This window comes from Grampus griseus, assembly GCF_964374135.1.
Source record: "Grampus griseus genome assembly, chromosome: 4".
NCBI lineage: Eukaryota > Metazoa > Chordata > Mammalia > Artiodactyla > Delphinidae > Grampus > Grampus griseus.
In genome coordinates this window covers 68,288,428-68,357,145 of record NC_138997.1, presented here as the reverse complement: position 1 = coordinate 68,357,145, position 68,718 = coordinate 68,288,428, and the positions used below count along the sequence as shown (strand labels likewise).

The 68,718-nt window shown below is 40.2% G+C and overlaps 1 long non-coding RNA gene and 2 pseudogenes across 4 annotated transcripts; 1 reads left to right on the top strand and 2 right to left on the bottom strand.

Moving 5' to 3' along the window:
- Window positions 1-16,853: 16,853 nt before the first annotated feature.
- On the bottom strand, window positions 16,854-22,379 carry LOC309822283 (nitric oxide-associated protein 1-like; annotated as a pseudogene). The gene is made up of 4 exons (XR_014298558.1): window positions 21,305-22,379; window positions 20,465-20,569; window positions 17,556-17,676; window positions 16,854-17,106 (listed from the first exon to the last, which is right to left on the bottom strand). The product of XR_014298558.1 is annotated as a nitric oxide-associated protein 1-like (transcript).
- A 66-nt stretch (window positions 22,380-22,445) lies between these two features.
- Window positions 22,446-58,067, top strand: LOC309821509. 2 transcript variants are annotated; one of them, XR_014296623.1, is made up of 5 exons: window positions 22,446-22,581; window positions 33,401-33,472; window positions 43,635-43,738; window positions 43,874-44,061; window positions 57,294-58,067. It is a non-coding gene; the product is annotated as an uncharacterized lncRNA (long non-coding RNA). The 2 variants fall into 2 exon arrangements; XR_014296624.1 differs by lacking the exon at window positions 22,446-22,581 and adding an exon at window positions 23,025-23,139.
- Window positions 38,508-39,627, bottom strand: LOC309821781 (polyadenylate-binding protein 4-like; annotated as a pseudogene). Its single transcript has one exon. The product of its transcript is annotated as a polyadenylate-binding protein 4-like (transcript).
- Window positions 58,068-68,718: the final 10,651 nt, after the last annotated feature.

The following is a 68,718-nucleotide window of genomic DNA, read 5'->3' as shown; positions in this document are numbered from 1 at the left end:
CCTTAGTTGTGGCATGCCAACTCTTAGTTGCAGCATGCATGTGGGATCTAGTTCCCTGACCAGGGATCGAACCCGGGCCTCTTGCATTGGGAGCTTGGAGTCTTAACCACTGCATCACCAAGGAAGTCCCTTGTGTACCCCTTATTGTGATCCACTACTCACATTTGCTTTCTATTATGTACGTATTATGTGGTGGACCCCCAGAAATTAAGTTGCAAGCATACCTGTTCATCTCCGAATACTTCAGTTTATCTCTTAAGGATTAGGGCATTCTCTTACAATGGTGAAATTCAGGACTTTAAAGATGGGTGTAGTCTTTAATACACAGTCTATATTCAGAGTGTGCCAAATGTCTTAATATTAACCTTCAACAATCTCCCTGTTCCTAATCCCTCATCGCATTTAGTTGTCACATCTCTTCAGTTTCCTTTAATTTGGAACAACTCTATGCTTTTGTCCTTTACAACATTAAGAGTTTGAAGAACGTATGCCAGCTGTTTAAAGAATGTTCCTTAATTTGGGTTATTCTAATTGTTTTCCTCATGCTTCATTTCAGGTTACGCATCTTCACAGGAATAGTAAGTACTGGTGCATTACATCAGAAGGCATATGATGCCATTATTGGTTGTGTTAACTTTTATTATTTGGTTAAGGTGTTGTCCACCACATTTCTCAACCGGAAAGTTTTTTTTTCCATTTATAATTAATATTCTGTAGGATGATATAGTGAAACGATCTTATTCTTCAACACAGCCATTGATTTTAGCATCTACTGATTTTTGTTTAAGTCAATTATATATCTTCTATGGTAACTGGTATTCTCTATCAAAAACAGCTTTCTCTTTTCCCCATAGACCTAGGTTCTTGTTTCATGTGCTGAGTTATTCACTTTACCCCAGTTCGGGGGGGGGGGGTGCCCTTTTAAGCTAAACGAGACTATTACAGTTTGAGTATTACACTGAACGACTGAAACTCAGAAATACTACGTTACTCTGTGCTGAAGTCGTAACAGTCAATTAAAGTTATGAAAGCTTGATGGAATGCCTTAAGGGATAAACTGCAAGTAGAAATTTGCCAGTGGTAGAGATTCTACCACCAGAAGGCAATTTTAGAGAATGATGTTTTAATTCTTTTATTGATTTTAAAATACCACACCTTTCATTTCTTTTTTGGTGTGCTCTAATTTTTAAAAGACATAATGCAAGTACAACTACATACTCAAAATTCAAGCAAGTTAAAATTCATCCCGACTAGCTCTCTTCCTACTAATCCTCTTACTTTCATTTGTTTCTCCTCTAGAATTAACTACTGTTAATGATCTGCTGTTAACTCTTAACCTCCATATGTGTATGCATATTGAAATGCTTGATTTCTATGCTTTTTACATAATTCAGGTTATTGATATTCTGCAGTGAGTAGAATTTGAGGATCTTTGTCCTAGTTAAGGACCTTCCTTATTCTTTACAACTGTTGCATAATATTTCATAGTATCATGGTTTAATCACTGATTATAGTGAAAATTGACCATCTGGAAGTATTTTGAGAGTGGACACCAAGTGGAGTGAGTGGTTCAGGGGATCCAAAGGATCTTATAACCTTGCAAGTTATGTTTTTTGTTTGTTTGTTTGTTTGTTTTTTGTGGTACGCGGGCCTCTCACTGTTGTGGCCTCTCCTGTTGCGGAGCCTGTGCTCCGGACGCGCAGGCTCAGCAGCCATGGCTCACGGGCCTAGCCGTTCCGCGGCATGTGGGATCTTCCCAGACCGGGGCATGAACCTGTGTCCCCTGCATAAGCAGGCGGACTCTCAACCACTGCGCCACCAGGGAAGCCCATAAGTTATGTTTATGCTTATGTTCTTAAAGTAGAACAACTTTTAGATTTGCTAATAGTAATCAAGTCTTGTACCCTATTTCAAGGTGGTTTTTTGGTTTTTTTTTTAAACACAGAAGATGGATGTTTAATTTAGTGTTGCTTAAAGTAACAGAATGATGAGTAACATTTTCATTTAACATTCACCATTGATGTGATAGGGGACTAGCACCTTGGTACTCAGCTAATTTTACTGGGGGGAAATGAATTCTCCATATGATGGTATATTAAGGAATTGCAAGTTAATAAGACAGAGGTCCCTGCTTGAGCACGCGCTACAATGGTAGCTGGAATTTTGCCATGTCTAGTGGACCAGTGTGGGGATCCCGGCAGGAGTTTTATCTGCATGGCAGGACAAAGATTTTTTTTTCTTTTTTTCCCTTTCAATTCGTTTAAGACCAAAGATTTTTCTGATGATATACAGCACATCTTACAGATACTGAGAATAAGGTAGGCAAGTTTGCCTAGTAGCAAGCATGAGGCCTTGCAGTTAACAGTAGCAGAGGTAGCTGTAGTGATTGCAGTACCCAGGGACCAGAGAGAGGCAAGGGCAGGAATCTGCACTAGTGTGTCAGAAGTGCTGAGATAGCCTCTTTGGTAGGGACACTAATGAACATGATTTTTCTGTAGGTTAGTAGCAGCAGCAGTGGAGTGGTGAGACTTGCATGTTTCTGCTCTGTGTCCTGTGTGCACAAGTATGAATTTCCACTGAAGGGAGCTGTTGTTGGGGAGGAAGGAAATGGCTGACTTCACGTAAGAGCAGGCTGGCCTTATTCACGACCCACGGGAGCCAACCCTGGGGACACCGGAAATAATTGGGAAACATTTTGCACGGAACTGGAGATCCCACATTAGCATCTAGGAGTAGTCCTTTTCTAAGTACCAGGCACTCTTCTAAGCACATCCCATTAACTCTGAATCCTCTCAACATCCCTAAAAAGTAGATTGTTATTCCCACTTTGCTTCCTACAGACAAGCCAATTGCCTGAAGTCACACAAGTAGGAAGTGGCAGGTCTGTGTTACACTGCTTTTCTGATTAAGTGAAGAATTTTATGTGGGGAAATTAGGAGTGGTGGTGAAAAGGATTTCAGCCTGATCTGAATGTTCTCAATTTATGATAATGTATTAATTATATTAACATGATATAGAGGTCACTCTTTAAGCAGCCTTTCTCTATCATAACATCTAACCAATTTATATTTACTGACGATCATGAGTAGTTTACTAGCAGTAGTGAGATGAACTTCACCTTTTTGAGATGAAAGTGAAGTAGGGTAATACACTTGTTCCCTGATTCTACTTATGCCCGGTTCTGAGATAGCATAAGCTGGCATTTTTAGGTAAGCGACTATATTATGTGGGTAGTTATTTTTTAAAAAATAATTAGTATTTTTAAAATTTTTTATTGGAGTGTAGTTGATTTCCAATGTTGTGCTAGTTTCTGCTGTAGAGTAAAGTGAATCAATTATACATATTTCCACTCTTTTAGATTCTTTTCCCATATATGTCATTACAGAGTATTGAGTAGAGTTCCCTGTGCTATACAGTAGGTCCTTATTAGTTACCTATTTTATATAGTGTGTATATGTCAATCCCAATCTCACAATTTATCCCTTCCCCTCTTCCCTTTCCCCTTGGTAACCATAAGTTTTTCTACTGTGTGACTCTTTCTGTTTTGTAAATAAGTTCATTTGTATCATTTTTCAAGATTCCAAATATAAGCAATATCATATGATATTTATCTTTCTCTGTCTGACTTACTTTACTTACTATGATAATCTCTAGGTCCATCCTTGTTGCTGCCAATGGCATTGTTTCATTCTTTTTTATGGCTGAGTAATAATTCCATTGTATATATATATACCACATTTTCTTTATCCATTCCTCTGTCGATGAACATTTAGGTTGCTTCCATGTCTTGGCTGTTGTAAATAGTGCTGCTGTGAACATTGGGGTGCATGTACCTTTTCGAATTAGAGTTTTCTCTGGGTATATGCCCAGCAGTGGTATTGCTGGATGATACAGTAGTTCTATATTTAGTTGTTTTTTTTTTTTTTAAAGGAACCTCCACACTGTCCTCCATAGCGGCTGTACCAATTTACATTCCCACCAACAGTGTAGGAGGGTTCCCTTTTCTCCACACCCTCTCCAGCATTTAATGTTTGTAGTTTTTTTTTAAATTAATTATTAATTATTTTTGGCTGTGTTGGGTCTTTGTTGCTGCGTGTGGGTTTTTCTCTAGCTGCGGTGAGTGGGGGCTACTCTTTGTGGTGCACGGGCTTCTCATTGCGGTGGCTTCTCTTGTTGCGGAGCACGGGCTCTAGGCGCGTGGGTGCTTCAGTAGTTGTGGCTCGCAGGCTCTAGAACGCAGGCTCCTGTAGTTGTGGTGCGCAGGCTTAGTTGCTCCATGGCATGTGGGATCTTCCTGGACAGGGCTTAAACCCATGTGCCCTGCATTGGCAGGCGGATTCTTAACCAGTGTGCCACCAGGGAAGTCCCGTTTGTGGAGTTTTCAACGATGGCCATTCTGACCGGTGTGAGGTGATATTTCATTGTAGTTTTGATTTGTGGGTAACTATTTGAAAACAGAAGAACATATAATTTAAAGAGAAGAGCGGCATTTATTTTTAAATGTCCTTGGTTCTTGGGCCCTGTGAGCCTGCTATATTGTAGGCCCAGATATTTGTCCCATTTGATCCATTTATTAGAATATCACTTGAGTTGCAGGCACTTGGCATCAGGTGCCTGTCTCCTGGTCTCTCAGAATCCATAGGGAGTGGTGGAGACATACAGCAACAAATGTCTCCACGTGGGTTTCTGTCTCCTTGTTTGGCGTCAGAGATGGAGAAATGCTGGTAGGTGGCCAATGCTAAGAGCAGGATTCTGAAATCACTTTCAACCCCATGTCACTCTACTCCTCTCCCTGGTTGTAGAGCCAGGAAAAGAAAGGAAGAGTTTCTAGGGCCTCAGGATCCTAAGCTTGGATTCTGCCTAAAACCTCCTTTCTCCTTCTTGGAGAGTAATAGGGTACTACTTTGAGATACTAAGTTCCTTCATTTCTGTGTCCTCATTACCTCCCCTAACAGAGACTATGCAGATAGCTGACTTCCTGATTTAGCTTTCTGATAGTGTAAGTGCTCCATGAGGGTGGGTCAGGATGGGAGTAGAGATTGCCTAGGTTTGCACCTGAACGGATTTGTTTTTTCACTTTAAATTTATGAAAGTAATACATGCACAGTTAAAACACTATTCCTAAAAGATTCATGATGAAATCAAAATCCCACAGCCTTGTGTTCCTTCCTTTCCTCAGTCATGAGCTGTTCTATGTATCTGACTCCTGAGGTAAATTTAAGTCAGCATCAAATTTCTTATTTGATAAATTTACAGTGGATTTTCTTCACATAGGTCAGAATATATAGCATGTTATACTGCCTTTTCCTCAAGGGGATGAACATGCTGAAACCTTGTGGTGGATGAAAGTGGCTACAGATTCTTTGCAGCCCTTCCAGTCAGCTTGAGTCTGTGCTGCCATTGCAACTTGCTTTGACCAGTAGAATGCAGCAGAGTGACATTGCGTGATCTCTGAGCTTCAGAGGCATTGCAGCTTCTACTCTCATGCTTTTTCTGAACACGATGACCTTGTGAACAAACCTGAACTGGCCTACTTTGGGACGATATTCTAGGTAGAGAGAGGGACCCATGGAAGAATGCCCAGGTTTCCAAGTTATTACAGCCATCCCAGCTGAAGCTCCCGACATGGAGTGAGATCTGCAAATACATATCGCCACAGAGTGGGAGAACCATTGAGCTGAGCCCAGATTAAACTGCCAAACTAAAGAGCAAATAGAAGCTTGTTTGAAGTCACTAAGTTTTGGGGTGGTTAGTTATTCAGCAACAGATGTGGGTAGAAACCTAATTATGCCTTCAGTCTAGTTAAAAAAGAAGCATTTCCTATTGACAAATGAGCAAGTGTACCTAGAACTGATAGAAGCCAGGCTGAATGGGGGAGTTAGTGGGTAAGTGGGACTGTTAAGCATTGTTTTCTTTTGTTGAATAGTTTCATCCAAGTTCCCATGCTGTACATTTTCAGTACATTTCTTGGAATTAACCTTTACATAATAGCTTTTTCATCCAGTGAAAAAGACATTTTCCTTAGCAAGTGTTTCAGTAAAATATATATCTAGTATTTAAGGGAAAGAGGTCACCATATCTAATTTTTCTTCCAGTTGAATATTTAACCATAAAGTTTAAAGTGAACAGTGGAAAATGAGAAATCTCTTTAGGCTACATGTTAAATGTTGAGAAAACTGGAGATAATAGAAAGCTTTTAGTTGGGCAACTAAGATCCCCTTTTAGTGAAAATCAGTTAAGATGTGAAAAGGAACAGGAAACAGGATGAATGCTCAAGCAGAAAGGCAAGGCCATTTAAACAAGTTCAGAACCAAATTAATTTGGTTTTTGAAGGTATTTGATTTGCGAATAAATAGGGACTACTAGTTCTATGGCACTTATAGGATCAGGACTTTATATATATTTTTAACATTACATTAGTTTACTTAAAATACAACTACAGAAATTTTTAAAATTAATCATCTCCGTTTCATTGATAAGAAACTTAATGAACTTCCTTTTTTCTCCTTTACCATCAATGGTTTTTCTTTTTTTTTTTTTTGGTAGGTTCTTATTAGTCATCAATTTTATACACATCAGTGTATACATGTCAATCTCAATCGCCCAATTCAGCACACCACCATCCCTACACCCCCGCGGCTTTCCCCCTTTGTTGTCTATACGTTTGTTCTCTACATCTGGGTCTCAACTTCTGCCCTGCAAACCGGTTCATCTGTACCATTTTTCCAGCTTCCACATACATGCATTAATATACGATATTTGTTTTTCTCTTTCTGACTTACTTCACTCTGTATGACAGTCTCTAGATCCATCCACGTCTCAAGAAATGACTCAATTTCATTCCTTTTTATGGCTGGGTAATATTCCATTGTATATATGTACCACATGTTCTTTATCCATTCGTCTGTCGATGGGCATTTAGGTTGCTTCCATGACCTGGCTATTGTAAATAGTGCTGCAATGAACATTGGGGTTCATGCATCTTTTTGAATTACAGTTTTCTCTGGGTATATGCCCAGTAGTGGGATTGCTGGGTCATATGGTAATTCTATTTTTAGTTTTTTAAGGAACCTCCATATTGTTCTTCATAGTGGCTGTATAAATTTACATACCCACCAACAGTGCAAGAAGGTTCCCTTTTCTCCACACCCTCTCCGGGATTTGTTGTTTGTAGATTTTCTGATGATGCCCATTCTAACTGGTGTGAGGTGATACCTCATTGTAGTTTTGATTTGCATTTCTCTAATAATTAGTGATGTTGAGCAGCTTTTCATGTGCTTCTTGGCCATCTGTATGTCTTCTTTGGAGGAATGTCTATTTAGGTCTTCTGCCCATTTTTGGATTGGGTTGTTTGTTTCTTTAATATTGAGCTGCATGGGCTGTTTATATATTTTGGAGATTACTCCTTTTCCGTTGATTCATTTGCAAATATTTTCTCCCATTCTGAGGGTTCTCTTTTGGTCTTGTTTATGGTTTCCTTTGCTGTGCAAAAGCTTTAAAGTTTCATTAGGTCCCATTTGTTTATTTTTGTTTTTATTTCCATTACTTCAGGAGGTGGATCAAAAAAGATCTTTTTGTGATTTATGTCAAAGAGTGTTCTTCCTATGTTTTCCTCTAAGAGTTTTATAGTGTCCGGTCTTACATTTAGGTCTCGAATCCATTTTGAGTTTATTTTTGTGTATGGTGTTAACGAGGGTTCTAATTTCATTCTTTTGCATGTTGCTGTCCAGTTTTCCCAGCACCACTTATTGAAGAGACTGCCTTTTCTCCATTGTATATCCTTGCCTCCTTTGTCATAGATTAGTTGACCATAAGTGCGTGGGTTTACCTCTGGGCTTTCTATCTTGTTCCATTGATCTATGTTTCTGTTTTTGTTCCAGTACCATATTGTCTTGATTACTGTAGCTTTGTAGTGTAGTCTGAAGTCAGGGAGTTTGATTCTTCCAGCTCCATTTTTTTCCCTCAAGATTGCTTTGGCTATTCGGGGTCTTTTGTGTCTCCATACAAATTTTACAATTTTTTGTTCTAGTTTCGTAAAAAATGCCATTGGTAATTTGATAGGGATTGCATTGAATCTGTAGATTGCTTTGGGTAGTATAGTCATTTTCACAGTATTGATTCTTCCAATCCAAGAACATGGTATATCTCTCCATCTGTTAGTATCATCTTTAATTTCTTTCATCAGTGCCTTATAGTTTTCTGCATACAGGTCTTTAGTATCCCTAGGTAGGTTTATTCCTAGGTATTTTATTCTTTTCGTTGCAGTGGTAAATGGGAGGGTTTCCTTAATTTCTCTTTCTGATCTTTCATTGTTATTGTATAGTAATGCAAGAGATTTCTGTGCATTAATTTTATATCCTGCAACTTTACCAAATTCATTGATTAGCTCTGGTAGTTTTCTGGTGGCATCTTTAGGATTCTCTATGTATAGTATCATGTCATCTGCAAACAGTGACAGTTTTACTTCTTCTTTTCCAATTTGTATTCCCTTTATTTCTTTTTCTTCTCTGATTGTTGTGGCTAGGACTTCCAAAACTATGTTGAATAATAGAGGTGAGAGTGGACATCCTTGTCTTGTCCCTGATCTTAGAGGAAATGCTTTCAGTTTTTCACCATTGAGAATGATGTTTGCTGTGGGTTTGTCGTATATGGCCTTTATTATGTTGAGGTAGGTTCCCTCTATGCCCACATTCTGGAGAGTTTTTATCATAAATCGGTGTTGAATTTTGTCAGAAGCTTTTTCTGCATCTATTGAGATGATCATATGGTTTTTATTCTTCAGTTTGTTAATATGGTGTATCACATTGATTTGCATATATTGAAGAACCCTTGCATGCCTGGGATAAATCCCACCTGATGATGGTGTATGATCCTTTTAATGTGTCGTTGGATTCTGTTTGCTAGTATTTTGTTGAGGATTTTTGCATCTATATTCATCAGTGATATTGGTCTGTAATTTTCTTTTTTGGTAGTATCTTTGTCTGGTTTTGGTATCAGGGTGATGGTGGCCTCATAGAATGAGTTTGGGAGCGTTCCTTCCTCTGCAATTTTTTGGAAGAGTTTGAGAAGGATGGCTGTTAGCTCTTCTCTAAATGTTTGATAGAATTCACCTGTGAAGCCATCTGGTCCTGGACTTTTGTTTGTTGGAAGATTTTTAATCACAGTTTCCATTTCATTACTTGTGATTGGTCTGTTCATATTTTCTATTTCTTCCTGGTTCAGTCTTGGAAGGCTATACCTTTCTAAGAATTTGTCCATTTCTTCCAGGTTGTCCATTTTATTGGCACAGAGTTGCTTGTAGTAGTCTCTTAGGATGCTTTGTATTTCTGCGGTGTCTGTTGTAACTTCTCCTTTTTCATTTCTAATTTTATTGATTCGAGTCCTCTCGCTCTTTTTCTTGATGAGCCTGGCTAATGGTTTGTCAATTTTGTTTATCTTCTCAAAGAACCAGCTTTTTAGTTTTATTGATCTTTGCTATTGTTTTCTTTGTTTCATTTATTTCTGCTCTGATCTTTATGATTTCTTTCCTTCTGCTAACTTTGGATTTGTTTGTTCTTCTTTCTCTAGTTCCTTTAGGTGTAAGGTTAGATTTTTTATTTGAGATTTTTCTTGTTTCTTGAGGTAGGCTTGTATAGCTATAAACTTCTCTCTTAGAACTGCTTTTGCTGCATCCCATAGTTTTGGATTGTTGTGTTTTCACTGTCATTTGTCTCCAGGTATTTTTTGATTTCCTGTTTGATTTCTTCAGTGACCTCTTGGTTATTTAGTACCATATTGTTTAGCCTCCGTATGTTTGTGTTTTTTATGTTTTTTTCCCTGTAATTGATTTCTAATGTCATAGCGTTGTGGTCAGAAAAGATGCTTGATATGATTTCAATTTTCTTAAATTTACCGAGGCTTGATTTGTGACCCAAGATGTGATCTATCCTAGAGAATGTTCCATGCGCACTTGATAAGAAAGTGTAGTCAGCTGTTTTTGGATGGAATGTCCTATAAATATCAATTAAATCTATCTGGTCTATTGTGTCTATTTAAAGCTTGTGTTTCCATATTAATTTTCTGTTTGAATGATCTGTCCATTGGTGTAAGTGAGGTGTTAAAGTCCCCCACTATTACTGTGTTAGTGTCGATTTCCTCTTTTACAGCTGTTAGCTATAAATACAAAAAGCAGTTGCCTTTTGTATTGAGGTGCTCCTATGTTGGGTGCATATATATTTATATTTGTTATATCTTCTTCTTGGATTGATCCCTTGATCACTATGTCGTGTCTTTCTTTGTCTTTTGTAACATTCTTTATTTTAAAGTCTATTTTATCTGAGTATTGCTACTCCAGCTTTCTTTTGATTTCCATTTGCATGGAATATGTTTTTCCATCTCCTCACTTTCAGTCTGTATGTGTCCCTAGGTCTGAAGTGGGTCTCTTGTAGACAGCATATAGATGGGTCTTGCTTTTGTATCCATTCAGCAAGCCTGTGTCTTTTGGTTGGAGCATTTAGTCCATTTACTTTTAAGGTAATTATCAATATGTATGTTCCTGTTATCATTTTCTTAATTGTTTTGGGTTTGTTTTTGTAGGTCCTTTTCTTCTCCTGTGTTTCCCACTTAGAGAAGTTCCTTTAGCCTTTGTCGTAGAGCTGGTTTGGTGGTGCTGAATTCTCTTAGCTTTTGCTTGTGTGTAAAGCTTTTGATTTCTCCATCGAATCTGAATGAGATCCTTGCCAGGTAGAGTAATCTTGGTTTTAGGTTCTTCCCTTTTATCACTTTAAGTATATCATGCCACTCCCTTCTGGCTTGTAGAGTTTCTGCTGAGAAATCAGCTGTTCACCGTATTGGAGTTCCCTTGTATGTTATTTGTCATTTTTCCCTTGCTGCTTTCAGTAATTTTTCTTTGTTTTTAATTTTTGCCAATTTGAGTACTATGTGTCTCGGCATGTTTCTCCTTGGGATTATCCTGTATGGGACTCGCTGCGCTTCCTGGACTGGGTGGCTATTTCCTTTCCCATGTTTGGGAAGTTTTCAGCTATTATCTCTTCAAATATTTTCTCTGGTCCTTTCTCTCTCTCTTCTCCTTCTGGGACCAGTGTAATGTGAATGTTGTTGCATTTAATGTTGTTCCAGAGGTCTCTTAGGCTGTCTTCATTTCTTTTCATTGTTTTTTTATTTATTCTGTTCCGCAGCAGTGAATTCCACCATTCTGTGTTCCAGGTCACTTATCCGTTCTTCTGCCTCAGTTATTCTGCTATTGATTCCTTCTAGTGTAGTTTTCATTTCAGTTATTGTATTGTTCATCTCTGTTTGTTCTTTAATTCTTCTAGGTGTTTGTTAAACATTTCTTGCATCTTCTCAATTTTTGCCACCATTCTTTTTCCGAGGTCCTGGATCATCTTCACTATCATTATTTTGAATTCTTTTTCGGGCAGGTTGCCTATCTCCACTTCATTTAGTTTTTGTGGGGTTTTATCTTGTTCCTTCATCTGGTACATAGCCCTCTGCCTTTTCATCTTGTCTATCTTTCTGTGAATGTGGTTTTTGTTCCACAGGCTGCAGGATTGTAGTTCTTCTTGTTTCTGCTGTCTGCCCTTTGGTGGATGAGGCTATCTAAGAGGCTTGTGTAGGTTTCCTGATGGGAGGGACTGGTGGTGGGTAGAGCTGCATCGATGGTTTTGTTCTCAGATCAAGTACAGACCTTCATGAGAAGTGGTAAGTTCTGAGTAGAACATATTTTCCAGCACAGTTATAGGCACAAATGTAGAAGTCAAGCTGCTGCCTGCTGACCTCTCTTCTGGCTCTGTAACTGCAGATGACTCCACTTTTTAAAGCATCAGGATCAGGACTTTATATCAGTTTTTGTTTTTTAGGATACTTTACTGGTGTGTTTCTTTGGATGTTTGCATTCCAAATTTCCTGTATATGTAATTTCCTATTTTCTTCATCAGAATTGTGGGTCAGGATCTCCACTCATGCTGTGATCTGTCCGTGGTACTTGACAAAGCTCACTAGCAATGTGAAAAGATTGCCAGCCAGCCATGAAAGCACTTTCAATTTAAAACTACCTGAGATGGTAAGACAGCATGGAAATCACAGTGAGACACTTTAGGATTGGGCAGCAGTGCTGAAGTCAGACAGCAAGGGTGCAGCACATCACACCCCCTAGCTCTGAGGAATGTTCTCAGGCTGGGGTTGTATATGGGAGGGTTCAAAGGAAGATAGAAAGAGAACTAAGTGGCAGTAACACAGGGTTTCCAAGGAAATTGTGTCATAACCTTTGAGGTCTTCAACGTGGGTTGCTTTTCTTTTCTAAGATAACACGTTTACCTCTTAAGGTTGAAAAGTTCTTGCCTTCTCGCCTTTAGCCTTGTAATGGGTTCTAGTATATAGAGGAAGTATTATGTGGTGGTTAAAACCTGGGTGCTGGTGGAACTGTTTTGTATCCTGATTATGGTGGTTGTTAATTAACTTGTACATATATTAAAACTCCATAGAACTGTACATCGAAAGGGGAAAAAGAAAGTCAGTTTTACTGTATAATTAAACAAACCCACAGGGTGCTGTGGCTAGGCTGCTGGGGTTTGTTTGAATCAGAGATCCATCACTCCTTCATTGTGTGACCCTGGGCTGGTTACATGTTCCCTAGCTTCCTCATCTCCAAATGCAGGTAATAACAGTACCACCTGCATGGGATTGTTTTAAGGATTCAGTTAATCACGTAAAGTGCTTAAAAGCGCCAGGCTCATTGTGCTTGCTTAAATAAGAGTTAGCTATTATTACTATTATAAGAATGTAAAGGAATAAAAAGAAGCTATATGGGCTATCATGATCATAGCAGCTGCGAAGTCTCACATACAACTGTCCTGAGGTACTGTCTTTAGGCAGTACAGGAAGAAACCCTAGAAAAATGTCAAGTTACTAAGCAAATTTAAGTCTGCTCTATTGCTATTTTTCAGGGAAGGCAAAAACCAGCTCCCAAAACAAAAAAGTCCCCTCTTCCTCCTAATTCATTCATTCATGCATTGAATGCTGGCTATTTTTGAGGGACTTACTGAAAAATTAGAAAGGATCTTGCCAGTTTCTCATGTCCAAAATCATCTGATGATGTGTTCTCTAGCATGTGTGTCTTTGTGTGTGTGTGTGTGTGTGTGGCCTCAGTTTTCTCAGATTTACCACAGTTACTGGCCAGAGGTACTGACTGACTGTGATTAAGCATCATACCTATTGCACCTACCAGTGAGAATATTATGACCAAATTCTTCCACTAGGTTGATTAGCCAGAAGGTAAATTCTGACAATTGTTTGAGAAGCAAAAGGAAGCTTTTGCAAAACTGTTTTAAGGATGGTCTAGACTTAATAATCAGATCATGAAACTCCTGTATTAAATGAGAGAATATCGATGGTCTTTGACATGAAGGGGAAAAGTGAGGCATCATTCCTACATGATGTTAAAATGTTAATCTTTAGCCATTCCCACCCACTACAGGGCATCAGTGGGGCAGACAACATGACAGAGACATTAAGAGCAGGCAGAGGTGCTATCTATTGGATTCACGTGAGTCTGAAGTTTTGTTTTTATTGTTTAAGCACTACTCTTTGACAGTTGAGAGAAAACAATCCCCCGGGGAGGAGGAGAGCAGCCAAGAGAAAATGGAACATTCTGAGAAAGAATGGAAATGATTCTATTGCTCCACAAGACAGAGCCAAGCGGGAGGGATGCCAGGGTAAATGGTCAGAGGCCATCGACAAAACAGCTCGCCTCAGCTTCAGTGCTGGGTTCCTACTCAGTGATTAACAGCTCTGCCATGTCTGGCACAGGTGGAGCTCCAAGTTAGTCATCTGCAGGAAACTAGCATTGATTTCCATTTTGCAAAAAGCGTCTGAGTGATCAAGAAACACAAGCACACAGGATTGCATCTGTGCTCCACTTTTCCTTGGTTGTCATGGGAATTGTTGCAAGTAACATAAACAAATTTAGACTCTGCGGAACTACACAGTAAAGACCTAATGATTAGTAGGGCTTGCTGTTTATGGTGAGTAAAAATGCAAAATGTTTAAACTTCACTTTGTCTCAGTAAGTTTGAAGGAAATGCTCCTGTTTTAAAGAGGGGAAGAAAGATATGGAACTTTAAAAAATAAAAATGCATATTTAATATCACATTGAAGTCAAAAAACTCTTCGATGGCACATATTTTCTTCCTTTTAAGGTGTCATGAATACAAAAGGGGTGACATGCTGAACACAACAAGGCTGCAGAACCAACTGGTATAAAGTTACTAAATCATTTTCTAGCCCCTCAAAACAACTTCTGTTCTGTGGACATGAGGGGGCTGTACTGACACCTTGCCATTAATTTCTACTCTTTACTAATTCCTGCATGCTGTCATAGTGTAAATGATTAATGATGGGAGGGCACTCTTCACACTAAGATCGATGGATTAAGGAGTATCAGTAAGCTGACGTATGCTCAGAAAACAACACAGTAAGAGAACTTTCTTAAAGCAAAATCCATTGTGGGTCAATTGGATAGAACAGCAGTGATCCTGGGCTGCATTAGGTTGGCAGAATGTGGTGTAAATTAATAGCAGATCCTAGCACCAGTTCTCAACTGTCTAGGCACAGTTGTCTGAGGTCTGAGGGCCTTTTCTGTCTGAGGTATTGTAAACACCGTTTCCTGGCTTTCCTGCCTGTTTTTGCTGAGAATCATAAAATGTTAGGACTGAAATATCTGCTGTCATTCCCCCCATTTTACAAATGAGAAAATGATGACCCAAAGAGACTAAATACAACCAGGGAGACTGAAACTTACTTAGTAAATTGCACTGTTTGAAATTGCTAGCAAAGTACCTTGGAACATTTTTAGATATGCCTCAGTCAAAACATAACCATTGAATTTTACAGGTAAGAAAAACCTGAGAATATAAGTTATGAACATTTAAAAATGGAATCTTTGCTGGTTGAGAGGTCTAAAAGCCTAGAGAGAAGATAAGGAGGGAGAAATATTCTGCTCTCTAAAATACATTATAAGTTTTCAGGGTAAATACAGTATCAGTTTTTGGATTCTGTATTTTTCCACAGATGCTAAGTTTACCATATTTTCTTCATTTTATCTAAAGATTCAGGCCTAGCTCCAAACTATAAACAGTAGATAGAAATATAATGGTCACAATTTTAACTTGTAAAATTAACTATTTCACTCTCTCCAAAATAAACTAGAAATCGACTACCAATCATTTTCTCAACTTGGGAAGCTACCGCCCTCTAGAGGGTGGGTCTGGAAACGTCAGGGGTACTTCTCAACTATCACGATGAGGGATGGGGCTGGGAAGTTGCTCCTGGCCTTTCATATCTGGGAATGAAGGATGCACATAAAGAACTACCTTTCCCAAGATGTCAATAGTATTCACTTTGAAACCCAATGAAAGTGAAATCTACAAAGTTTTGACAAGTTGCATTTTAAAACACTGACCGTTTATCCTTACTTAGTGAGAAGGGAGCTAGAGTGTACTCGTTGACAGAGAACATGGGACTATTAAGAAGTTCATGCTAGGGCTTCCCTGGTGTCTCAGTGGTTAAAAATACGCCTGCCAGTGCAGGGAACCCGGGTTCGAGCCCTGGTCCAGGAAGATCCCACATGCCACGGAGCAACTAAGCCCATGCACCACAACTACTGAGCCTGCGCTCTAAGCCTGCGAGCTACAACTACTGAGCCCACGTGCCACAACTACTGAAGCCCGTGCGCCTAGAGCCCGTGCTCCGCAACAAGAGAAGCCACCGCAATGAGAAGCCTGTGCACCGCGATGAAGCGTAGCCCCCGCTTGCCCCAACTAGAGAAAGCCCACACGCAGCAACGAAGACCCAGTGCAGCCAAAGATAAATAAAATAAATTTATTTTTTAAAAAAGTTCATGCTAAACCTGAGTCTATAGGAAGCTCATGGATCTGCGTTTCAGGCCAGCTTACTCCACGAGCTTTTATCTCAACATTGGGATCTGGGACTTGACTGGCCAGTGCATTGTCCACAGCTCTAGTGCCACTTACTCATTTAGGAATACATAAAGGTAAAGACTTCTGACTGATGTAATGTTATACAGTGTTTACAGGCAAATGTTGATAAAATGGTTAAAGTGCTCTGATCCTTGCAGAAGAAACTGAATGCCAGAAAAACATAACATGAATTCTTTTCTAAGATTTTCAGGCCCTTTTAGATTATGTAAGGGAAACTTCTACTTGTTTTCCAGTTTCTATTCTCCCCTTCTTCCCTTAAGTAATACAAGTCCGAAATCCCCATTTCCCTCTACATCCTCCAGCTTCCCCATGGGGGGTGTGGCCATGTAAGTGTTGACCAATGGGCGCTGTGATGTGGGCAACTTCCAGCACTTCCCCCTTCTTTTCAGTAGGGGAGCTGCACGCTCTTCACTCTCTTCTCTTTTTGCCATTGCGAAAGGATGACAACTTGAGCAACCACCTTAGACCCAGAGATGGAAGCTGCGGCATGTTCCCCCGGTGGGGTCCCTGGATGACTCTGTGGAGCAAAGCCACTTACTCGCTTCTATCTCATTTCAGCCCATGTATTTTGGAGACATTGATTTTCTGCCATTTTTTCATATGCCAACTGCTAAGCTGCTCTCTCAACTAGACTCCAAATTAGAAATGCCATCTGGTTTCATTAAAAATATAGTGGGAGAAACCTGAATTCAACAGAACTCCTTTTTAGGTATATCTGAATCACAGATATACACATATATGTACCCAGCAAAAAATAACTTCTGTTTACAAGCTCAATTCATTAAAAACTGGCACGGTCCTTGGTAGCTTAAAAAGGGTGGCGGAAGGTTTTATTATAGCAATATTTAATGCTATACAGTATGTTGTATATCGTTAATCTTCAATGTGAACAGGTCAGCTTCATATATTTATCTTTTTTTCTTTTTCTGCAGATTGTACACAAGGGCAGGAGGCTTTTTGGTTTTATAGGCCACGCTTCTCCAGATGCGCTCTCCTTTGATGTTAACTACATGTGGCAAGAATGGGTGCCGGACCGTCAGAACTGTTCCTTGAGGTGTGTAGCCTCGGAGGTGCAGTTTGTCCTTAAACTGCGGCGTTACTGCTACCCAGCCTATGCAAGAACATGGCAGAACACAGGTGGTGTTAGCAACTATCTTATTAAAAACACCAAACACAGCTCAAAATGGAAACCCAAGGGAGGCTACTGTTGTCTTTCACTCTATTTTTTAAAAGCATACAATGCATTTGTGAAAAGGTACAGATTTATTTTCAGAGTAGGTTACATCTTATGAATAATCTAGTATGTATTTCTTAAAATATTCAGCTTATGTCAGTTAAGGCACATCTGTATAAAAATATACTAAAAGTCAGTAAGGCTACTTTATTCACTTTTTAAAAAGTGCTTGGTGTAGGGACCTCCCTGGTGGTCCAGTCGATAAGACTCCGTGCTTCTATTACAGGGGGTGTGGGTTCGATCCCTGGTCAGGGAGCTAAGATCCCACATGCCGCGTGGTGCGGCCAAATTAAAAAAGAAAAAAAAAGTGCTTGGTGTAAAATTACCTGCAGAGGAGAACTTGATGTCAGCCACTGCTTCAGGTTCCCCAAGTCCTTCATCTAATGTGATGTCTTCAGCAACAAGAGGAGGAAATCCTGCCATTCTTTCTTCTCCACCCATTGGAACCTTCCATTGGAAGGAGATGAAGATATTTGGAGGTTCAAATTAAACCCCTGATAACTCTAATATTAAGTAAGGCACTGATAAGATAATACTGTACAGGTATCAAGAATAAAATCCTTTTAAACATTCAACTGTTGAAAAAACCTCAAATCACTTCTAGATCAAATGAAAAACCTGGGAGCTCTGTGATGGGATGAAGCCTATAGATCCCAGTGACAAGGGCCCCATGTGGGCATCCAACTGGTGGTAACCTCCAGACAGCAGAATCTTGCTTTATTAACTTACAGTTTTTACAGTCCTCCATAAAGCTTTAGACACAATAATTTTGGGCAATTAAAGCAACATCCTTCCAAATACCTTAGTTCTTACAGGCCTGGCTGGACACAGAGATTAATCCCTGCCTCATCACCTCTCAAGGGTACATGGATAACGGGTAAGATTCAGCTTCTATGTTTACATGAATTGGAAGTAAATGGATAATAATTTACCTGTTTATTAAGAGATCTCTCCGTGTTTAGCACTAAGGACACAAAGATAGCTATTACAATATGTTCTATATGGTCCCTACCCCCAAGGAGATCAGAAGGTGGAAACAGCAAGTAAATAAATTACAAGGTAAGAAACGTGATGAGAGGCATCTACTAAGTACTGTGATTGTGAAGGAAGTAATGAACGTGGTTTGGTCAAGGAAAACATTAATGAAGAGCAGAATTTGAAAAATAGATTAAAGTTATTCAGTGGGAAGGTATCCTGGGTTAGTATCATGTACACAGAAATTGGAAAAAGGATAATGAGTTCAGAGAACTGTAGTTTAACTGTGCAGAGTATGTTATGTGTGTGTGTGCATTAGTGATGAGGCTATCAGTTTAGACTTCTCTCAGTAATGTGGAACTACCAAGGAATTATAAGCAGGAAAGAGAAAAGAATCAAAAAAGAATACTGTGGCCTGCTTTGTATTGGAAAAATCTGCGTAGTGCAGGGTTTCCCAACCTCAGCACTATTGACCTTTTGGGCCAAATAATTCTTTGTCTCGGGAGGCTGTCCTGTGCATTGCACAATTTTTAGCAGCCTCTACTCAGCATCCACCAAGTTGTGAAAACCAAAAATGCCTCCAGTCTTTGTCAAATGTTCCCTTGGGGTAAGAGTCAACCCTGGTTGAGAACTACAGCTGTGATGGGGTGAGGGTAGGCAGAAGGCAGTAAAACTGGGAGCTGGGAAAATACCTCAAAACAGGATCTCAAAACAGCCTAAAGAAAGTAGATTGCAGTTTGGACTGAGGCTGGACTCAGTGATAATTAGGAGGCAGGATTGCCTTTGACTTGGGAGGTGAGTAAGAAAACCAGAAGGCAAGGATGAGCCACAGAGCAGCCCAAGAAACCATTTGTATTACACAGGGAGAGAAGCCTCAGTGTTGTTTTGTGAATTATCAGTGAGTCCACTCTGAAGACTACACAGATGCATGGGGGTGGAGCCCTACCCTGAAAATCCCACATGTCTCTGGAGTATTAACTTTAGGGCAGTTATTTCGATGGAGTTTTAATTTCACTCTGGCTTTCTTAGGAAATCCAGAGAGAAAGAAGCATTTACTTCCCAAGTCAGGTTGGTTTTATCCTTGTTGAAGGGCGGGTGTGTATTTTGTGTTTTGACTTATTTTCAGTTGTATGAGCATTAATTAATGGTAAATCACCTCTGCATTGGACGTACCTGCTATTTTTGCAGTAGGTATGTCCCATAATCTTCATCACCACAAATACTTACGTAGCAGTGACAACAGTCCCCTTGCACTTGATCTTCTCCACAACCTCGTGGTGTAGGTACAACAGAGAGAGGTAAAGGAAACTTACCTAAAGTCACACAGCTTTGTTAAGTGGTGGAGCAGAGCAGGATTTGGACCCAGCTTGGCTCCAGAGATCTTAACTATCATACACTACACACCAGCCAACAGTGTATACCCATGTCTGGTTAAAGATCTGTAAACAGGCCCCATTCAGTCTCTGGTGAACTTGGAACAATTTCAGTGGCATAGAAAGGGCACAACAGGGACTGCAGAGCATGGGACGTGAGGAGTAAGCTTGATTGTAAAGAGGTGGAACGAGTGGGACACTGAGTTTTGTTTTGTTTTTTAAAGGTCAGAGAAATTTTAACACACCCCTTAACAGGTGAAAGGAAGGAGCAAGTAAAGCAGGAGAGAAGAGGTACGATAACCTCTAAGTGCCTGGGATTAAGAACCTCGGAGGAGAGCTTTTCCACTCATACAAGGGCTTCGCAACTCAGCACTACTCATATTTTGGACCAGATAATTCTGTGTTGTGAGGTACTGTCTTGTGCATTGCATTATGTTTAGCATCATCTCTGGCTTCCACCCACTGGATGCCAGTAGCATCACCCAGTTGTGAGAAAATCTGTAACTTAGAGCTCTTCACTCACATTATCCAGTACAACTTTCTGCAATGATGTGACCGTTGGGCAGTTGAAAAGTGGCTAGTGCAAGGGAAGGACTAAATTTTAAAGTTTATTTCATTTTAATTAACTTATTTAAATAGGTGCATGGCGCTACAATATTGGACAGTGTCACCTAGAGAAAACCCAGCTCTGTCACTATTCTAGGATCAGTCCAATCCAACATCACTTTTCTATAAGAGCCCACCTCAATTTATAGCCAAAATCCTCAAGGTGAACAAGGTCGGGGAGAGCTAGCTGATGGTGTAACAAAGTTGGTTCTGTCCAACAAAGTCTTTTTTAGCAGGGTGTGTTAACCTAACTATACAACCATCAAAGCATGTTGCCTCACCTTGAGTAACGTATGACCCCCGTGCTTCTGATATACAGTGTCCACCTTGTCCAATGAAGTAATGTGAACGGAAAGGAAGTTGGAAGCCACAACTGTAAGCACCGTTCACTGATTTTCCTTAAGAAAGGAAGAAGGAACTTATTTTATACAATGAAAAACTACCAACCAGTATAAAACTGCTGTGTGTATAAGTCAACTAAAGTTCTCTACAGAGAAAAACAGCTTTTCAAAGTTAAATACTGGTTTCAAAGGAATAAATGAAGTATTTAGTTTTGCCTTCTATGGCAAACAGGGCCATAGAAGCACCCATTCTGCAGTTACAACAGACGTTTCTTAAAGCCACATATTTGACATTTGACATTCTTCTCAGCGAAGCCACACATCATATTGCATTAGTGAATTATTCAAATGTTAAATCTGTATAGTAATCTCATGAGTAAACTCAAGATATGAAGAGAAAGTGAGGGGTGAAGCTAGGTGTAGAAAGTGAAAGAAGGATTTTCCGGAGAAATATACAAAGAACTAAAGCTACGAGGGAAACCTCCAAGATAACAGAAACTACTTTGTCATCTGGTTCACATACAGTGCCTAGAAGAGGGACTGGTACATAGAAGTACTCTAATTATTTATGTTGGAAAGTTACTACAACATATACTGAATTTCCAAGCACTAAACTGACACAGAAGAGAAATGTGACCAAAGTAGGTAGATAATTTTTAAAGTGAAGGCTCCAGCCAGTCCCTGGTGGACATTAATGAAAGATATAGGATTAGGTGCCTGAACCACGATCAGACTCCCAGCGTCTCAGAAAACGATGGGGACTGGCGCCCTAAGGCTCACCATCTGGTCTATAGCTTCGGCGCCCTTGGCGATGCAGTAATCGGACTCCAGAAGCGTGTAGAAGAGAGTGCACTTGCCAGCGTTGGTGGCGCCAACCACGTAGACGTCGCCGCGGTAGCGTCAGGAACGCTGGAGCGCGGAGATCAAACTCTGACTCCATAGCCAGTCTTGAAGCTGATGAGCTGCACGTCTCTGAGCATCGTGCTGGACTTGGGCGAAGGATTCGCTTTCTCCTGCTCGTCCCGTGGCCGGTCCCCGCTGGGGTGTTGTGGCCTTCGGTAGCCAGGGGGCGGCAGGAGCCCGGCGCGGGCACAGTCGTTCCACTGTCGCTCCTGGAGCCGCTGTCGGTAGCCGGGAGTATCCAGGGGCAGCAGGTTCACCTTGTTTCCCAGCAAGATCAGCTGCTTGGGGCCCACCGGCGCGGGCAGGTGCGGCAGCAGGGCGTCGGGCAGATCAAGCAGGTCCATCATGTACAGCACCAGGGCGAGCTTGGGCCTCCGCAGCGCGGCGGTCACCAGCTCCAGGTACTACTGCTCGCGGCTCACCTGCAGGTGCAGGGCGCGCCGGTGAAACACCAGCAGTCAGCAGCGCTGGCACACGGTCTGGGTGCATCTGCCGGGAGTTCCGTAGTTCCTGCTGCCACCGCTCCTCCCGCCGCTGCAGCACCGTCGCTCCTCCTCTTCCTGCCGCTGCTGCAGCTCCCGCAGCTGGTCCTGGAGGGTCACTGCGGGCTCCGAATCCGGGACGTACTCGGGGAACACAAAACTCTCCTCCATGTCAGCCCTTCCTTGGTTATCCCCAGTCGCTGTCGCGCCACGGGGAAGCCCACATCCCAGGCCGGATGGGTACAGGGAGGAGGAGTTGGCCGCACATCTCCTCTCGAGGAGCGTCTCCCGGAGGCCATGGCGCGCTATCGTGGGAGTGGATCCCCGCAGGAAGCTGCATAGCAGCCTATGAGTGAGGCCCGTGGGCAGCATGAGAAACGCGGGCGTGGGCAAAAGGGGCTGAGCCACCTTTTCTCACGTGCTCTGTGGCCCCAGATGTGCGCAAAACAGTAGAGACTACCTGAGAGCTGTCATTTGTCAGCGTCGCACTTCGGCTCCTCCTCTCGCGTCTAATCTCGTAAGTTCTCGCGAGGAAGGCTCTGTGGCCTGAGAGCCCAGTTGAAACCGAGATAAAGGCACCGGGGGCTTAAGACTACGGTTGAATAGGCTAGCGAGTGAGGGTTTGTTCACTTTCAGGCTTCTTCAACGCGCCGCCGCTGGCACCATCTGCTGGTAAGAAATCACATTTTTAAAATCTTCGTGTTTTTTTTGTCTTTGGAACTGGAAAAAAATAGAAAATCGAATGCCGCAGACATATGGCCACAATAAAAACTTTTTAAAACATCTTTATATTAGAGTATAATTGCTTTACAATGGTAAAAACCTTTTATTAATACATCTTCTTGGCTTTTTTTCCATGTGTCATTTGTGCAACAGCATTAAAAAGCAAAAACTTTCATTGGCTAGATCCAAAGCTTGAGAGTGTAGAAGCAGCCCCTGCTTCAACCGCTTGAGGCTTCAGCCCACAACTTGCGCATGTGCAGTTCAAGCCGTCAGCAAAGCTTAACCTACACTTTGCGCAGGCGCAGAATTAATATTGGGCTTTTTTTTTTTTTTTCCGCTCCCCCTGCCCCTCACGCGCCGTGAGACGCAGAGTATTCTGGGAACGCCCGACACGGAAATGTTTTCTTTCGACGCTGCGTAGGTCTGTGGGCGCTTGGCTTTTCTCTCTGTGGTTTTGAGAGTTAGCTTCTCGTGAACCGTTTGTCAATATGTGTGACGCACACGAGGGTAGGTGACCACTCAGAACACTCCGCGGCGACCCATCTAAGGGGGGAAACGTGGGTAGCTGGACTAATTGAGGATTTGCGGCCTCCTCCCCGGCCCGCCGCACCATGGCCCCAGTCGTTTCCCACACTCCCGAGGCCGGGAACGAATCCGGGATTTTGAGAGGTGGAGGGTGCAGGGAACGTAGCCTTTATCATCTCGGTCAGGGTGACTCTTGTTCTCTCCTCTGCCTGCCCCTGGGTGAGTCTGACACTCCCTTCCCGTGTTGAAAGTAGTGCGCAGAACCATGCGACAGGTTCCGTTGTTCCGACTTTGAAGCAAAGGACTCCTTTCTTGATTTCCCTTAAGGCCAGAGTTAATGAATTTATGAATAGTCGGATTTTTGAGCGTCAGCCTGTGCCAGGCATTGTGCTAGGCTCTGGAAATACTCCGGGGACAAAGAGTATTGAGAGGAGGGGAGCAGGGATTAGTCTGTTTTGGCGTTCCTTCATGCTGTCACGTGCCTAAGTAAATTATCTTAAAAGATGACTTTTCCATTTCCTCTTTCCACAAGATGACACAGTTCTAGGTGGCGTGTGTTTCACTGAACAGGACCAATATATCTTTTTTTTTTCTTTCTATATGTAGAATTCTTAGTCATGTCTAGTGTATTTTCATTATGTATTTTTAAAGCTCCCAATTCCATTCTCTACAGCTTCTATTTGTACGTCGTTTTCTTCTAGCTCCTTATACCGTGTTCACCCCTCACATTTATCCTTATTTTCTCAGCTGCTTCGTGGAGAAAATAGAAGCAGAAGCTTAAACTCTACTGTTTAAACGTCTGTCACTTTTAATCTTGAGTCTATTAGCATCATTATTATATTCTCTCTTTTTTTTTTTTTTACATTCTCTTAACTTCTGTGTTGGAAAAAAGTGAAAGTTTTTTTAGCTTTATTTTTGAGTAGGTAATATATTCTCATGGCTCACAAGCCATGAAAATGTAAAGTGTAAGGTCTTATTCTTGTCCGCCATCTCTCCTGTGTGAGCCCTCTCCATCATAAGTAACCACTGTTCTTTAGAGTCATAAGTAACCACTGTTCTTAGATTCTTAGCTCTCCAGATGCTTTATTTATATTCAAGGAAATACAAGTATAGTATTCTTTTTTTTTTTTTTTACAAGTTTATTTATTTATTTTTGGGTGCATTGCACATGCTTTGTCTAGTTGTGGCGAGCAGGGGCTACTCTTCGTTGAGGTGTGTGGGCTTCTCATTGCGTTGGCTTCTGTTGTTGAGGAGCACGAGCTCTAGGCGCACGGGCTTTGTTGCTCCACGGCATGTGGGATCTTCCCAGACCATGGATCGAACCCGTGTCTCCTGCATTGGCAGGTGGATTCTTAACCACTGTGCCACCATGGAAGTCCCTACGAATATAGTATTCTGTTTTCCCCCTTTTTACAGACAAAAAGTAACTTCACATTTTTCTGCACTTTTATTTTTTGCTTTATCTACTATATCCAGGAGATTTTCATATCAGTACATAGAGAACATTCTAATTTTTTTTCACAGCTACTTAGTTTGTCTGGATATACCATAACTAAAGTTGTGTCTTGATGGATAGTTGGGTTATTTCCAGTCTTTTTCTGCTTCAAACAATGCTGTAATGAGTAATCTTGTACGTATCATTTTGTCCAATACAAATATATCTGTAGGATAAATTTTTAGGTGTAGAATTGTCAGGTCAGATAATGTATACATGTTACACAAAATATTAACATTTTGCTAAATGGTGCCAAGTGACCACTGTAGTGATTATGCTAATTAGTATTCTCTTAACAATGTATAATAATCCTGTGGGGAAACAGTTAACGTTATCTCAGTTATCAAGTTTGCTCCAGCGTTGAGTCTCAATTCCAGTCCTGCTTGTGTCCTTTGATCATTATTTGATATGCCCTCATCAGTTTTTAGACACTCTTTCTTCAGCTGGCTTCTTTCTGTGTGAAATACTAGATCTCTCTTGTCCTCAAGAAAGCAAGTTGAATGGTTTATTTCCTTTTTCTTCCAATATTTTGAGAAAATGAGTGACTTCTCAATTGATAGATGGACATTTTTTAAACCTTATCTAAACCCTGTGGCAGTCAACACTGTTGATGACTTTCTCATGGAAAGTCATTCCTTCTATCTGCAACATCACTCTCACTTAATTCTTCTTACCTTTGTGGCTTTTTTTCTCTTTCTCTTCTGCTATTCACATTATCCCTGGATGATTTCATCCCTTCTCCATGGCTTCAGTTTCCATACGTGGATGACTTCTGAGTACAGTCAGCCCTCCATATCAATAGGTTCTGCATCTGGGAATTTAACCTCAGATGGAAAATATTTGGGAATACAGTGCCAGGAAGGAAAACTTGAATTTGCCTTGAGCTGACAACTATTTATAGGTGTGCCTTGTTTTATTTTGCACCTCTTTTTGTGCTTCACATTACTGTTCTTTACAAATTTAGGTTTATGGCAACCCTGGATTGAGCAAGTCTGTTGATGCCATTTTTAAACAGCATTTGTTCACTTCATGTCTCTGTATCAGATTTTGCTAATTCTTGCAATATTTCAGACTTTTTCATTATTATATTTGTTATGGTGACCTGTGATCAGTGATCTTTGATTTTACTACAGTGAGTCTCTGAAAGATCAGATGATGGTTAGCAATTTTTCACAAAAAGTATTTTTTAATTAAGGTATGTACATAATTTTTTAGACATAGTGCTATTGCATAATTAATAGACTATGGTGTAGTATAAACATAACTTTTATATGCCCAACAGGCTTTCTGTCTTGTTCAATTGATCTGTATTTGTTTTTGTGCCAGTACCATACTGTTTTGATTACTGTAGCTTTCTAGCATAGTCTGAAGTCAGGGAGCCTGACTCCTCCAGTGGCATTTTTCTTTCTGAGAATTCCTTTGACTATTCGGGATCTTCGTTGTTACCATACAAATTTAAAAAAATTTTGTTCTAATTTTGTGAAAAATGTGTAAAAATGTGTAATTTGATAGGGATTGCACTGAATCTGTAAATTTCCTTGGATAGTATACTCATTTTGACAATATTGATTCTTCCAATCCAAGAACAGGATATATCTTTACATCTGTTTGTGTCATCTTCCATTTCTTTCATTAGTGTCTTAAAGTTTTTGGAGTACAGATCTTTTGCTTCCTTAGGTAGGTTTATTCCTAGTTGTTTTATTCTTTGGATGTGATGGTAAATGGGATTGTTTCCTTAACTTTTCTTTCTGGTCTTTCATTGTTAGTGTATAGAAATGCAAGAGATTTCTATGTATAAATTTTGTATTCTGCAACTTTAGCAGAATTCTTTTTTTTAATTTTTCAATTTTATTTTTATACAGCAGGTTCTTATTAGTTATTTGTTTTATACATATTAGTGTATATATGTCAGTCCAGTCTCCCAATTCATCAGACCACCACCACCTCCCCCCCACCACTTTTTCCCCTTGGTGTACATACGTTTGTTCTCTACATCTCTGTCTCAATTTCTGCCCTGCAAACCAGTTCATCTGTAGCATTTTTCTAGGTTCTACATATATGCATTAATATACAATATTTGTTTTTCTCTTTCTGACTTACTTCACTCTGTATGACAGTCTCTAGATCCATCCACGTCTCTACAAATAACCCAATTTCATTCCTTTTTATGGTTGAGTAATATTCCATTGTATATATGCACCACATCTTCTTTATCCATTCATCTGTTGATGGGCATTTAGGTTGCTTACATGTCCTGGCTATTGTAAATAGTGCTACAGTGAACATTGGGGTGCATGTGTCTTTTTGAATTATGATTTTCTCTGGGTATAGGCCCAGTAGTGGGGTTGCTGGGTCATAGGGTAATTCTATTTTTAGTTTTTTAAGGAACCTCCATACTGTTCTCCATAGTGGCTGTATCAATTTACATTCCCACCAACAGTGCAAGAAGGTTCCTTTTCCTCCACACCCTCTCCAGCATTTCTTGTTTGTAGATTTTCTGATGATGCCCCATTCTAACTGATGTGAGGTGATATCTCATTGTAGTTTTGATTTGCATTTCTCTAATAATTAGTGATGTTGAGCAGCTTTTCATGTGCTTATTGGCCATCTGTATGTCTTCTTTGGAGAAATGTCTATTTAGGTCTTCTGCCCATTTTTGGATTGGGTTGTTTGGGGTTTTTTTTTTTTTTTGGGTTGTTTGTTTTTTTAATACTGAGCTGCATGAGCTGTTTATATATTTTGGAGATTACTCCTTTGTTGATTCGTTTGCAAATATTTTCTCCCATTCTGAGGGTTGTCTTTTCATCTTGTTTGTAGTTTCCTTTGCTGTGCAAAAGCTTTTAACTTTCATTAGATCCCATTTGTTTATTTTTGTTTTTATTTTCATTACTCTAGGAAGTGGATCAAAAAAGATCTTGGTGTGATTTATGTCAAAGAGTGTTCTTCCTGTGTTTTGCTCTAAGAGTTTTATAGTGTCCGGTCTTACATTTAGGTCTCTAATCCATTTTGAGTTTATTTTTGTGTATGGTGTTAGGGAGGGTTCTAATTTCACTCTTTTACATGTAGCTGTCCAGTTTTCCCAGCACCACTTATTGAAGAGACTGTCTTTTCTCCATTGTATAACCTTGCCTCCTTTGTCATAGATTAGTTGACCACAGGTGCGTGGGTTTATGTCTGGACTTTCTATCCTGTTCCATTGATCTATATTTCTGTTTTTCTGCCAGTGCCATATTGTCTTGGTTACTATAGCTTTGTAGTATAGTTTGAAGTCAGGGAGTCCGATCCCTCCAGCTCCGTTTTCTTCCCTCAAGGCCTCATTGGCTATTCGGGGTCTTTTGTGTCTCCATACAAATTTTAAGATTTTTTGTTTTAGTTCTGTAAAAAATGTCATTGGTAATTTGATAGGGATTGCATTGACTCTGTAGATTGCTTTGGGTAGTATAGTCATTTTCACAGTATTGATTCTTCCAATCCGAGAACATGGTATATCTCTCCATCTGTTTGTATCATCTTTAATTTCTTTTATCAGTGTCTTATAGATTTCTGCCTACAGATCTTTTGTCTCCCTAGGTAGGTTTATTCCTAGGTATTTTATCCTTTTTGTTGCAATGGTAAATGGGAGTGTTTCCTTAATTTCTCTTTTAGATTTGTCATCATTAGTGTATAGGAATGCAAGAGATTTCTGTGCATTAATTTTATATCCTGTAACTTTACCAGATTCATTGATTAGCTCTAGTAGTTTTCTGGTGGCATCTTTAGGATTCTCTATGTATAGTATCATGTCATCTGCAAACAGTGACAGTTTTAGTTCTTCTTTTCCAATATGGATTCATTTTATTTCTTTTTCTACCCTGATTATGGTGGCTAGGACTTCCAAAACTATGTTGAAAAAAAGTGGTGAGAGTGGACATCCTTGTCTTGTTCCTGATCTTAGAGGAAATGCTTTCAGGTTTTCACCATTGAGTGTGATGTTAGCTGTGGGTTTGTTATATATGGCTTTATTATTTTGAGGTAGGTTCCCTCTATGCCCACTTTCTGAAGGTTTTTATCAAAAATGTGTGTTGAATTTTGTTAGAAGCTTTTTCTTCATCTATTGAGATGATTGTATGGTTTTTATTCTACAATTTGTAATGTGGCGTATCACACTGATTGATTTGTGGACATTGAAAAATCCTTACATCCCTGGGATAAATCCCACTTGATCATGGTGTATGATCCTTTTAATGTATTGTTGGATTCGGTTTGCTGAGATTTTTGCATCCATGTTCATCAGTGATATTGGCCTGTAAGTTTCTTTTTTTGTGATATCTTTGTCCAGTTTTGGTATCAGGTGATGGTGGTCTTATAGAAGGAGTGTGGGAGTGTTCCTTCCTCTGCAGTTTTTTGGAATAGTCGCAGAAGGATGGGTGTGATTGCGGTGCTCGTATGTTGGGTGCATATATATTTACAATTGCAATATCTCCTTCTTGTATTGATCCCTTGATCATTATGTAGTGTTCTTCTTTGTTTCTTCTAACAGTCTTTATTTTAAAGTCTGTTTTGTCTGATATGAGTATTGCTACTCCAGCTTTTTTTTACTTTCCATTTGCATGGAATACCTTTTTCCATCCCCTCACTTTCAGTCTGTATGTGTCCTTAGATCTGAAGTGAGCCTCTTGTAGACAGCATATATGTAGGTCTCGTATTTGTATCCATTCAGCCAGTCGGTGTCTTTTGGTTGGAGCATTTAATCCAATTACATTTAAGGTAATTATTGATATGTATGTTCTTATTACCATTTTGTTAATTGTTTTGGATTTGTTTTTGTAGGTCTTTTTTCTTCCCATTTTCTTTTGTTCTTTTCTCTTGTGATTTGATGACTACGTGTTTTTTTTTTAATATATAAATTTATTTATTTACGTATTTATTTTTGGCTGCATTGGGTCTTTGTTGGTGCACGCGGGCTTTGTCTAGTTGTGGCACACTGGGGCTGCTCTTCGTTGTGGTGCACAGGCTTCTCATTGCGGTGGCTTCTCTTGTGGTGGAGCACGGGCTGTAGGTGTGCAGACTTCAGTAGTTGTGGCTTGCAGGCTCTGTAGTTGTGTCTTGTGGGCTCTAGAGCACAGGCTTAGTAGTTGTGGCGCATGGGCTTAGTTGCTCCACAGCATGTGGGATCTTCCCGGACCAGGGCTCAAACTCGTTTCCCCTGCACTGGCAGGCGGATTCTTAACCACTGCGCCACCAGGGAAGTCCCATGACTATGTTTAGAGTTGTGTTTTATAGCTTTTTCTTTTTTGTATGTGTATCTATTGTAGATTTTTGGTTTGTGGTTATCGTGAGGTTTTTATATAGCAGTCTCTCTCTATATTTTTATATGTGTGATTGCTTTAAGTTGCTGGTCTCTTAATTGCAAATGCATTTCCGATATCTTGCATTTGTACTCTTCTCATGATTGCTGGTTTTGACTTCATATTTGTGTGTAGATGATTTCCTACCTTTACTGTATGTTTATCTTTACTGGTGAGCTTTGTCATTGGTAATTTTCTTTTTTCTAGTTGTGGCCTTTTCTTTCCCATCTAGAGAAGTTCCTTTAGCATTTGTTGTAAAGTTGGTTTGGTGGTGCTGAATTCTCTTAGCTTTTGCTTGTCTGTAAAGCTTTTGATTTCTCTGTCAAAGCTGAACAAGAGCCTTGCTAGGTAGAGCATTCTTGGTTGTAGGTTTTCCCCTTTGATCACTTTAAATATATCATGGCACTCCGTTCTGGCCTGCAGAGTTTCTGGGGGAAAAAACAGCTGATAGCCTTATGGGGATTCCCTTGTATGTTATTTGTTGCTTTTCCCTTGTTGCTTTTAACATTTTCTCTTTGTTTTTAATTTTTATCAGTTTGATTAATATGTGTCTCAGAATGTTCCTCCTTGGGTTTATCCTGTATGGAACTCTCTGTACTTCCTGGACTTGAGTGATTGTTTCCTTTCCTGTGTTAGGGAAATTTTCAGCTATTATCTCTTCAAATATTTTCTCAGGCCCTTTTTCTCTCTCTTCTCCTTCTGGGACCCCTATAATGCGAATGTTGGTGCATTTAATGTGTCCCAGAGTTTCTTAGATTGTCCTCATTTCTTTCCATTCTTCTTTCTTTATTCTGTTCCTCAACAGTGATTTCCACCATCCGTCTTCCAGTCTCGTTTATTCTGCAATTGATTCCTTCTGGTGTATTTTTAATTTCAGCTATTGTATTGTTCATCTCTATGTCTTTGTTTCTTAAATTTTCTAGCTCTTTTTTTTTTTTTTTTTGCGGTACGCGGGCCTCTCACTGTTGTGGCCTCTCCCATTGTGGAGCACAGGCTCCGGACGCGCAGGCTCAGCGGCCATGGCTCACGGGCCCAGCTGCTCCGCGGCATGTGGGATCTTCCCGGACCAGGGCACGAACCCGTGTCCCCTGCATCAGCAGGCGGACTCTCAACCACTGCGCCACCAGGGAAGCCCTAAATCTTCCAGCTCTTTATTAAACATTTCTTGTATCCTCTCGGTCTGTGCCTCCATTCTTGTTCTGAGATTTTGGATCATCTTTACTATCATCACTCTGAAATCTTTTTCCGGTAGATTGACTATCTCCACTTCACTTAGTTCTTTTTGGGTTTTGTCTGGTTTCTTTGTCTGGAACATATTTCTCTGCCATCTCATTTTGTCTAACTTTCTGTGTTTGTGGTCTCTGTTCCTCAGGCTGCAGGATTGTAGTTCCTTTTGCTTCTGGCGTGTGCCCCCGGTGGGTGAGGTTGGTTCAGGGGCTTGTGCAGGCTTCCTGGTGGGAGGGACTGGTGCCTGCCCACTGGTGTGTGGAGCTGGGTCTTATCCTTCTGGTGGGCAGTGGTGTGTTTATAAGCAGCTGTTGGTTCAGGACAACTTTAGGCAGCCTGTCTGCTGATGGGTAGGGCTGTGTTCCCACCCTGTTGGTTGTTTGGCCTGAGACGTCCCAACACTGGAGCCTGCAGGCTTTCGGGTGGGGCAGGTCTTGGTGCCAAAGTGGCAACCTCAGGAGAGCTCACTCTGGGACCTCTACCACCAGTGGCCTTGCCCCTGGTGTGAGCCCCAGCCAACCCCCTCCTCCCCGGGAGACACCCCAAGACCTGCAGGTACATCTGGCCCAGACTCCTATGGAGTCACTGCTTTGCCCTGGGTCCCAGTGCATGTGAAAACTTGTGTGCTCCCTCCAAGAGTGGAGTCTGTATTTCCCCCAGTCCTCTGGAGCTCCTGCACTCAATCCCTGCTGACCTTCAAAGTCAAATGCTCTGGGGGCTCCTCCTCCTGTTGCCAGTCCCCCGCTGGGGAGCCTGACGTGGGGCTCAGAACTCTCACTCCTATGGGAGAACCTCTGTGATATAATTATTTTCCAGTTTGTGGGTTGCCCGCCTGGCAGGTATGGGATTGATTATATCGTGAAAGCGCCCCTCCTACCATCTCATTGTGGCTTCTTTTTCTTTGGATGTAGAATATCTTTTTTGGTAGGTTTCCATCTTTTTTGTTAGTGGTTGCTCAGTTAGTTGTGATTTTGGTGTTTTCATGAGAGGAGTTGAGCTCAAGTCCTTCTACTCCCCCATCTCGTCCTTATCTCCACAACACACTTATTCTTTTACATAAGAAGATGAGACTAATATTAGGACCAGTGCACACTAATTTTTACAATGCCCTGTTGTTTAAGTACCTATTATTGCGTAACTACCCCAAAATGTGGCTGTGTAAAAATTAATTTAATATGTTCATGGATTCAGTGGGTCAGGAATTTGGACAGCATAGTAGGAATGGCTCGTCTGCTGCCTGATGTCAGTGGTTGAACTGAGAAGTCTCAAAGACTAAGTGTTGACAGCTGGGGGTTGGGTGATCCTAGAGTATTTACTCACATGTCTGGCATCCAGCCTAGGAAAACTCAAAGACTAGGATTGCTGACTAGAGCATCTGTAAGTGGCCTCTCCATATGGTTTGGGCTTCCTCACCCAAGTATACCAGCCTTAGAGTAGTAGAACTTCTTAATGGCAGCTCAGGGCTCCAGAATAAAGTGTCTCAGCAAACAAGGTGGAACCACATTGTCTTTCCTGACCTAGCTTCTAAAGTTATGTAGCATTGTTTTAGCTGTATTCTCTTGGTTATACGAGAGTCAAAAATCCACTCACATTCAAGGGAAGAAAAGATAGACTCTCATATCTTCGTAGTAGGAGTGTCAGTACGACTTTTATTATTATAAAGGAGCATGTGAAATGGACGATATGGATGTGATCATCTTTGGAAAATACAGCCTGTTATCCCTGTCCATGTATGAAATGTTGCTGTAATAGACAGCCCACCTTAAGGTATTGCCTAGCTATTGGAGTCCTTTGCTGGCTGTACCCTCTTACCCAAATGTCTCCAAGGAGCCTGTTGGTCAGAGGACTATGACCTTGTTCCTAGTTATCAATAGTTAGCTATTAATGAGAATTACATGAACTTTCTGGAGAAGATGGAATACTTAAAATTCACACAGTTTACACTGAACCTTTGTCATGAAGCCTCTTAGTGTTTTGGGAGAATACCTGTGTGACACAGACATATGTATACATAGACCTATGAATATTATTTCATTACAATTTAGTTAATGTAGTTGAAATTTTAGAAAAGTGGGGTAAAAGGATTGTTTTTTACTTAGGAGATAGTTATGTGTTTCTGCTACATCATATCATAGGAGCAAGATGTTAACTGGTTGCATTTTACTGAAAGTTAGAATATTTTTGTTTTTTGTAGGTATGCAGTATGAGGAGGAGGAGGATGAAATCCCCCAGATTTGTGGCAAGAGGCATGCTAGATTGTAATCAGGTAACTTTTTAGACCAAACTGAATCAACTTGAAAAGCATTATAACCTATACAGGGATTTCCTGCTAATTCTGTTTTTGAAAATTAAATGTTCTATATGAATATGCTACATGAGAGCTGGTTTCTCATTTTATTTATTTATTTAAATATTTAACTTTAACTTTTGAAGTATTTCCGACCTACACAAAAGTTACACAAAGAAATCATGTATGTACTTCACCCAGATTCCATAAATGTTAACCTTATATTACATTTTCTTTGTCTTTTCCTTTTTCTCTCTCTCTACGTATATTTTTTTTCTGAAACATTTGAGAGTAATTTGGTTACATAAGAACATTCTTTTACATACTCATAATAGAACTCATCAAAATCAGGAAATTAAATATGAATACAGTTATCTTATTTAATTTAGAAACCATATCCAAATTCTGCCAGTTGTCCTACTAACGTTGTTTATAACAAAATAAAAAAAATTTTTTTGATCCTGGATCCAACATAAGAGCACATAGTGCAGTTAGTTTCCATGCCTTATTTTTTTGTCTCCCATAATCTACAACAGTTTCTCACTCTTTTTCTGTTTTTCCTTACCTTGACATTTTTGAAGAATACAGACCAGTTACTTTTTAGAATGCCCCTCAGTTTGGGTTTCCTCATAATTGGATTCAGATGATTACTTTTGGAAACAGTGAATTTTCTGCTCTTAGTACATTATATCAGGAGGCACATGATGCCTATTAGGTGCTGTTAATTTGATTCCTTTGTTTTCTCATTATTTTAAATGGATGAAGTTACAGTAGGTGGTAGTATTTCAACACAAATTCCCATTCAATTCTGAGTATAATTAACTGTAGTAAAAGTCAGTAAGAAGCCTTACATATAGGTAAGAAGAGTAACTTTTAACTAAATAAAGTAACATCCTGCTACAGGATGTAAAATGTAAAAACTCTCCTCTCTTACCAAACTGACAGTTGCTTTGTATATAGTAACATTATGATGCCTCTTTGAGCCTTGCCATCTCCAAGATGCACATCCTCTCAGTTGACCCTTTCTCCTTTTTCAAAGAACACATGCTTCTGACATTCTACTAGTTGTATTTGGAGGATAAGTGAACCTGTCTTGAACATTGTTTTGTTAAAAATCTATTGAGTTTTTGGTGTGTAAATACATATCTATTTTCCCTATTAAACATGACTATAAAAACTTCTTACTGAGATATTTTGTATTTTCTATGATGTTTGAGTATTAAACACCAAGAGACATTTTATTAGTAAATGCCTATATTCTGTAGGCTATGCCTAAATTCTGTAATCTCTAGGGAGAAAGAATATTTTGATCTTAGCCAAAAGAGAATTGTTTTCAATGTATGTGACAGGTTGCTCAAGGATAAAATACTCTATTTGACCAGTCATTGCATTTAACATTTGTTACAAAATAAATTATTAGATGCTTATACTTGAATTGATTATAGGTGCTTTGGCTATTGTGAGATGACATTTTGTTTTTTCACTATTTAACATCAAGTGATCTGTCCCAAGCATTGTGAATGTGATATTACTTAATATAACCAATGCTTTCAATAAGATGATTTCTTGTACAATTATGATGGTAGATGGCATAAATATGAACTATTCATAGAGTTTAGGTGTTTAAAGAATAGCATTTGAATGAAGTACTACTGTTCTAATGATTTGGGGGAAACTAACTATGGTTCAGCTCCGTGGGGGACTGAAACTTGTTCATAGTTTTGTAAAGATTTTTCATTGTAAATTGTCCATAAAAACCATTGCTATTTATCTTACGGACAGTGCCTTCTAGGTGCTTCTTACATATCAATGGCTAACCCAGATCATTGTGAGAAATTTTTCTTTCCTGTCAGCTCACAGTCTCTACTGAAGGAAATTGGCCCCACCATTCTCGAGGCCATACCTTGTACAGGGATGATTGTGTACTGTGTTCTCTACCATAGCATCTGACTTCTAATATTGGTGGCCATGGTGGATTGAATCAGGGCGGGACTTTGACCCAAAGCCAGCCAATCTGTAGGCTGGCCAGTAACCTGTGTGGTAATCTGATGATGTCAAAATGGGAGGCTGATGATTAGTTGGGCTACACATGTTGTTTCAGAAAATTAATCTGAGGATGGGGGAGTTGGTTACTAAGGAGAGGAGGCTAGAAGCTGAGTCCAGCTATGCAGCTCTTCCTGTGTGGTGGTGAGGGGAGAGATTCCTCTTGCACTTATATCTACTTGTATCTTCATTGTATAGCTCCTTCCCCATCCCTGACATGAACAAGTGTCTATTCCTTATAAACAGTACATCTACTCTTTTAGATTCTTTGTTCTTCTTTAAGGCATCATTCTGTGATTTCTCTCTATCTACACTACTAATTCTGATCTCTCACTCTTGCTCCATTTGTTATCATCAGTCATTTGCTGAATATTTTCACTTCAGTGACTTATTCTCATCTTACCTTTAACATATTCAAAATAGAATAATTTTAACCTAAAGTTGAAATTCTTACCCATTCCATATTTTAGTCATTGATATCATCATCTTCACAGTCATTCAAATAGAGGGTTTTTTTGTTTTTTGTGTTTTTTTTTACAAGAAACGCTGTTTAACTTTTGAGGTGATAAAAAAGTAAAATAACAACGAAATATTTTGTTTTTACATGTCATGTTGAATCAGACAACAACTTAAACAAAATCGTTTGTTCTTAGAGTATATGGAAATGAGCAATCCTCCATACTCATAGCAGAAATATTAAGTGGCACAAATCTCTGAACAGCATTTGGGCAATTTAAATATTAAACGTTAATTCCAATGAATCATACATTTTCTGAAGAAAATAATTATATACATCAGCTTTTAAGAATTTGCAAAGGGTGTTTATCTCCAAGTTGTTTATGATAGAGGGAAAAAAAGGGAGGAAACAATCTAGCAACCTATATGTTTATCAAGAGGAAATTGTTATATTATGGTACAAACATTAAAGGAAAGATAAAAGTCATTAAAATTATAGTGCAGATAATTATTTGTGGTCATGGAAGTTGACTATGGCGTATTGTCAAATTAAGAAAGCAGTTTCAAGCAAGGTTTATAGCATGATTCCATTTTTGTTAAATCATGTGTATAAATATAGAGAAATTTGGGAGGAGATGCAAGAAATGTTAACAGAAGATCTGTCTGCATAATAGGATTATGTGTTGCCGTAATTTTTTCATTGTCCATAATTTTTTCATTGTCTAAAGAGATTTTAAATTTAGAAAATGTACAGTGAATATACATATAGTTCATACAAAAAAAACAAACAGATTTTCTCATTCTTTCATAGCTAAAGTATTGCCACGGAAATATTTTAATATTTCTTTTGTACTGGTAATATATGAAACAGAAGACTTGAATATATGGTTACAGGAAACAACAAAGCAGAGTAAAAAAAAATAAAACAACAACAACAAAACTATTTTTAGACACCTTTGGTATGAGAGAATCAGAATTTTAAAAGTAATTACTTAAATGTAAATAAATAACTCTTGCATCTATTTCCGAAGTGGATTTCAAACAGCACACAGTAAAAGTCAGTATAATAAAACCCTTTTTAAAAAGTATAGAGGAGCTGAGTAATATAGAGGAAAGGCAGAAGAGAATAAAAGATCTGGGAATGGGACTGAAATAAAAATCATGCTGGAAAGCAGCCTAAGTGATACAACTTCCATTTATCAGAAAATCAATTAGCGAACTTCTGATCAATCAAGGCTAAAAGTGAGCCTTCATAGGTTACATAGCTCTTAAGGTCTAATAAAGGAGACGTGGAGTTCATAAACTTTTACTGTTTTGAACCCTGAGACAATATCACTACATGTTACAACGTATAACAGAGATTAGAAAACACAGTTGTTAAAGAGAATGTCTGTGTTTTCTATATATGACTTTTGTAATGTTGGTACCTGGTTCAAAACTTAAAGCATAATTTTATGCTGTATATGTATGAAGAGAATTAAGAGTAGGCCAACTTTTTTTTTTTTTTTTTTTTTTAGCAGTACGCGGGCCTCTCACTGTTGTGGCCCCTCCCATCGCGGAGCACAGGCTCCGGGACGTGCAGGCCCAGCGGCCATGGCTCACGGGCCCAGCTGCTCTGCGGCATGTGGGATCCTCCCGGACCGGGGCACGAACCCGTGTCCCCTGCATCGGCAGGCAGACTCTCAACCACTGCGCCACCAGGGAAGCCCCTAGGCCAACTTTTTGACCTGAAATGATACAGGCTTATAACTTAAGAAATGTGGAAGTTAAGGTTTTACTATTCAAGTCACAATTTTGATAACCAGCAAGCACCTGGATTATGTCAACCAATGGAAAGAACAGTAAAATATCCTATAAAGCAGGTTTGTAGGCAACATTAAAAAACTCCATCATTAATTTCAGCCATCAGAAAAACACCATTTCAGGATATAAATTGAAAGGAAATTCAACTATTTCCTAGTATTTTAAACATTAATTCAAAATGAAATTAGATATTGAGTTTGTAGTAGCAATTTTTAAACTTTGGTTTCTTTAAAAAAAATAGGTTAGAAATTAGAAGATTTCTGTTTGTAACAATAAATTACTTTGCAATCCTTGGGTATAAGAACTACTTTGGGCATATTTTCATGGAAGAAATTGAAGCTAGCAATATTATTAAAATAAGAAGAAGTATGCAATAAATGCAAATAATTACCACACTTCAGTTGGTTCAAAATGCAGTAAAAATATATCTAATTATACTTATTGCTATTAGCACTACATCAAAATCAGAAAAATATACCATATTATAATTAGATGGTGTGCCTCTATAAAAAGAACTGAGGTTCTAAGATTCACTTATTTTTCCTCCAAAGAAAAATAAATAGCTTTGTATACAAAACCTTCGATCCTAATGTTTACTAAACTAAGCACCCATCAGTTGGGATTTGAAATTTACTGAGGAGGATTCAGGCAGAGATCACTAACATCCCCCAAGCTGCTACAAACACTGGCTGGTGCATTAAGTTTTCCTCTCCTACAGCCTCTGGGCCAGGGCGATGTTGAGCGGCTTGGAGCCCAAGATGCGGCCATTCATCTCAGTCATTGCTTTAGTGGCCTCCTCAGGAGAGGAGAAGCAGATCAAGCCAAACCCTTTGTTTCGCCCTTCTTCCTGCATTACTTTAACTAATCTCTGCTAATTGATCCAAATGAAGAAAATTCCCTCCGTAGCTTTTCATCATCAGTGGTCTCATCCAGGTTCTTAATATAGAGTTTTGCCCCCCAGCACTGCCGAAATCTTTCCTGTTTCAGCTGTTCAGACATTTGCTTTAACTCAGCCTGTCACTCTGCTTTCTTTTGTGCCCGGCCTACAAAAAGCAGTTGTCCATTTATGTCCTTTCCATTCATTTCTTCAGCAGCCTTTTTGGCAGCCTCATGGCTATCAAAACTCACAAAGCCAAAAAGCCTTTGGATTTCCCACTGGAATCTGTCATCACCTTAACATTCAGGGTTTTCCCATATTTGCTGAAAACTTCCCTCAGTCTCTCATCATCCATGTCGTCTCCGAAGTTTTTGATGTAAACATTGGTGAACTCACTGGCTTTGTTTTGGAGCTCGGCTTCCCGATCTTTGCGGCTTTTGAATCTGCCAACAAACAGCCTGCAGTCCTTAAGCAGTGCCCCATTCATCTCCTGGATGGCCCTGTTGGTGGCAATCTGGTTCTGAAAGTATACGAACGCATAGCACCTGGAGCTGTGATCATCACTCATCATCTTGGAGGACAGGATCTTCCCAAAAGATGAAAAGTGTTCATAAAGGGTTTTGTTATCAATGGATTTGTCCAGATTCTTGATGAACACGTTCCCAATTCCAGATTTCCTCAAGTAGGCGTCACGCTGAGACCACATGAGACGGATGGATTTGCCCTTTATAGGGTCAAAGTTCGTGGTGTCCGGGGCCTTCTGGGCATCTGCCAGCTGCAGAAAGTTCACGTAGGCATAGCCCAGAGAGCGGCAGGTGACCAGGTCCCTGCAGATGCGGATAGACAGCACGGGCCTCACAGCGCTGAACTTCTTAAACAGCAGGTCCTCGGTGACATCCGCGTGGAGGTCACCCATGTACAGGGAGGCCTGGCGGTACTTGGCACCTACATGCATCTCCTGGCTCCTCACCACCACAAGCCGGTCCCTAAGGAGCTCCTGTTGTGACTTCTGCAGGAGGGTGGCCCGGGCTCATGCGTGGTGGCCTCAGAGTCAGCGCTCTGAGGCCAGGCGATGCGGTTCATTCATGTACAGCTCCCCAGGCTCGGGCAGCACCCTCAGTCAAAAGCCCCTCAGCAACCAGTCCGGCCAACCCTGGAAGGGGGCGACAGAACCTTGAAATCTCAAAGAAGGATTCCTAGGTCAAGCCGGTCCTTCCCGGCCACTTGGTGAGGAATCTTCAAGTGGCGGGCTGGCCCTCCATCTCAGCGTTCTCCACAGCCATTCTCCGGTGGCTGGCTTCTGACTAAAAATAGGCCTCGCTCAGGCCGGTTTAAAGTTACAGCCGCCGGGGGAAAGAATTCCACAAGTGGCGTCTGAGGCGGCGGCCCGGGACGCGGCGCGCGGCCAGCGGGCGCGGGGCGCCGGAGCCCCGAACCGACCGGGACCGGGTCGTGCAGGCGCCACCGGCCGCATGCGCCCTGACCAACCCCGGCCGCTCTCCTCCCTGCAGACCCCGCCTAGAGTTCTTATTTTATCTTTTTTTAATCCTTTTTAAAAATTATATAAGTTTCAGGAATACAGCATTATAGTTCAACATCTGTATATACAACAGAGTGATCACCACCGTAGTCTAGTTACCATCCATCATCGTACAGTTGATCCCATTCACCCATTTCAACTACCCCTCAACTCCCTTCCTCTCTGGTAACCATTAATCTGTCCTATATCTGTAAGTTTGTTTTTCTGTTCTTTTGTTTGTTGGTTGGTTTGGTTTGGGGTTTTTTTTTTAGATTCCACATATGAGTGAAATCATATGGTATTTGTCCTCCATCTGACTTAGCATAATTATCTAAAGGTCCATTCATGTTGTCATACTTGTTTTTACCTTTGTGCATTTTCTTTAGTTTTTATCTTCAGACGCATTTTTCAAGAAATGTTTCAAACATATTGGATGAAATTGATATATAAAGGACATTTGTAAATTAGGGCTTTCTTATAGTTCTTAAGTTCTGTTTGAATTATTTTACCAATATGTCTCTTTCCCCCAAATTTAACTAAGTTCTACAGAGAAAGCGTTCTTAGACTTACTCCTTTTTTGGATACCACATAGTATTTTTTGTAATGATTTATATAGAGTGGTTGGTATTTAATGATTAGTATTTACTGAATTTAATAATAATGGAAATGGGGAAATATGCTGGAAAACATCACTGAGTTGTAACTGATTATGAACTCAACTGTTTTTCCAGTTCCCATTTTGACAAGAAAGGCTTGGTCAGACAACAGCTGGATGCTTTTGATGAGTTTATTCAGATGTCTATTCAAAGAATTGTGGAAGATGCTCCACCTATAGACCTATAAGCGGAAACAGCATGCTAGTAGAGAAGTTGAAGAACCAGTAAAATGGTTATTCTAATAAAGTAACATAAATAAGAGTATTGATTTGAAATTTCAGTCCTTAACTCACCTGGCCTAACAGTTAAAAAAAAAAAAAGAAGAGGGTCTGTAGGTGTTTTTAGTAGTGTTCTTCTAGTATCATCAATCAGCTCCTGATTTATTCTTACTAATGAAGAGATGCATTTTTGCAAGTAATGTAAAACCCTAATCCTTATTCAGATAGTAAGTATTTAATAGCCAGTAAGACAGAACTCAGAGATATGATAGACTACTAAGAGAAGCAAGCCAGAAATAGTTATATTGCTTCGGAAAAACCTCACTTTTTTTCTTTTACAGTGTAAGGAATCATAAAAGAAAAAGTATGTGAAGGACTTTTTCCCTTGATTATTTGTTGCATGAAATACATTATCATAACAATAGAAGATATAATAAAGGAAAACCATCAATCATATTAGCTGTTTTAATTTTTCTAAGTTCATTGTAGTCTCTGTTTTCATATGCATGTTTTTTTAGCATTGTTAAAATCATAGCAAGGCTATAACTATTTAACTTATTTTTTATATAACTTTATTTATTTTTGGCTGCATTGGGTCTTTGTTGCTGCGCGGGGGCTTTCTCTAGTTGCAGTCAGCAGGGGCTACTCTTCGTTATGGTGCACGGGCTTCTCATTCAGGTGGCTTCTCTTGTTGCAGAGCACAGGCTCTAGGCATGCGGGCTTCTGTAGTTGTGGCACGTGGGCTCAGTAGTTGTGGCTCACAGGCTCTAGAGCACAGGCTCAGTAGTTGTGGCACATGGGCTTCGTTGCTCCACAGCATGTGGGATCTTCCCGGACCAGGGATCAAACCCATGTCCCCTGCATTGGCAGGCAGATTCTTAACCACTGCACCAACAGGGAAGTCCCAAGGCTATAATTTTAGAATCTAGTTTTACATGAATAATAATGACTGACCCTAGTTTTTGAGTAGAGAGGCAGCGTGATGGGCCTTGAGGGACAGGGAAAACTGAAAAACAAGGAGAAGTAGGGAGAGCCCCAGAAATAGAATTAGACAGAAAGAGAGAATATTACTTCCGGCCAGTTCAGTCCCTCTTTTCTGTAGCTTATCTTGTAAGGGCTGATGTATTATTCTCATTCTGACTGGAGGTGCTGCACAGACTTCTGCTGTTAAGAACAAAAATAATTGGCACTTCTGGCACTGTGTTGGAAAATGGGCATAAAATGCCTTTTTTATACTTAGAGCATTTTCTCTTCATGGTCTTTGCAAAACAAGAGAGACAACAATATTATAATGTAGCATTTTCAAAGTGCCAGTGTCATAAGTACTTATGGAGGAAGAGATGTCTCAAGCTGGTATATCGGAGCCTACAGGAAGAGATGGGAGGGACTTTAACTCTGAAGGGCAGGGTAGGACTTGTCTTAGTAGAGAAAAGATACTTAATCATTTCAGCAAATAAATACTTGGTATATCAATATTTGGCTTGGGGATAGATTTTAGGGTCTATAACAGTATATGATTTTTGGTTTGATTTGTTTTTGATAGGTATTAGTAGAAGATAAGATGAAACCAGATTGTCACAGCCTTTGGATGTCATTGGATGTCAAGGGGAATTGTGGAAAGATTGTCAAAGAATGTGCATGAAGCATTATTTTAGAAAGGTTACTTTGGAGATCATGTTTACTTGGCGTGGAGAGGCTGGAGTCAGATTAAAATCTTGGTATAGCTTGGGTTTCAGATAATAATGTCCTATACTAGAGTGATAGTAGAAATGAGTAGTTGGATGGCTGGCTTCCATTTGACTCATTATCACCACCAGTTCTCTATGCTTTTTTCCTACTCCAGTTTGGGAAGCTTGGGTGTCAACAATTTACCTTTAATGGTCTGCTTACTCTCATCTTCTCCTCCTCTGAGAATTGATCTAGAGAGAAATACACTATCCATTTATAATTGGAAAGTTTTCGTGGGTCTTGTTTTATTGGGCAACAAATAGATATGTTACTGAAAAGTTTTTTTTTCTGCTAAGGGCTGAGCTATAGTCAGCCAGGGCTAGAAGTATTCAGTCCTTTATGTAGAGTAGTAATTAGGATTTTCTTTATGTTTAATTGAAGAGTTAGGTTTAGTTTTTCTATGTTCTATTGATGAGATTAGAGTATAGTTCTAATTGTCCAAATTTATCTTTTCTTTTTTTCCTGGTAACTGTACTTCTGACCTGAATGAAGGAGAGGGCACATGAAACGGCTGTGTAGATCATTAGTGCAAATCCATTTTAATTGTTTCACATAAATTCAGAGCGTATGATACGTGTATAGTCTTACTTACTTGCGATATATTAACTCTTGATAAATGTTGCTTTTTGTCTTACACCTTAAGAAAGTGATGAAGTATAAAACTTTATGTCTGTGAAATATGGCTGTTGACTTTGGAGAGTACCCATATTAAAGTGGATTGATTTAGTCGGTTTATAGAGTTTTTTCTACTCAAAATGTTAATGGTGGTTTAAATGGAATCATCAAAAGTTTTATGGAAAAAAGTTATTCACCCTCTTCATGTTTTTTGGTTTCATTTTAGCCAAGATATTTGCTGAAGTTTGAACAGCTTTACCTCTCGAAGCCCATAAGAGATGGTGCTGCTTCACCAGTGTTGCCACGTGAAGCCAGATTAAGAAATCTCACGTAAGAAAGAGTTATTCCAGCAGCTGATATTGAAATACAGTTTAGAAAATGCAGTTTTAACCAGTTGAGGGTTTTAACAATTACCTTACTATTAACTTGTGATCTGCTTTTATTTTCTGCTCCACTTTATAACAGAAACAGTCATTAAAGAAGGTGAAGAACAACTTCAGATGCAGCATCAGAAAACCTTTATTGGTAAAGTTCCAGTTATGTTGCATTCAATTTACTGTCTACTAAATGGCTTAGCAGATCATGATCTTTGTGAGTTACATGGATGCCTCTTGGATCCTGATGGCTACTTCATTATTAATGGATCAGAAAAGGTATAGTAGCGTTATTTTTATAAACTTATTTTATTTGTTTATTATTTTTGGCTGTGTTGGGTCTTCGTTGCTGTGCACAGGCTTTCTCTAAGTGCGGCGAGCGGGGGCTACTCTTCGTTGCGGTGCGCGGGCTTCTCATTGCAGTGGCTTCTCTTATTGCGGAGCACAGGCTCTGAAGTGCGCGGGCTTCAGTAGATGTGGCGTGTGGGCTCATTAGTTGTGGCTCGTGGGCTCTAGAGCGCAGGGTCAGTAGTTGTGGCGCATGGGCTTAGTTGCTCCGCGGCATGTGGGATCTTCCCGGGCCAGGGCTCGATCCCATGTCCCCTGCATTGGCAGGTGGATTCTTAACCACTGCACCACCAGGAAAGCCCTAGTAGCATTATTTTTTTAAAATTACACAATTATCATTAAGATTTAAATTATGAAAGTTGAAATTAAAAAGTAAGCTTTTCTATAGAATAATCTGAAAGTGGTAGTTGAATTATTTAGGGGGGTGACAGCTGAATTTATATAAACCAAAGTTTTATTTAGCTGTATATAATACGCACTAGAAATTTGGTCAGTTGTTCAAACTTGTATGTTTCTGTGGAGCATTTTTGCAAAATGGAGTTTGTAAAGTTCAAGAATTGATGTTTCAGTGAGCCTGTATGATGAGATTAAATTAAGATGCAGATTTCATGCTTCTTTCTACTTCAAGGACCTTGTGGGTTTTATGGCTGTAACTTTTATTGTCCATGTAGGTTCTGATTGGTCAAGAGAAAATGGCAACAAACACAACCTTTGTGTTTGCCAAAAAGGATTCTAAATATGCCTACAGGAGAGTGTAGATCATGTCTGGAGAATTCTTTTGACCCACTATCTGGGTTAGCATGCTGGCAAGAGGAGGACAGGTATGGACTATTACATGATATTGTTTGGGTTTATTCCTGTTGGTCTAGTTTTGTAAGTTACCAGACTGCATGTTTAGTCAAAAAGTTTTTCTGGAGCATATTATCAGTGTTATATGCTAGGTATTTTATTATTTACTTACTACTGTGTAATAAATCACTCCAGTAGCAACATTTATCATCTTACAGTTTCTGGATGTGGCTTAATTGGGTCCTTTAGCTAAGTATCTCTCACAAGGCTTCAGTCAAGTTATTTGTCTGGGCTGCAGTCATCATCTTAAGGCTCGTTTGCATGGTTGTTGGCAGGAATCAGTTCCTTGCCGCTTGGCTCCCCTCCATACAGCAACTGATAACATGGCAGCTCACTTTGGCAGAGAGAGTAATTAAGAAAATTTGTAGAGCATAAGGGCAGGATGGTAGTCACCTTTTTTTTGTTTTTCTTTTTTTTGGCTGTGCCTCGAGACTTGCAGGGTCTTAGTTCCCCAACCAAGGATTGAACCCAGGCCCTGGCAGTGAAAGCGCCGAGTCCTAACCACTGGATTGCCAGGGAATTCCTAGAAATCACCATCTTTTTATACCTTAATCTTGGAAGCAACATCCTATCATTTTTACCAAGTTCTATTTATTAGATGCAAGTCAGCACATCCAGTCCATACTCAAGGGAGGGGATTATACAAGGCAGTAATAGTAGGCAGGGATCATCGAGCACTATCTTAGTAGCTGCCTACCCTAGGCATATTGCTTATAATAATGTAATATAATAACAGCTAGCATTTCTTGAATATTTGCTATGTGCCAATTATGTTACTCAGTTTGCTTGATTTAATCTTTACAACTGTATTGGAAATTTGTTGTAATCAACTCTTATTTAATTTCATGTACATTTTTTATTAAATTGTTTTGAATAAGGCACATGTGCACATTAAAATAGTTCAAAAAATTACAAAAAAGGGTACACTATAAAAAGTAGTCTTCCTTTGATCCCCAGATTTCTTCCCCAGCGATAGCTGTTTGTTTATTTATGGCTGCGTTGGGTCTTCGTTGCTGTGCGCAGGGTTTCTCTAGTTGCGGTGAACTGGGGCTACTCTTGGTTGCAATGCGTGGGCCTCTCATTGCTGTGGCTTCTTTTGTTGCAGAGCACAGGCTTCTAGGTGCGCAGGCTTAAGTAGTTGTGGCTTGCGGGCTTTAGACCACAGGCTCAGTAGCTGTGGCTCATGGGCTTAGTTGCTTCGCAGCATGTGGGATCTTCCCAGACCAGGGCTCGAACCCGTGTCCCCTGCATTGGCAGGCAGATTCTTAACCACTGCGCCACCAAGGAAGTCCTGTGGTAGCTGTTTTTGATAATTTCTCATGAATCCATCCAGAAATAGTCTTAACACAAAATTATAAATGGGAGCATAACATATGCACTGTTTGAAGGTTGCTGGTATCCTTTAAAAATATATTTAGATCAGCAATTGATCATTGTTTTTGAGCTGTGATATTCCATGTGTAGATGTAGCATAATTTTTTGAACCATTTCTTTTTTGATGGACATTTAGGTTTCCAGTCTTGTGCTCTTACAAACAGTTCTGCAGAGTCTAATATCACTTTTATAAGTTTTATAAAGAAGGAGTCTTGAACATCAGAGATGTTTAAGTGCCTGAAGTTAAAATCCCGTGTAGAATAGGTGTTTTAAAGAATTAAAATGGTTTTTACTTGTGAATGGGGGTAGAACGGGGCCCAAGCACAAGGGTTTGGAAAAGATCCCCAGGTGACTGTGATGTGCATTTTTTGTTGATAAGCATTGGCCTGGATTATGGAGGGCAAAAGTAAGAACCCAGTATGTTAGACAGATTATCATGGCAGCTATGGGCAAAATGAATTAATTAGTGGCAGAGAAAGGAAAATCATCCAGATATAGTGATAAATTTGATATAATATGAGAATGAGTCGATTAAGATTGTATGGTTCTTACTCTGAGGTCCTAGATAAAATAGAGAACTCCCAAGAATTGGTTTTTAGAGTGAACCTAGTGAGTTCATTTTTAGACAAAAGATTTTGGGTGGTGCATGATGTAGGCATTCTGCTTTAATGTTTTGCTTATTCAGAAAATTTTTTTTGATGAAACAAATAATAGACTGAATGGAATAATTGGTATCTAAGTCGAAAGAATGAAATAGCGATCGGAGACATGAGGGTTGACGGTACAGGAAAAAGATCAAGATGAAGATTTGCATATCCTTTATGTAAAGTTGTTACTGAACATCCGTGAGATGGGATGAGGTTTCTAAGGAAGAAGGCCTGAAGTAGGAGGAGGAAGACAACAGAAACTTTTTATTAGATGGACCATGATAATGTAGGGTTATGAGGCCAAGAGAAGATAGAATTTGATATTGAAGGAAAGAAATTTGATTAAAACTGAGAAACCAGGTGTTGTGTAATGCAGTGTAAGCTAGTAACTTTTATTTCATTTCTGTCTGTGTTGCAATTAAAGGGGGAAAAATTGGAAAAGAGACGCTTATATGAGAGAGGCTGTTTGTTAATTTTGAAACATTGTTCGTATGTGGAGATACCTCACAGACCAACTAAGAGTTAATATTTATTTTTCATTTTGTGCTTAGCTTTTCCCACATTTGTCTATCCATATTCTCTCTTATTTTGCCCTCATTTCTTTCTTTCTTCCAAAGTTTTTAATTTTTTTGGTTGGGGGAAAGGACTGGGGGTCTGTGTTTTGCAGCCAAAGGTCATTTCCAAATCCAGCCTTGGGGAATTCTAGAGGATCTTGGCAGACAGAGAGAGTAGATAATGCAAGTTCTCTCAGGTCCAAATGACCAGTCTGTCCATCAAATGAGTAAACCTGTTCCATTGGTTTGAAAAGCAGCCATAGGACGTTCCTTAAAATATGAGAGGCATGCTTCTTTTGAAATACATATAATGAACATGTATATGAAATGGTTCTTATGATGTTTATATATGGCTACGATCTCTGTGTCCTCATATTCTAATGATGTTTTTTTTCCTAGGGTGCAAAAAGAGTGCTATTGGTCAGCACGTTGTGGCAACCCTACCATATATTAACCCAGACATTTTCATCATTAATTTTTTTAGAGCGTTAGATTTTGTGTCTGACAGAGATATTTCAGAGCATATTATTTATGATTTTGAAGATCCAGAGATGATGGAAATGGTATTGCACAAGCAAAATGTATTCATAGTATTTTCATGAGATTTAAAGTTATTGACTGTTGCTAATCCTAAAACACAGTACAAAGCTGCTCTGAAGATCATTTTAGCTGTTGCAAACCCCATGCTGTTTACTGTGTAGTGCAAGCCTTCAGCCCTGCCTTGCCTTCTCTCCTGACAATTCTCTGTAAAATAGACATGAAACCTAGAGGCAGCCAGAGTTCATTGACATCAACAAGAAGAAAGAGTAGTAAGGAAAACCATAAAAGCATACTAGTCTGGCGCTATTTAGTATAAAGGGAAAAAGAGTAGTTGATACCGTTTTTTTTTTTAAACCTTTTACTTTGAAATCATTTCTAATTTGTAGGAAAGTTGCAGATAACCCTCCTATACTCTGCACCCAGAATCACCAGTTGTTACCTTTGCCTCATTTACTTTAGGATTCTATTATCTATATATACGTTTTATTTTTTTCTGGACCGCTTGAGAGTAAGTTTCAGGCATTCATGCCCCTTTAATCCTAAATACTTCAGTGTATATTTCCTAAGAACCAGGACATTCACTTACCCAATTGTAGTATAATTATCCAAATCAGGACATTTAACTTTGATACAACACTGTTAGCTTTGCCATCTTATTCAGGTTTTTGCCTGTTGTGCTGATCATGTCCTTAATGGCATTTTTTTTTCTGGTTCAGAAATCTAGTCCACGATCATGTATTGCATGTTGTTTTTATGTCTCTTTAGTCTCTTTTTATCTTCCCTTGTCTTTATTTATTTATTTATTTTTGGCTGCTTTGGGTCTTTGTTGCTGCACGCGGGCTTTCTCTAGTTGCAGCGAGCGGGGGCTACTCTTCGTTACGGTGCATGGGCTTCTTGTTGCGATGGCTTCTCTTGTTGCAGAGCACGGGCTCTAGGGGCGTGAGCTTCAGTAGTTGTGGCATGCAGCCTCAGTAGTTGTGGCTCACGGGCTCTAGAGTGCAGGCTCAGTAGTTGTGGTGCACGGGCTTAGTTGCTCCGCGGCATGTGGAATCTTCCCAGACCAGGGCTCAAACCCGTGTCCCCTGCATTGGCAGGCAGATTCTTAACCACTGCGCCACCAGGTAAGTCCCTGTCTTCCCTTGTATTTATCCTCAGTGTTTCAGAACACTGAAATTTTTGAAAAGGATAGGCCATTTATTTTGTAGAATATCCTCAATTTGGGCTTTTCCGTATTTCCTTATGATTAGATTCAATTTATGCATTTTTTGGCAGGACAAATACAGAGATCATATTGTGTACTTCCCAGGGCATCACATCAGGAGTCACAGGGTGTCATTTTGTCCCATTATTGGTAATATTAACTTCACAGTGGCATCTGTTAGGTTCTTCCACTGTGAAGTTACTATTTTTGTGGAAAGGTTTGTTGAGTCTAGATAAATATGCATTTCCTTATCAATTTTTTCCATTGATGATCCTTGTCTCAGGAGTAATTGATATTCTTAAAGTTGTCCTGAATTGTCCAGAGTCTTTAAGACTACAGAGAAGTAAGGTAATGTAGACCAAACACTAGTCACAGAGTTAGAAAGTGGAGTATATTTTAGTTATTAGAGTATTTATTGATATGGTTACATGACCCAAATGGATTCTTTAAATCCAACAGAGAATGAAACAAACAAATAAAATTCCCCACCCTTGTGGAACTAACATCCTAGTGCTTGGAGATAGACCATAAACAAAACATTTACGTGGTATGTTAGAACTATATGTCATGTATTTGCCATCCCTGCTATAAGGGTCAGTTAAGTTACAGGGGTGAATAAGATTATCCAGGGCAGGATGGAGAAAGGAGGGATGGGGACAGTTGAACACCGAGTGGATTATATGTAAAAATATGACTTTGCTTCATTCTAGTATTTGCCAAAAACACGATAGTGTGAGTAACAGAAATGCCCAAACTTTAAAGATTTGCTATTGTTTTCTAGGTATTTAAACTGCCTGACTTTTGCATCTACTCTTTCTCACCTGTGTTGTTTAAATCCTTCCATTGGTAGAGATGGCAAGCTAGCAAAACCAAGACAGTTGCATAATACATTGTGGGGAATGGTGTGTCCTGCTGAGACTCCAGAGGTAATGCATTAAAATTTATGTTCAGGATAAAAAGTCTGACAGTAATTATGTAGGGTATAATTATTTTTAGAAGCAAATTTTTATTTAATTGTGTAGTGTAGTTTAGAACTAAGATATTATTTATAATTTTGTTCTTAGGAAGTAAGAGTACATCCTGAGGTCAAATTGAAGGAAAAATATTTTTGGAAAAGAATTTCGATAGGCATGTTAAATCAGTATGAGTAATACGTACTTTATTTATTCCAAGGGCCATGCTGTAGGACTTGTGAAGAATTTAGCTCTGATGGCTTATATTTCAGTTGGATCTCAACCATCTTCAATTCTGGTATTTTTAGAAGAATGGAGTATGGAAGTTTAGAAGAAATTTCTCCTGCAGCTGTTGCTGAGTGTGTATAGATGCAAAAAACTATTGTTAATCTTTAGTTATAGCTTATTATAGGGTTACTAAGTACAGAATGCTTTTGGTGTTGCATTTTAGTGCAACCAATATTTTTGTTAATGGCTGCTGGGTTGGAATACATAAAGATCCTGAACAACTTATGAACACTCTATGGAAATTGTGGCATCAGGTAGACATCACTGTGTCTGAAATAAGAGTCTTTAATTAACTAAGACCATGTGATCTGTGAGATTTCCAAATGAGGTATAAGACTAGTGAAAGTTATCTTTGCATTGGTATCTTTCTTGAACTGGTTTCCTTTGAATTGTAAAGTATATTGTCAAAATTATCGTTGATGTTTTGAGCTAAATTTAATTATAAGGTATTCCTTGCTTTAATGCCTTAGATATATACATCTATATGCATTGAGAATCTTTTTGTAAAGCTGACAACAGTACTTTTTTTTTTTTTTTTTGCCGTACACGGGCCTCTCACTGCTGTGGCCTCTCCCGTTGCGGAGCACAGGCTCCAGACGGGCAGGCTTAGCGGCCATGGCTCACGGGCCCAGCCGCTCTGTGGCATGTGGGATCTTCCCGGCCCCGGGCACGAACCCGTGTCCCCTGCATCGGCAGGAGGACTCTCAACCACTGCGCCACCAGGGAAGCCCCTGACAACAGTACTTTAAAAAAGGGAATGAGCATCTCTGATTTCTCCTTTGTCTGATTCCAGAGATTCATTCATGAAATGTGATACACCTCTATTAGATCTTCTTATGTTTAGAGGCTGTTGAAGGACTCTGGGATTAGGACGAATTTTTTTTAATCATTAAAATAGAGTATGAGTTCTAATACTCCCTGAAAATACGGCTTTTGCTTTTAGTGTACTGTATTGAGGGATAGGGCTCAGGCTTTTGATTCTCTCAGATATACACCTTGGGGTCTGTCTAGGTGAAAGTAGGTTTGGAGAGAAACTGTAACACACTTCACCCAGAGCTGGCCTCCTGTCTACGTAGCAAAGCAGAGAATCGAGGTTTGGCTGCTCCAAAACAGGCAGACCCTGGGTTTTGATTCGGGTGTATTCCTACCTTGAAGTCAGGAACAGCATGCTTCACCTGAGGGCAGGCAGGGCTAAGAGAAAGCCTAAGAACCAACACTGGCTGTGTTTTTTATGATTGAGAACTCATTGTTAATGCCATGTGTTTCTGCTGAGAGCTGCCTTCAGCTTTTCTGTGTTCTCTAGGGTAAAATTGAGTTCTTTATGCTGTTTTAGGCCTCTTTGCCTTTCCATGGGCCCATTCCCTCAACTTGGAATGCCCTGTCACCCATGCCTCCTCAAAAATGGGTAATAGGGAAAAGGGTGCTTATTACTTTTTTCAGGTAAATCTCACTTATTCTGCAAAACTTATATTAACTCTCATCTCCTTCAGGATACCTTACCTGACCCCTCAATTTGATTTAGACCAGAGGTTGGCAAACATTTTCTGTGAAGGGTCAGATATTAAATATTTTAGTCTTTGTTTACCTTACCTGTTGTGTGTTGAACTCTGTTGTGTAGTGAAAAGCAGCCATAGACAATACGTAAACCAATAAAACTTTATTTACAAAAGCAGGTGGCAGATGAGGGCAGATTTGGCCTGCAGGCTGTTCGCTGAGCCCCTGATTTAGATCTATCCTTGTGACTATATATGGCATATTTTCCTTAAATAACTTCTGACAGAATGTGTATACCAGACAGTAACTGTTGATTTATATGCCTGCCTCACTCACTACACTATTCAGTTTTCAGAGGCAGGGAACATGTCTTAATATGACTTTGTATTTTCAGCTCTGAGAATGGTGCCTGACATGCAGTGTCTGACACTGAGTGTGTGTTTGTTGAACCTATAAGTGGATCCTGTGTCCTTGGACTAGGCTCTTTAATCTTCTGTTGGGGAGTGTTGTTGGGATTTTATGAGTGGGAAAATTGTATTTTTCAGGAGTTTAGTAGTTTTCTTTTACTTCATATTTTCTGATAACCAGAGGTCCTCATTTTGCCTGTTTCTGGTAGGGTTTCCTGTCAGTAGTCCTCTCTAGACCTACTAAAGAACCCCTGTTTCCTTTGGAACACAAGATACTATTTGGCCTTTGAGGAGACACAGCTCAGTTTATGTCTTCCTGTTAAGACAATAGAGCTATATTCTATTAGCTATATTGTAATATAATATTCTATATTCTATTAGGAATTCTCTAAGGATTGAAGGCAAGCATTTGAAAATGTCACTCATGCTGTTTTTGCTCACAAACAGTGTTTCATCTTAGATTGTTTTCTAAGGACAGGAAGTGGGCTAAGAATGTGGGGCATTTTCTGTTTCTTGATTTCTGACTCTTTGGGAGAACTTGATGTTTCTGATCAACCTTTTATGATTTACTGTTGTTTTTAAACTGAGTAATAAGCCAAAGCTTTTCCTTTCTTAAATAAACCTGATCTTTTTAAAAATAAAAGTGTCCAGATGTGATTTTACTTTTTTAAAGTACTTTTGTGGAGAAATACCAATCTATTTTTCCATTTCCCAACTAACTGGCAATTCACTTCTTAGTTGACTTCCACGATTATACATTAGATATAGATAATTCACTGGAAATTCTTAATTTACTTTTTGACTTATACCTTTATATATAGGCACCTCAAAACCTGAAATGCTTTTAATAATTATTATGTCCTATATTGCATATTTTCCCAAAATATTTTTGATATTTTCACGGAATATATTTTCTAGTGCTATCCAGTAGAAATATAATGTGAATTACATATGCAGTTAAAAATTTTCTAGACACCATATTAAGGTAAAAAGGAAATAGATGGGACTTCCCTTGTGGTGCAGTTGTTAAGAATCCGCCTGCCAATGCAGGGGACACAGGTTCAATCCCTGGCCCAGGAAGATCCCACATGCCGCAGAGCAACTAAGCCCATGAGCCACAACTACTGAGCCTGCGCTCTAGAGCCCATGTGACACAACTGTTGAAGCCCGTGTGCCTAGAGCCTGTGCTCTGCAACAAGAGAAGCCACTGCAGTGGTAAGCCCTTGCACCACAACTAGAGAAAGCCTGCACGCAGCAACGAAAACCCAATGCAGCCAAAAATAAATAAATAAATTTATATTTAAAAAAAGGAAATAGATGAAAGTAATTTTAATAATATTTTTATTTGACCTGATACATCCAAAATGTTATTTCAACATATAATCAACGTAAAAATTATTAATGAGAATTTTATATTTTTGTGTGTGTGAGATATTGTCTTTGAAGTCCAGTGTGTAGTTTATACTAACAACATATCTCATTTCAGAATGGCCATATTTCAGGTGCTCAGTAGTGACATGTGGCTGGTTACTGCTGTATTAGACAGCTAGGCTAGAAGCCATTTGTCTGATAGGCAATTGTGAGAAGTCAGGCTTATAACTGGGAAAGCCTGATCAAGGCAGAGTGATATAGGACTGGATACTGAAAGGTTACAGAGTGAAGTATGTATAATTATCAGAGAGGCAAAATAAGAAATTATCAGATACAATTGACCCTTAAACAACACAGGTTTGAACTGCATAGTTCCACTTATATGTGGATTATTTTCAGTAAACATTTTGGAAAATTATTTGGAGATTTGCAACAATTTGAAAAATTCACAGACTAACCATGTAGCCTAGAAATATTGAAAAAAATAATAAAAAGATATGTCATGAATGTATAAAATATGTATAGATACTAGTCTATTTGATCATTTTCTACCATAAAATATACACAAATCTATTAACAAGAGTTAAAATTTATCAAAACTTGTGCAAAGACTTATAGATAGTACATGGCCCTTTTGCAGTTGAGAGAAATATAAACAAGCATAAATATGCAGTATTGAATCATAAACTGCATAAAATTAACTATAGTGCATATTATACTATTATAATAGTTAACCTCCTTTTAATATTGTGGTGAGCTCAAGTTTTGTGGGTATCCACTTAAAATCCCATGTGACACTAATCGTCTCCACGTGAGCACTTCATCTTTCCACTAAACTGCTTATCACAGTAAAAAGTGATGTCTTACAGTTCTTGCATATTTTTCTTCGTGTTTAGTGCAATACTGTAAACCTTGAATAACCCCATGGGACTCATTAGAAGTGCCACTAGTGTTGCTGGAAGTGCTCCCAGGAAGCAGAGAAAAGTCTTGACATTTCAAAAAAAAGCTGAATTGCTTGATGTATACTGTAGACTGAGATCTGTAGCTGCGGTTGCCAGACATTTCAGGATAAATGAATCCAGCATAAAGACCATTGTAAAAAAAAAAAAAGAAAAGAAAAGAAAAGGAAATACGTGAAAGCATCACTACACCTATGCCAGTATACGTGAAAATGTACTTTTTGTGAAATAACTTTTTATTTTATATTGAAAATGTAGCTTTTTTGTAGGTATAGGATTGCTATGAGAAAGGCATACCTACTAATATGATTTGAGAAAAAGCAGTCATTATATGATGACTTCAAGCAAAAGGAAGGTGAAGGATCTAAAGCTGGAGAATTTAATGCCAGCAAAGGTTGGTTTGATAATTTTAGAAAGAGTTTTGGCTTTAAAAAAAATGTCAAGATAACAGGAGGATGACCAAGAGAGAGCAGACCAGTTCCTAGGCACAATTAAAAAAATCATTGAGGAGAAACAATAGCAGGCTGAACAGGTTTTTAATGTAGAAAAGAGTGCCCTATTCTGGAAAAAAAAAATGCCACCAAGGACATTTACTAGTAAGGAAGGGAAGCGAATACTAGGATTTAAGACAGAAAGGGATAGGCTAACTCTCCTGTTTCACACAAATGCAGCGGGGTTTAGGATCAGGACTGCCCTTGTCTATAAAGCTGCTAACCCCCGAGCCTTGAGGGGAAAGATAAACAGCAGATGCCAGTCTTTTGGTTGTACTACAGCAAGGAAGCCTGGACATTGAGAACCCTTTTTCTAGATTGGTTCCGTCCATGCTTTGTCCTTGAAGTCAGGAATTACATTGCCAGTAAAGGCCTGCCTTTTAAAATTTATTTGATTTGGACAGTACTTCCCTGGCCACCCAGAACCCCATGAGTTCAACACTGAAGGCACTGAAGTGGTCTTCTTGCCTCCAAACACATCTAATTCATTCTGTAGATCAGGGGATCTTAGGGACCTTGATGGCTCATTACACATGGTACTCCATGGAAAAAATTGTCAGTGCTATGGTAGAGAAAGATCATGGAAGTCTGGAAGGATTATACCACTGAAGATGCTGTGTTATTATAGGAAAAGCTGTGAAGACCATCAAGCCCCAAACAATAAATTCCTGCTGGAGAAAACTGTCCAGATGTGCGCGACTTCACAGGATTTAGGACAGAACCAATCAAGGAAATCATGAAAGAGATTGCAGATATGGCAAAAAAGGTTGGCTGTGAAGGGTTTCAAGATAGGGATCTTAGAGAAATTCAAGAGCTAATAGACAGGACTTCCCTGGTGGTCCAGTGGTAAAGAATCCGCCTTACAATGCAGGGTTCAATCCCTGGTCAGGGAACTAAGATCCCACATGCAGCGGGGCAACTAAGCCCGCGTGCCACAACTAATGAGGTCACGTGCCTCAGCTAGAGCCCGCGTGCCACGAACTACAGAGCCCACGCACTCTGGAACCCCCGCGACACAACTACAGAGCCCACGTGCCCTGGAGCCTGTGCGCCACAACTAGAGAAGAGAAAACCCGCACACCACAACTAGAGAGAAGCCCACACACCACAACAAAGAGCCCACGCGCCGCAATAAAGAGCCGGCATGCCACAACTAAGACCCAGTGAGGCCAAAAATAAATAAAATAAATAAATAATAAATAAATCTTAAAAAAAAAAAAAAGAGCTAATAGACACCATACCAGAGGATTTAACAAGAGATGACTTGGACAGGAGTGCTTCTGAACCAGTGCCAGACAATGAGGAAAAAGACATGGGAGAAGTAGTGCCAGAAAACAGATTGACATTAGACACTCTGGCAGAAGGGTTCTGATAATTAAAAACTGCTTTTGACTTCTTTTACAACATGGACCATTCTATGATACTGGTGCTGAAACTAAAGCACACAGTGGCCGAAGGATTAATACTTTATAGAAACATTTTTAGAAAAATATAAAAGCAAAAAAGTCAGATAGAAATGAGGATGTAAGGACTTCCCTGGTGGCACAGTGGTTAAGAATCCGCCTGCCAATGCAGGGGACACGGGTTTCAGCCCTGGTCTGGGAAGATCCCACATGCCGCGGAGCAACTAAGCCTGTGTGCCACAACTACTGAGCCTGTGCTCTAGAGCCTGCAAGCCACAACTACTAAGCCCACGTGCCACAACTACTGAAGCCCATGCACCTGGATCTCGTGCTCCGCAACAAGAGAAGCCACTACAGTGAGAAGCCCATGCACCGCAACGGAGTAGCTCCTGCTCGCCGCAACTAGAGAAAGCCTGCGCACAGCAACGAAGACCCAACGCAGCCAAAAATAAATAAATAAAATAAATAAATAAATAGCTCCTCTATACTACATTAAAAAAAAAGAAATTAGGATGTATTTTTGTCAAGTTACACCCTGTGTGTGTACCTCTCCTGCCTCCCCTCCAACCTCCTCCACCTCTTCCACACCTGAGACAGCAAGACCAACCCTTCCTCTTTCTCTTCCTCCTCAGCCTACTCAATGTGAATCAAGACTACTAGGATGGGGCTTCCCTGGTGGCGCAGTGGTTGAGAGTCCGGCCTGCCGATGCAGGGGACGTGGGTTCGTACCCCGGTCTGGGAAGATCCCACATGCTGCGGAGCGGCTGGGCCCGTGAGCCATGCCTGCTGAGCCTGCGTGTCCGGAGCCTGTGCTCCGCAACGGGAGAGACCACAGCAGTGAGAGGCCCATGTACCGCAAAAAAAATAAAATAAAGCAAAAAGACTACTAGGATGAAGACCTTTGTGATGATCCACTTCTACTTAATGAATAGTAGGGAGTCATCATGTGCTACAGTTAATAAACTTATTTGTTATGTATGTGTGTGTCTTTCTATGAAAATCTAATAACTACTGCAAGAACCATGAGACATTGTGTCATCACCACCATCATCATCATTGCCTAAATATCATCATGTAGAACATCATATTCAAGACTTGTATTGAAGTGGCTAGCCTACCTTATATAGGAATAAGGTGATACTTAATATAAAATTAATAATGTATTAGTTTTCCTACTGTTCTATAACTTTGCTTTCAAAGTTATATACATTACCATACAGTATGCCTCTGTCTTCCCTTCTAATTGGAGAAACTGCGTATCACGATGTCACCATAGGTAAGTGGATTTTTAAAAATGTAAGTGTTTCCAACACTGTATTATGAATATGACTGTATGCCATAACATTTTTATAAGGATTCATTCACTGTATAAGCTAAGCTACTGTGAAGCAATTGTATCAATTACACTAAGCTTACCATGAAGTAATCATATTGCTGCTTCTGTATTATTATATTATATATATATATAAATATATCTGTATATAAATATGAATTTGTTTTTACACATTATCTTTTCATTTGTGATGTCTAGAGTTAGTAATTCACATAGTATCTACAGTGTTTCATATCATATACAATAATATGGATGTTAGGTACTGACATAATCTCATAAACAGATGACATTAACTTGTATTGATATAGTCTCTAGTTTATTGTAAGAGTACAATAATATTATATATAGTATCATGTATTTTGTATAACGGTACTATTATCATATAGTAGTACTATTGTATAATAGTGTATGTGTAGCATATAATATTGATACAAGTAACATAAAATATGTGTTAATTGACTATATTATCGGTAAGGTGGTCAGCAGTAGGCTATTGGTTGTTAAGGTGCGGGGGAGTCAAAAATTATATATGGATGTTTGACTGCACTGGTGTTGGCACCCCTAACCCCCATGTTGTTCGAGGGCCACCTGTACAAGCATCCTTGAAAAGATAGCCTGGATCAAAGGCAGTCATTGCCTCTGCTTACAACATGTGCAAAACCATGAGAGATCCATGGAGAATTGTCTCCCAACATTTAGTAGACATTTGTAACAAGTAATATGCATAAACTGAAAGAAAAATATTTTACTTTAAACAACTGCAGTCACTTGGTGATGGAATGTATATACCTATGGGGCACTGCACAACTCCTCAAACCTTGGAATCAGATTGGACACCACTACCCCATTCCCTGTTCCACATTGATTTTCTTAGAGGACTTGCTTTTTATCACAGCAACCACCAAAAACCTAGATTCAGAAATATCTCATGTCATCAAAAAGTAGTGCTATCTCATGTTGAAACTGAACTACCTCAAATTAGTAGTTTATGTGGTATATATCAGATGTTGAGGATTACTGTGTTTTTCTCAAAAATTTGACACATCCCATGGTGCTCTTGTGAGCTCACTGAGGCACTTTGGGACAACTTGGGAACTATAGCCCTAAGCAGTGGTGGAAGAAGCACTGATTCTGAATGACCTCACAGAGTAGCGCTGTTTCGGTAGCCTAGACTAAATGGTTGTTGTTATACCAGAGAGAAATAAACTTCTATCCTCTTTCAGTCAGATCTGTGGATGTTTTTGTTGCAGTAGCATAGTCTCTATCCTAACTAGTACAATCTCCTAATAAATTCGGCTGCGTCTCATAATGTAGTATTTGATGACATGTTCTTGTATTGTGAAAACAGTATTCTCTGTGTGTTTCTTTTGTCTTTCCAACTTCAGTCATCACCTCAGTCCACATTTATTGAGCCCCTGCTATGCCCTGGCAGTGGGTTAAATCAAATCCAAGTCCACTTCTATGTTCCTCAGTCCCCTCAGCTGCAGGCCAGCTGCTCTTGAGCATTTAGCCACGTCTAAGCAAATCCCCTCCCCATTTAGCAAGTAGGGTCTGGAAGTTGCATTGACGCTTTACTCCCAGGAGTAGCTGGTGTGCCTTTGTTGCTGACTGGGCTTGGACCTGGAACTCAGTAAGAAGAACTTGGGTGATTTGAACTGAAATGCGTGCATCAGTCCTTTTTGGCCAGTCTGGTTAGGACTAAGAACCTTCAGGCAAAAAGCCAATCTGACACATCCAGCAAGACACAGAGTGTGTTCAGAAAGAAGCAAGCACACAGGCAGCAAGATAGAAGGTACTTGTTGTCACTGCCAGTGCTGAGCTGGCTTAGACTACTGCTGGGGTGGTGAGCACTGTGTGTGTCTGTGCAAAAGGGAAGCAGGAAGGAGAACAGACTCTGGCCTGTCAGTGATTGAAGGAAGAGGAGAGACAAAGGATGGCTGGGCTGGCCTTGGGTAGTGTTGGGAGAAGCAGACCCTATGTCCATTCACTATTTTGCAACCTGGGGCTCGCGCGCGCACAAACACACACAGCTAGGAATGGGCCCTGACACCTTCCAGTTCTTTAGCATGGAGAGAAGAGAATGCTGAAAGAGTTTCAGTCTTCCCACACCCAAAATGAGTGACATTTTAACGTACATTAATTGCTAGTAAACTTGACCCAATAAGAGTCCTAGAATCTGAACAATCCATGCCAACTTTCTTCTTGATGGCAGCACAGGGAAGAGGAGAAAGATGATGGAGGGGGCGCTTTGCTTCTCTTAAAGCATATTCTGTGTAATACTCATGGACTTCTTATAGCAGGAAGAGTTTATTTACCTAAGGATCTCAGAAGGGTTGAAATAAAGCAAGATTTTAGGTAAATTTTGAATAAATGAGAAAATTTGTCTTGATTTGAAACCAGGTTTCTGGTTTCAGAATCTATTGTTATATGTTATTTTTAACATGTAGGTTTGCTTAAAGTATTTTATTGATAGAGAAATATAGATGCAGTAAAAAAAATCAAGCAGTACAACTCTTAGCCAACGTGATGGGTGAAAAAGTGATACTTTGGTTTTATTTGCACTTCTTTAATGATGGATGAATTTGAGCATGTCTTCCCATGTTTAAAAGCTTTTTCTGTGAACTGCCTAATCATAGCCTTCATCCATTTTGTTTCTTTTTCTGTTGGTATTTTTCTTATCGTTTTGTAAGAGTTCTTATGTGAAGAAAATTAGCATTTTGTCTGTCACAATTGTTTTAAGTATTTTTCTAGGGTCTTTTAGTGTATAAAGGTATTTTTCCATGTAGGAATTTTTAATCAGCTTGGTGTCTCATCCCAGGATCCCCATATATTCATGTCTGAGTGCTGGGAGCAACAACTAAAAGAGCTTTCAGTTAAAGAACACTCACTCAATTAAAACAAAAACCTCTGTCAGACAGTGAGAGAATATAAGCAACACTATTTGTATTCATTTCCTGAGGCTGCTGTAAAAAATTACCATTACTGGGTAGATGAACACGACAGAAATTTATTGTGGCACAATTCTGGAGTCCAGAAATCAGAAATCAAGATGTCAGCAGGACTGTACTCTCACTGGAGGCCCTAGGGAACAATCCATTCCTGCCTCTTCCATCTTCTGATGTGCCTTAGCATTTCTGGGCTTGTGGCCTCATCATTCCAAATCTCTCTTCATGTTACCTTCTCCTCTGTATGTCTGGTTCTTCTCTGTGTATTTATCTTATAAGGATACAGATGGTTGCATTTAGGGCCCACTAGGATAAGCACCTCCTCTCAAGATTGGTAATTTAATCACATTGGCAAAGACCTTAACAGATTCCAGGGATTTGACGTGGATATCTTTTGGGGGCTATTTTTTGGCTTACTACGTGACTCTTAAATACCCTAATAACAGTAAAATTTAAAATGGGGAATGAGGTGCTCTCCCCCTGCTTTGCCCTGCACCTCAGTAGTGCAGGGGGACAGTGCAGGATGCTGGCAGCAGAGTCCAGGGACATAACATTGTAACTCAGCTGATTTAATCCTAAGGACCCAAGAGAAGGTCCCTGTGGGCATCCAGAATTATTTAAAATGAGGAGTGGGGAGAACTTTGCAGGGGGCTGGGATCCTGCATTAGCAGGAGAGGCAAGAACACCCCAAGACTTTACTATTTGAACAGTTTGTAACAAGACCAGTACACAAAACCTGTGGCTGGCTTGGAGGAGGTCCAGAAGAGGCTCCCTGCACCCCCTAGTTTGCAGCTGTTAATCCGACAGGTCAGCCTGTTCCAAGGGACTCAACTCCTGGCCTCTAGGGCTGCAGTGTGCTCTGCCTCTGGGAGAATAGCCAGCTTGGTGCTTGTCAAGGCTTCACTGCCCAACCCCAGGAAGCTTGGTCCTTCAGGCTGATTCTGGGTCTGGATGGTGTGTTCCAGGCCCAGCCTGGGCCAGTTTCAAAGGTCACCCCTGTGCCATCTCAAACCAGCTTGGGCTCTGGGAGATGTAGGATGGAAATGGCCAAAGATCCAGGTGTACACCTGGCCAGAGGCAAAATGCTGGCAGTCTGTGGGCTTATGCAGTGGGAAAATACTCAGACATAGTGCAGTGGGGTCCTCCATACCCAGACCTTGCAGGCAGCACCAGCGTATCAAACAGTCTGAGAGCTACGGGCAGCTAGGGTATGCTGGTAGGGCTGGATGGGCTTGACATTGTTAAACACTTTATTTATTTGGTTGCACTGGGTCTTAGTTGCAGCTTGCGGGCTCCTTAGTTGTGGCTTGCAGCCTCCTTAGTTGTGGCTCACCAGCTCCTTAATTGAAGCATGTGGGCTTCTTAGTTGAAGCAGGCAGCCTCCTTAGTTGAGGCAGGCGGGCTCCTTAGTTGTGGCTGGCGGGCTCCTTGGTTGTGGCATGCGAACTCTTACTTGCGGCATGCATGTGGGATCTAGTTTCCTGACCAGGGATCGAACCTTGGTCCCCTGCATTGGTAGTGCAGAGTCTTATCCACTGTGCCACCAGGGAAGTCCCTTTTGTTTTTCTTTTAAGAAAGTACAAGTACAAATTATGTTATTGTCTTTTTCCCTGCTGGCCTGCCTACTGATCTGTTGCTTGAGAGAATCCAGTGCATCTCCCACAAATACTCAAGTAGCTGGGGAGTGTCCTGGCACCCAACCTTCTGTTCTGCCCTGTTAGTGTGAAGCCCCTGCTCAGGCTGTCAAGGGGGAGGGACACAGGATGAAATCTGGCATCTCTGGAGCCTTGGGTTTAGCACTGAATTAGGAAAGACTGTTGCAGTGGAAAGCTTGGGATGGGGGTTCAAGGGCTAACTGCCAGGATTTGACTTTCAGTGATAAGATGTGGAGGTGGGTGAGTTTAGTGCAAAGAACTGGGTTTTACTTCCTGGGAGTCTGTTCATTCTGCTCTGGCTGAACCTAGGTGCTCTTTTTTTTTCTCCTATATGGTTGTTTGTTTTCGGCTTTAGCTTACTGCAGTATCAATTTCTGTCAGAGTTTGTTAAAAAGGCACTTTGAATAACCAAAGGCCAGGATGAAAGTAAAATAGGGAGACTTTAAAATGTTGTTTGTTTTTACATAACTTTAATTCCCACTCAGGGTTAAACAAAGTTCTGGTCAGTATAAAGAATGCCCATTGGCTTGGGCAAAGTTTTAGAGCTGGGGGAGAAGCAGTGATAGCCCTGGAGTTGGAGACCCACCCTGTGGTACTGGAGGTATTTGGTTGCACCTACGGGCTCCAAAACACCAAGAAAAAAAAAAAAAAAGAATTGTAACTTCTGTTATAAACTAGCTATATTCCTGAAAAGTTATATGAAAAATTTCTAAACCAATTCCTAGTCACAATGCAATAGGTAAGCTCTCCAAAGAAACTTCACCAGAAAGTTTCATAAAGCAAGGCCCTTGCAGGGCCAGGATTAGAGTGAGGCAAGTAAGTGGTGGCCAAAAAACTCAGCAATCAAGATGAATAATACGTTACTAATCTAACAAATCAGAATTAATGCAAAAAATTCATGATGAACAAATTATTAAAATTTTACATGAAGACAGGATCTTTGCATTTCTGAGGACAGGATCTTTTCCAGTCTGAGATTTCAAGCACCAGCAATTGCTTCAAGGGAGGGTAAGTCCACTTCTTCATGATGCAGGGATGGAGAGAAATTTGTAGGTAACAGGCCTCATATGCCCTTATTCACCACTTTGCTCAAAGTGACGCCATTTCTTTTGTCTGCACTATAGGTAAACACCTTAATCATGGCTTGTGTATTCAGTGACTGGGTGGGAGTGTTCACCACCTTTTCTTAAGATCTTTATCAGTGTTGCCTGGGTTAACTTGAAAGCTTCCCCGAGATAGACTTTCAGCTGAAATCTAAAATGGCCCTCACAATTAGACATATGGGCTGGGCAACGGTGATGATGATCAGTGGCACCCTAGTAACCCCCAGAAATAGAATAGAATTGTTTTGTGAAACCTGCATGCACGACTACTATGTGATGAACAGTGCTGGGACCCAGGGGGGTTCAGAGGCAGAAAAGAAAATAGGTTAAATCCACTTTGACCGTATGTGGGAGCCTGGGTTGGCATTCTCAAGAGGTACCACTGGTACTTAATTTTTTCTTTGTTTCCTTTCGCCCAGTGGGTAGAAAGTCCCCTCCTTGGGCAGACACCAGTTGTGCAATGATGAATGAAAGGGTTGTGTGCTGGGTATTTTCCATTTTTTCCCACCAGATCCACTTTCTCAACAAGGATCCCTGGTGCTCTCTCTTTGAGTTGGGTTAGGAAAATGGGAGGCAACAGCAGAAGATAGAGGAGGGAGAAGAGAAGGGTTGGGGTATTTAGTGCCCTGGCTCCCTTCCAGCTGGGCTTCAGATTGGCTGCATTCCTCCACTGAAGGACCCAGCTGTTCAGTGCCTCTTCTCAGTTGTTGTCTCTGAGCTTTGTAACTACTCCCTCCCCCTGTCTCTTTAGACCTGGGGTAGGGGGTGTTCTAGCCCTGAGAGGTCTCAGCATTCCTCATTTGTTTCCTTAACCCTACCCACACCTTGTAAATAGCCTTATATTAAACCCTCTTCCTCCATGGACCTCTGTTGGTGTGGCATCTGTCTGTGGCAGGACCCTGACTGATGTCAGTCGTAGGTGCCTATCACCCAGCAAAGGTGGGGCACAGTCCCGGCCTCAGGACCCTTGACTCTGGCAGTTACCTTTCCCCTTAGAGAATAAAGCAGCCCTGCCTGGCATTTCCTGGCTATAGATCCTGTGCACAGTCAGGTGCACCTGTGAATGAGTGAGCTGCAGGAAGTTTAAAGAATGGAGGATTCCCATTAGCATCATTTCTGCCCCTTTGGATTTTAAATATTCAAGAATGAGAAGCTTAGTTAGCTTAGATGCAAACTATTACATATAGAACGGATAAACAACAAGGTCCTACTGTACAGCACAGGGAACTATATTCAGTATCCTGAGGTAAATCATACTGGAAAAGAATATTTAAAAAAGTGTGTGTATGTGTGTGTGTGTGTGTGTGTATATGTAACTGAATCACTTTGCTGTACGGCAGAAATTAACAACATTGTAAATCAACTATACTTCAATTAAATAAAATAAAAAAAACAATGAGTGGAAAGCCCCTAGTTAGCTCAAATAAATACAGCCCCAGCAATTATGTTACTATTAAGCTTTCTTCCTTGTTCCAAAGTACTGGGAAGAGCAGACATTTCAGGCCCCAGACAAGATGCTCTGTATCTCTGCAGCTGTGAAGATGACAGGCGATATCAAAAGATCAAGGGACTTTGCTGCGCTCACTAAGGTACCATCTGCATCCTCCTGTACCTTTAACTTGGTGTCTCATACCTAATGGCTTCCAGGACATCCCCAACCCCCTTTTGTACCACCTCTGTCTCCAGGTATGCCTCAACAAGGAAGCACTGTAGCCCTGGTAACTTGGGCAGGTAACTTACAAGTCTAAGGAAAATCGACCTTAGGTGAAGCTAAGGACAATGGAGTGGAGGAGTGGAAAGAGCCTGAGTTCTTGAGGACGTCATTGAGAAGCTGATCAACACTGTTACTGGAGCCCATCCTAATTCTGGACTTATCCTACAGTGACACAGTGAGAGGAAGCTGTACAATCAGCCTTTTACACTGGTGCATTAAAAAAAAAAAAAAGCTGAGTGGTAAATTTAATGTGGCATAGACATAGTGGTCACCAGCCAGCAATGGAAAGCAGTGGAATCAAATACTGCATGTGAAAGCCTGGTGCACAGGGCTTGGGCCATCAGAGCTGCTTCACTGTTCACTCAGCCTCACTGAAAGCAGGTCTTCCGTAGCAAGAAGACCTGATTCCTTTTAGAAAGAGTGCCACTGCTTAGGTTGATTTCTTTCTTGCTTTGAGAGTTCTCACAAGCAGCAATATTAATAGGGTTGTTTTCTTTTTCTTTCCCAAGCTAGCACTGAAAGTGCTGATGAATATAAATAAAAATGAACCAGTCAACAAAATCTAAGTGATAGCAGTTAGAATGATGAATACCTTCAGGTGGTAAAGAAGATGGGTGTGTGTGTGTGTGCACGCGTGTATGTGTGTAAATTCAAGCTCTACACTAGATTTTGCATGTATAGATTGCATTTCAATTTCATTTTTAAAAATAAGTCATATGAGATAGGCTAGCTGATAAGTGATACTGTGTATAAAAAAAATTTCTTCCGGGCTTCCCTGGTGGCGCAGTGGTTGAGAGTTCGCCTGCCGATGCAGGGGACACAGGTTTGTGCCCCGGTCCTGGAAGATCCCACATGCCGTGGAGCGGCTGGGCCCGTGAGCCATGGCCGCTGGGCCTGCGCGTCCGGAGCCCGTGCTCCACAATGGGAGAGGCCACAACTGTGAGAGGCCCGTGTACCGAAAAACAAAAAACTTTCTTCCTACTCCTAGCTCTGCCATGGATCTGTCTTACATACTGCTGATCACAGCTTGAAACTCTAATATGTAACCCACTTGATAGAATTTTAAATAGATTAACAGAAAGTTGCAGCTAAGGCTAAAGAAGGCCTGGAATCTTCTATGTTTGAACTTTTGGAAGCCCTGAGTCACCACATAAGTCAGGCTACCCTACTGAAGAGACCACATGGAGGGAGAGGTCATGTACCAACAGATGGAGATCCCAGTCTTCCCGTCGTCTCTGCCAAGGCAGAGATGAATGATACCTTCTCGAAGGTCAAAAAATTCCAATTATATGTATATTAAGTATGTAAAACAACACAGCCCTAAAAACTATGTAACACATGCTTCTTTTGTGATATTCTTCTCCATGGCCTAGATGTTGCAACTTATGATTTATTTTCCTAATAAATCAACCTTATGGCAAACAAAGGATTTCTTCACTCCTCCAAAGACTAACATATGACATTGCAAGTTAGGGTCATCTGTCTCACAACTATTCATTGTCAATTTCACGTGCATGGATGCCTGTGAAAGTCTTTGAGTGGCAAATGTTTCTACAGTGCCACCTTGCCCTTCCTTTTCAGAAAGGAATGCGTTCCTGAGCTCCATACCCCAGAATCTAACACTTCCATTCTGCCCACATCACACTGTTTACCCTGCAGCTTGGTCTGTGTTGCCAGGCCAATTCAATGTCCTTAGCACTTGGTCCCCAACCTTTCACTGGTTTTTTTATATTTGGTCAGTATATGGACTCTATTTCCAGTTAAAAAAAAAGTTAATTTGGGCTTCCCTGGTGGTGCAGTGGTTGAGAGTCCGCCTGCCGATGCAGGGGACATGGGTTCGTGCCCTGGTCCAGGAAGATCCCACATGCTGCGGAGTGGCTGGGCCCGTGAGCCGTGGCTGCTGAGCCTGCGCATCCGGAGCCTGTGCTCCGCAACGGGAGAGGCCACAACAGTGAGAGGCCCACGTACCGCAAAAAAAAAAAAAAAAGTTAATTTAAGTCAGGGTCAAAAGTCAAAGCATTTCAAATAGTGGGTGATAAACATACATGAAAGTGGTTTATAAAGTAGGAAAGACTTTGGAAACTGTAAATAGCCAAGCTAATATTGGATATTATGGATTTTCTGAATTAATGGATATGGTTACTAGGGCAGAAGTTTTTGTCAGCATGAAAGACGTTGAACCAGAGAGGGACAGGAGGCAGAAAACCTAGAGAAGAAAGGTTGGAAGCTTCTTCATAAACCTGCCCACCACGGAAGAACAGTCTTCTCTTAGGCCTGTTGGGTCAGAGCTTTTTGCTCAGGTCACCTAAGCTTGCACCATCCTCCTCTGGCAGCTTTTCAAATTCCACCCTTTCCAGCCACAATCTGAGAGCATTTGCCTGACCCCTACTCCAGAGGGTAAAACTGTCAGCATTTCACCTAGGTCCTTGACCCCGCATGAGCTCCAACTGGACCATTCATTCGGTGTTATTCATAGAAACTGTCTTCAAAGAATCAAAGCAGGAGTCTTTAAAAGCAGTTTGCAAGTGAAATGTGACTCTCCCAGGCCAGTGGCCATGCACTAGAGACACATGACTGAGCTGGTTTCAGGCTGAGCTGCATGATTTGCTGGCAAGTGCCAGTTCCCAGGGAGCCGCTGCCCCCTTGTGGCTCAGCACTGGCCAGGAATTATTCCGTGACAGGGAGAACACTTGGCAAAAGTCTGTAAAAGATTATTGGTGGGCTCTTTCTGGCCCTTAGATTTGTTGGTTCAAATAAAATTTCCTTTCATCTCATGGCTTTTTAATATGTAATATTTCTTCCTTCTTTTAAGAAAACGAATTTTTAAAAGGCATATTTTATCATGATTATAAAAGTAGTATATACTCCTTGAAGAAAAATTTGTGTAAAATTATTTAATTTTGTTAATTTTTGATTTTTGATGTATTTCCTCCTTAATTTTTTTATTTCTCCATATAAGGAAACCTGATTTTACTTGGAGACAGAAAAAAAAGCCACAGAACTATGGAATCTAATTTTATCATAAATGTATAAACATGATCTCTACAATAAGAAAATCAACTTTTGAATATGCTAGAGTACTAAGAAACAGTTGCCTTTTTTTTCCACAAAATTTAAAATGTAAAGGGTGGCATTTTAGATCATAGAACTTCATAAACTTTGCCTGTAATTTCAGTTCTATGGATTAAGATTACTATAGTGAATGCAATTATTAGACACATTAAATTGAATATTATCTCAATTTCAAGACAGAAGAATGAAACTCCTTGCTCTAAAGATAGCCTGTGAGAGTTATGGTAATTTAGCA